This window comes from Argiope bruennichi, chromosome 7, assembly GCF_947563725.1.
Source record: "Argiope bruennichi chromosome 7, qqArgBrue1.1, whole genome shotgun sequence".
NCBI classification, from domain to species: Eukaryota; Metazoa; Arthropoda; class Arachnida; order Araneae; family Araneidae; genus Argiope; species Argiope bruennichi.
In genome coordinates this window covers 60,717,804-60,789,892 of record NC_079157.1, presented here as the reverse complement: position 1 = coordinate 60,789,892, position 72,089 = coordinate 60,717,804, and the positions used below count along the sequence as shown (strand labels likewise).

General features: G+C 29.2%; 2 protein-coding genes across 2 annotated transcripts; both read right to left on the bottom strand.

Moving 5' to 3' along the window:
• Positions 1–556: 556 nt before the first annotated feature.
• On the bottom strand, positions 557–22,319 carry LOC129975392 (retinaldehyde-binding protein 1-like). Its single transcript, XM_056088454.1, has 6 exons — positions 22,170–22,319; positions 16,354–16,517; positions 8,587–8,826; positions 6,782–6,972; positions 2,704–2,814; positions 557–775 (listed from the first exon to the last, which is right to left on the bottom strand). The coding sequence occupies exons 2-6, from the start codon at positions 16,493–16,495 to the stop codon at positions 557–559; spliced, it is 903 nt and encodes a 300-aa protein (XP_055944429.1). The 5' UTR covers positions 16,496–16,517; positions 22,170–22,319.
• A 9,883-nt stretch (positions 22,320–32,202) lies between these two features.
• Positions 32,203–51,121, bottom strand: LOC129975094 (alpha-tocopherol transfer protein-like). The gene is made up of 5 exons (XM_056088006.1): positions 50,834–51,121; positions 42,299–42,538; positions 38,681–38,874; positions 34,148–34,258; positions 32,203–32,686 (listed from the first exon to the last, which is right to left on the bottom strand). Exons 1-5 carry the CDS (start codon positions 50,973–50,975, stop codon positions 32,399–32,401), a joined length of 975 nt encoding a protein of 324 aa, XP_055943981.1. The 5' UTR covers positions 50,976–51,121; the 3' UTR covers positions 32,203–32,398.
• Between the last annotated feature and the right edge of the window lie 20,968 nt (positions 51,122–72,089).

Sequence of the window (72,089 nt, the reverse complement as noted above, 5' to 3'; positions counted from 1 at the left end):
TATATACAATTTCTTTCGTATTTGTAAAGATTAAATTTTGTAAGAGATTATTCATTCATTTTCTAAAGGATTTGACCTCTAAATTTTTGTTCAAGTATATGCTCTCTAAAACATTGAAATATTCTCATATTTTTAGAGCTTAGTAATCAATAAATAAATCAGTTGTGATTAGATTTCAAATTGTGTATACGCGGAGGCATTGTACTCAGTTGAGGGAAAAAAAAACCGATTACAATATTTCACATTTATAATTAAAAATTATAAAATATGAAAGATGAAAAATAAGAAATAATTATTATTGTACTGTATTTCAAAATTTTAGATTGAATAGAAAGGCTGAAAGATAAATTTAAAGATAAATAAAGAAAATAAAGCTAAACGTTAAATTTATTCAAATATTAAAACTTTGAAATATATTAAACTAATTTGCAAACACAAACATGATATTATGAGGGGGAAATGAATCAATTTCAGATTATATAAGAAAATATGAATGCGATGAAGCGTGTTATAAAATAAATGTTTTATTAAACTATTAAATAATTCAATTGTGTTTTCAATGAAGTACTTTCAATGCTAGTCGACGATGTTTAGTTTTTTTCAAACCATATTCTAATTTTTTGTGGAATTTCTCTTCTAAATTTTCCAATCCAAAATATTCTATAAAATTTAACATAGAGCTATCATTTAGGTTTCCACCATATTTTTCTGGAAGAATGTCAGCAGGGAAATGAGCATGCAGACTTTTCCAGTTATCGTTAGGGTGAATGAAAACCTGAAATAAAAATTCGTTTGAAGTTATCATCACATAAAAAATCATAAAAGAATTTTTTTTTTGTAAATTTGAATCTCATTAGAATATTATAACATTAGACTGATTATTCCGCCTTTGTATTATTTTTAACTTATATCATTTATAATTACGTATTTAATGCTTAGTTTAACAACGACATTATACAAAGAAAAAATGAAATATCCGTGAAATACGTTAATGTAAAGGTAATTATTAAAACAATGAAAAATATAGTAAGAAATTATATTTAGAAATAATTTGAAACATTTATTAAAATTAAAAAAAAACTCTAAATGGGAATATTTTTAATGTCATTAAAGTGTTAATTTTTTTAAAGCTTTAGGTTATGTAAAAGTAATTTTTTTAAAGTAAGAAAAACATTCGATTAATTCTTAATTAAAAATCTGATTAAGCAAAAAAATAAAGTAAGAAAAACATTCGATTAATTCTTAATTAAAAATCTGATTAAGCAAAAAAAATAAAGTCTTTTTGATTAAGTATCTAGTATTTAAGAAATAATACATATCAAATTTGATATACTAAGGTTCTTCATTAAACTATCTGATCAGATTTATATTAGGGCAAATCATGATTGTGTTCAGTTAGCGTTCTTAGCACTTTTGCATCAACTCTAGTTAGTTACTATTCACATAGATGGCACCACAGAACATTGAAAGCATTTTGGATTGTATCGAAAATTTCTACATTCAGTTAGATCATGACACAAGTAGATTCTGACTTTTCCTACTTCTGAAACAGCACAAAGGTTTTCAGTTAAAACTGGACAAACGTTTGAAAATTAAAGAACTTTTGTCCAGTCCTTTTATCAATGGCCTCAGGTATCGTTAAATCCATTCGGTCAATCTGTTTGTACTGATTTTTAAAATGGAAAATTACAAGGTGCCCCCCGTGAGATGCGATGTAAGGTAAAGTTTTTAAATAATGTGAAACTATAATTCAAAATTATGAAGAAATTACGAAATAATTTTGACTAATATATTTTTGCGAAGAGCTAGTTCGTTGGATATACTATTTATGGTCTATTTCATTTAGATAATGTACATGTAATTCCATATCCATGATTTCGTCAGAGTGAGATAAAGTATTTTAATTGTTTTAATATATCTGTTAAATGTGTACATGGACTTTTCGAAAGGAGATTAGTTTCATGCTATTAAAGTGTTATTAAAATCGAAAATGTCCTATTAATTTAAATCTAGTGATATTGCAACTTCATTTCTTTCTGTCTTGTAAACTACACAGAAGAAAATAATTCCATCAAATATTTGATGTGAATTTTACACCAAATACACTGGCCTCATTGAAAAGTATTTTTTTTAAATTTAAAAGCGATGTAGAAATTATTTTTGTGCGAAATCTTTTTTGAAAGATATCGCCAACAAACATTAAAATCTAATTTAAATTTTATTTAATTAAAATTTTTAAAAAAATTGCTTCAAGTGTACATTTTCCCCCTGCAAAGTGCATGTGTTCCAAATTTTGTCGCTGTATGTCAATTCATCGAACTTAATAGCAACAGACATACAAACACACACATTCAAATTTATTATAAGGAGAAATTAATAAAAGCATAATTTTAGTCTATTTTAGAGAAAATTGCATTATCTGATTTATTTGGTCACGGGGAGTCCAAAATCCCACCCTCAAATATTCTGGTATGGACGTTTGATGATTATAAACTTCTTCGCTAGTAAAAGCAATAAATTAAGGTGCAACCTTATACTATCTTATATAACCTATCCATAATTGTTAATTGCATTTACAAAAGTTTCACTTCAAATTTTTTTTTAAAAAAGATACTTTACAAATTTTTGAAAGTATTAACTGTAATTGTAATTTGTAATTTGCAAAAATTAAGTAGCACCATATTCAGAATAATTTTGGCGTACCCTTTCTTGAATCTTCTTAGGTAGAAAAGGATAGCCCATACTGTATAAGGATGAGAACAAGGAGGGAGCATTTACAACATGGAAACTCTTAAATCGAATTGGTAATTTATTCTGAAAAAAACAAAACAGCCTTTTAAGAAAAATTAGACAATAACAATTCCTGTAAATTAATTAGATTTCTTTGTATCATTTTATTTAGTAAATACATTTTCATGAAATTAAAATAATAATACCTAGGAAACCGGAAAAATTAACAAAATCAAATGAGTACAAAATAATATTAATTCTGGAGTAAATTATTTTGAATACATGAAGGAAAACTTTTCTTCAGACAATTGCTGTTGGAACAGCTATTTATATTCAGCAATTCTCTTTGAGAACAATTGCGCTTTATAATTGAAGTAATAGAAAATGAACTCGTAGGTCTTTGTAACTGTTGCCTCTCAAAGAGGGCTCTTATCTCTGCAAACAGAATGATTATATAAATCGTAGTACTTGTAAATATCATTTATTGTTTCATCTTGAAGTATGGGCTTTGAATATTAATTCGTTTATGAATCTTACAAATACTTCTGAGTGAGAGTATTGTGTCATGCAATTTTATATAAAGGATTCTACATCAAATCTCAACAGTTCAAACTTTTTAATTTTATCTTAAGCTTCTTTCTAAAACGTGATGTAAAATTCACTATGCATAGAATGCAGTTATTGGCGCAATCAGAACAGCAGAAGGTAAAACAATCAAATAAAAGCTGAAACTTTACTATTATTTAAGGTTTTTATTTAGAGATTCGTATCTCTTTCAGCACTTTTTCAGAGTGACGTTCTAACAAGTACATACTTGACTTGATTATTTCAGATTTTTATTTAGAGATTCGTATCTCTTTCAGAACTTTTTCAAAGTGCAGTTCCAACAAGTACATACTTGACTTGATTAATTCAGGTTTTTATTTAGAGATTCGTATCTCTTTCAGCACTTTTTCAAAGTGCCGTTCCAACAAGTACATACTTGACTTGATTATTTCAGGTTTTTATTTAGAGATTCGTATCTCTTTCAGCACTTTTTCAAAGTGCCGTTCCAACAAGTACATACTTGACTTGATTATTTCAGGTTTTTATTTAGAGATTCGTATCTCTTTCAGAACTTTTTCAAAGTGCAGTTCCAACAAGTACATACTTGACTTGATTATTTTAGATTTTTATTTAGAGATTCGTATCTCTTTCAGCACTTTTTCAAAGTGCCGTTCCAACAAGTACATACTTGACTTGATTATTTCAGGTTTTTATTTAGGGATTCGTATCTCTTTCAGCACTTTTTCAAAGTGCCGTTCCAACAAGTACATACTTGACTTGATTATTTCAGATTTTTATTTAGAGATTCGTATCTCTTTCAGAACTTTTTCAAAGTGCAATTCCAACAAGTACATACTTGACTTGATTATTTCAGGTTTTTATTTAGAGATTCGTGTCTCTTTCAGCACTTTTTCAAAGTGCCGTTTCAATAAGTACATGACTTGATTATTTCAGGTTTTTATTTAGAGATTCGTATCTCTTTCAGCACTTTTTCAAAGTGCTGTTCCAACAAGTACATACTTGGCAATAAGTAATAGTGAAAATAAATGAAACACACTTCAAGTTTTATAAAAAATTATTGAATAAAGTTTAATAAATATAATAGTTAACAGAATATGACCCAGTTGGAAACCGCATATTAACTAATAGCTTGGAATGAAATTGGTTACATCTCCTATTAAAATAACAACTGCTAAAAATTACTTTACACAAATAAGAAGAAGCAGAAGGGATGAAATATCTCGGAAGTATTTTTTTTATTTTAGATCGAATGGTCATCTTTTACTAATAATAGTATTTGACTAATTCGAATATCCTAATTTATTCTTCAATGAAATGTCTCAAAGCAACTCAATCAAGTTATCTTCTGCAGCAGTACCAAATATAGATAAAACAGTGCGTGGATTATGAGAAATCATTAATCCAAGCTAATTTATCGACATTATTAATCAGAAATTATATTTATTTATAAGACACATATTATCTAAATATAGATAATATGGGTTTTGACCAATGAAACTGAATTTGGAATATAAGAAATTTTTACATTTTCTCAAGTCATCCTTTGAGATTGTCAAGAAAATCTGGATAATATGGGTTTTGACCAATGAAACTGAATTGGGAATATAAGAAATTTTTACATTTTCTCAAGTCATCCTTTGAGATTGTCAATAAAATCTAGATTATATGGATTTTGACCAATGAAACTGAATTGGGAATATAAGAAATTTTTACAATTTCTCAAGTCATCCTTTGAGATTGTCAAGAAAATCTAGATAATATGGGTTTTGACCAATGAAACTGAATTGGGAATATAAGAAATTTTTACAATTTCTCAAGTCATCCTTTGAGATTGTCAAGAAAATCTAGATAATATGGGTTTTGACCAATGAAACTGAATTGGGAATATAAGAAATTTTTACAATTACTCAAGTCATCCTTTGAGATTGTCAAGAAAATCTAGATAATATGGGTTTTGACCAATGAAACTGAATTGGGAATATAAGAAATTTTTACATTTTCACAAGTCATCCTTTGAGATTGTCAAGAAAATCTGGATAATATGGGTTTTGACCAATGAAACTGAATTGGGAATATAAGAAATTTTTACATTTTCTCAAGTCATCCTTTGAGATTGTCAATAAAATCTAGATAATATGGGTTTTGACCAATGAAACTGAATTGGGAATATAAGAAATTTTTACATTTTCACAAGTCATCCTTTGAGATTGTCAAGAAAATCTGGATAATATGGGTTTTGACCAATGAAACTGAATTGGGAATATAAGAAATTTTTACAATTTCTCAAGTCATCCTTTGAGATTGTCAAGAAAATCTAGATAATATGGGTTTTGACCAATGAAACTGAATTGGGAATATAAGAAATTTTTACAATTTCTCAAGTCATCCTTTGAGATTGTCAAGAAAATCTAGATAATATGGGTTTTGACCAATGAAACTGAATTGGGAATATAAGAAATTTTTACAATTACTCAAGTCATCCTTTGAGATTGTCAAGAAAATCTAGATAATATGGGTTTTGACCAATGAAACTGAATTGGGAATATAAGAAATTTTTACATTTTCACAAGTCATCCTTTGAGATTGTCAAGAAAATCTGGATAATATGGGTTTTGACCAATGAAACTGAATTGGGAATATAAGAAATTTTTACATTTTCTCAAGTCATCCTTTGAGATTGTCAATAAAATCTAGATAATATGGGTTTTGACCAATGAAACTGAATTGGGAATATAAGAAATTTTTACATTTTCACAAGTCATCCTTTGAGATTGTCAAGAAAATCTGGATAATATGGGTTTTGACCAATGAAACTGAATTGGGAATACAAGAAATTTTTACAATTTTTCAAGTCACCCTTTTAGATTGTCAAGAAAATGTGGATAAAATGGGTTTTGACCAATGAAACTGAATTGGGAATATAAGAAATTTTTACAATTTCTCAAGTCATCCTTTGAGATTGTTAAGAAAATCTGGAGTGCAATCATTAAATAAAATTTTCCAAAATAATCGGAATCTCACTTTGATCTAGGCGAGTTACTTTACAAAAATTCTTCATGTTAACGTTTTTAGTTAAAAAAAATATTGGCATTTATAACCATATAAAAACATTAGCCAGAATTTTTAGTATTGTTCGATACCTTACAGTCTTTTTGCTCTTTTTCATGACTATTAAATTTTTTAACTTTTAGATAATCGATTTCGTAGACATCCTATGTTTTAATTTTACTATAAATTGATACAAATTTTTTAATACCATGAGTATGGCGCAGCTTTGCGAAAAAATGGCTTTTGTGCTATTAAAACTTAAACTCCAATACTACTGGATTAATTGCTTGGGAACAACTGGATTATGATTTAAAATTCAAATTAATTATTATTTTCAATGTAGGAATTTTAAGATTGTGTAAATATTATCTTCAAATGTAATTAAAAATGATATTTTATAGATATTAAATGGATGACTGTTATTAAAGATGCTTACCAGTGCCGAATCCAAGAACCATTTCAACTTCCACGGCGTATGTTCACGCAAGCCACGAAAATTGAAGCCAGAGTAATCGATTATGAGATTAAATCCACACATCTGACTGACTTGATTTTCTAAGAACAGGGATATCGCTAAACTTTCTAAATAGAATCGTTCTTCAAAGCTGTATACACTGTAGTCAATTCCTGAAACAATAGGTCAAGTTATATTATGTCAAGTTATCCAATTTGCAAAACGTTATGAAATATTCACAATGGTTCCCTGCCATTAATTGCTTTTAAATATTCACCTTATGATATGATATTAAATACGGCAATAGAAAACATGAAATTAAATACTTCTTCAGAAGATCAAACATGAGATTGTTAATTTAGTTGTGCGTTTAATATATGTCCAGCTCTCAAGTCACAAAAAGGTAATCGAACTTTTTTTATTACTTCCTTTGACTTTGATCTCTAGGTATTTTTTATATATATAAATGGAGAAATGCAAATTAGTTTTTCCCACCAATCAGTTAATTAAGTTTCTCAACTTCTCTCAGAAAGTGCATATTATTTTTTCTATACAATAATTCATTAATGTACCTGAAAAAAATCATGTCCAAAAGCGAAATAAATTGCTGAGTGTATACCAGTTGCCAGATGTTTTAAGAATCAAAAACTAGTGATAGCATTTTTAGAGATATGGGATGTGCGAGGATAGAACCTGGAACCTTGTGGTTCGCAGTCCAGTAACTAAACCATGATACCAAAACAATTGCTCGGGTAGCTGAGCTGTTAACTGGCTTATATGCTATTCACCACAGACTCTCTCTCCAGTGAGTCGGAGGTGAGACGAACGATATGGTTGTTGAGTGGTGATGTATTTTTAGCTGTTGTCTAATGGGCCTGTACCCAGTTAAGTGGTGAGTGTGTGTGGGTGAGTGGTTGCCGCGTCAAGTAAGTCTGACGACTTTGGTTTTGCTACGTCAAGTGAGTCCGAAGACTTTGGTTGCGGGTAGATGGCGCCACAACAGCTGTATGAAGATTGAAGGTTCATCGTGCGAGGTCACCAATGAAGCGGTATGCGATGCGCGAGAATAGAACCTGGGACCTTGTGGTTCGCAGTCCGGTAACATAACCATTATACCAAAACAATTGCTCGGGTATAAGAGCTGTTAACTAGCTTATATGCTATTCATCACACATTCAATGAGACGGGAACTGGAGCAATCTTAATGTACTGTGCATAGAACCTTTCTTGGCACATGGTCTCAGGGTGGGTCTAAATCCTTGACTTCATGTTAAACTATATAATTTAAAACCATGGAAATATAATTTCTTCTGGTCATAAGGATGGATAAAATATACTTTTTAATAAATGTTCCGAGAAAATGCTTGGTTTTGAACACTACAATCTACAAATACCCTTACAATAAATAAAGCAAAAAAGAAAAGAAACTGTGAAATGTTGCGAAAGGCAATCCTTATTAGGAAAAATAATTAGTGATTGCATGAAATAATATCGGACACAAAGGATCTCTCAATTACTATGAGAAAAAAGAATCTCTCTGAGCATGGTATCAATGTGTTAAATCTTTTGATTTCTTTTAATTTACATGGTTTAAAACTAAATAAATCATTTTAATCTGGCAATAAGGATTAGAAAATACCTTAATAATGATTGATCATTGCACTCACACCATTTCATATCATAGCAAAAAAATTTCTTTTCTTAAATCTCAATAGTAAATGTTTTCTTTTCAATTACGATGCTTGCCAACGTTTTTGAAAATAAGAGTAACTGGATGTTATATTTACCTCCAGATGCCATTACTAGCAAGGAATTGTTTTTCAATCTGTAAGGAGAAACGAATATATGCTTTAGACTTCTGGCTTTATGATAAGACATGGAAATTTTCTTGAAACCATCTACAAGTTTTTCCTGATGCTGGTAGAAGTTCTTTATTCTACAAAGTGCTTTCGTTGTATCAAATTTAGCTACTCTCAGAAATGCTAAAAGAAATGACTCATCTAAACAGGGTTCAATATCAGTACAACCTGCAAATATAAAAAAAGTATTTGGAAAGATTTAATCTGAAACAGTATGAAATAATTATAATTAAATAAAAAAAATCCTTTCAGCAAGCTGGAAGGCAAAGAAAGCTTTCTTTATATCTAATGTAATTATTTGGAAAAATAAATTATTGATATTAAAAACAGTCAATGTTAGGACTTGGAAATCACTCTTCAGTCCATAACTTATATGATATTTCAGCTATCGAAAAACTTTAAATACAAAAGTTGTCCATCTTAATGAGGCACCAATTTACCTAATTGGATTTATTTTTCTATCTTCAATATTAAGAAAGTTATGAAAGAATGAAAATTTCAAATCCGCAGTGAAATGAAGAAAATTTTTTCGAAGTTTTGTCATGTGAACCATGGCAATAGATAGTTTTCCTATAGGAATCTACCTAGTAGTGATAGAAGTGTTACGGAAAAAGTTTGTCTGTAAGACCTAGAAATATGACCTGAGATTATGTTCTCAGGCTCTCCATTAAGTATTATGTACTAAGCCGTAATATTTATACTGCTTAGAATTTTTCTTTCAACTTTTATTTTATTATAAAAAATGGAACACATTAGTTGGATAAAACGAATGGCTCATTATATGTCATAACAGAAACACAAGTGAATGAACTGATGATTGCGCACATTCGTATGGAACACTCAAAATTTGTCTTTTTCCTAACTGTTCGAAAAAGATATTGATTTTGACACCACACTGTATCGTCATCCTTGAAATCATGGTATGATTTGTTATTGATCTTCAAGGAATATTTGAGCTCGAAATGTGTCAAAATTCTGCCGACTTATTATAATTGAATTATTCTTTATTTATCTATTAGATTCTATTACTATTAGATCTATTACTAATCTTTTAAATATAATTTTCATGACCTCTGGATTTTTATTGTAGTTTTATATTATAATAGCTAATTATATTAAATAAATAATGACAATAGAAATAATACTAAACATAATTAAAAATAATGTTATAAAAATAAAGAAAGGAATTTGAAAGGATAAATAATTATATATATAGTTGAATACATCAAGGAATTATTAAATAAATCAATCTACTAATCATTAACTAAATTCGTCAATCATACGAATGAACAGTTATGTAATGCATAAAATGGTTAATATGTTTATTAAAAAATCCATTAATAGTTAATTTAACAATATTAATTTTAAAAATTACTTTTAAAAATGGAAAAAAATTAACATATATGACCGAAATCCTATTACAATGTTCCTCACACACAAGTCATATTAATGTGACCACCGCCTACTTTAGACGTCAAAGTTAACTAACCAATTTCAGAAAGCATGTCTTATCAGAAAATTTGGTAGATATAAAGAGTGTTGTAGGCATTTGCAAAACATTTCAGTTCTTGCAGTCATGCAGAAACGGAGCGATTTATCCGACGTCCAAAAATTCATGATCATTGGCTTTCGGAACAAAGATGGAAGCATTTCGGAAATGACTAATTTTGTAAACTATTCGTGGGACGCCTTGGTAAAAGTATGCCGTGCATGGCAAAATGGTACTATCTAAAATCAGTGACGTGGTAAATGTAGTGCACCACGGGCCATAGATGGCAGAGGTGAACGATGGTTGCGGAGATGTCTTCGGGCGAATAGACGTGCAACCGTTGAGCAACTGAGCACCCAGATGAACATAGGGGCTACCAACAGTATCTCCACAACGACGGTTCAGTGAACGTTGCTGCTGCGTATGAGCCTCTACAGCGGACGCCTGGTTAATGCACCTATGATAATTACTGCTCATCTTCGACGAAGGCTGGAATTTGCACACCAATACCACAACTGGACTTCCATTGAGTGGAGACAGATGACTTTTTCCGATAAATCATGTTTTATGTTCCATCGGACTGATGAACGTTGGCGTATATGGCGTGAAACGCCATGCAACAATTATCGGATGGGTCCAAGCTGGAGGAGGGGGCATTATGGTCTGGGAAACGTTTCCGTGGTATTCTATGGGTGCACTCATCATTGTGGAAGGTACGATGGATCAACAGAAGTATAAATCTATCCTTGCGGACCATGTTCAGCGCTACATGCGAATTTTTTCCCCTCAGGATGATAGCATCTACTAGCACAAGAATGGGACGTGTCATAAAGCACGCAGTGTATGTGCGTGGTTCGAAGAGCACTAGGATGAGTTTACCGTACACCCTTGGCCAGCAAATTCCTCGGACTCTAACCCAATTGGGAATCTGTGGGACCATCTCGATCGGCATGTTCGCATCAAGGATCCTCACCCGCGTAACCTAGCGCAGCTGGCCACGGCAATGCAATTGGCATGGCTCATCATCCCAGTGAACACTTTCAAGAACCTAACTGACTCCTTCCTGAACGTCTCGCAGCTGTCCGCTCTGAGAAAGATGATTATTCGGGATTTTGATAGGTGGTCACATTAATGTGACTGGACCATGTAGATAAGTATGCTGTAACTACACTATTTTGCCATCAGTCAATAGCACTCTACAAAATGTTTGAGGGCTAGCTTCTTGGCCTAGCGCATTTGCTCTACAAAATGTTCGAAGGATCGCTTCTTGAACTTATATATTAGCTGTACAAAAAGTTTGAAAACTCGCTTATTGGCTTTTGGTATAATATAGTGCTTTGATATTTAAATGGGTGAATTTCTGAGGATATGATATTAATATTTAAAGCACCATACCAAATTTTTCTCTTTATCGTGTCCTCTCCTTGTAAATCGTTTTTGTTAGACCGTTAATAAGAGGGGTAATGCTCATTATGAAGTTCGTGAGAGCGTTGGGTCTTTTCTTTCTGTAGCGAAGTCGATATCTTTTCTTGATATCGCTATTAAATTGCTGAAGTGCCAGGTCATAGCCAAATGATCGGGCTGGTATGATTTGAAAGTTTGAAGAAGGGGGTATTTATTTTGGCGCAATTGTCACAATTTGAACTATGGTTTAAAAATAAAAGATCTCTCGCCAAGCAACTTTCGTGTTCTTTCAAAATGGAACGTTAATACGATTAAACAAACACCAATAGAAACCATCTCTTAATTTTTTCCTTCTCATGTATTTAAGCATTACGAAATGTCTTATGTTATATGATAAATTAGTTAGTATGTCATAAAGAGAATCCAATTCCAATTTTTTAATTTTTGTGTGGCCCATTGCGTTCAAATTTCAATTGAATTCTAAACTTCCTGTTTTTAAATCCCCATACTATTAGCCATTTATTCCTGTCATGCTAATAATTGCTATCTTTCTAGACATCCTAACAAATTAAGCATTTCTAGAGGGAGGAAGTCTAAGAATGAGGCCCAGTTCTCAACTTAGGTTTAAAGATAATATACTGTCTGTAACTGATGTAGTTATTTCGTTACAGTCTTCAATTACAAACCTCCCATACGCGCTATAGATTGGATAACAGATAGTCTACCATTGGAAGGATTTGTCTGAAGATTAGATACTAATTTACAATTTGAATTACAAAAAACAGTCTACAAAATTACATCTATAATTCTGTTTGAATTTATAAGTAAACACATTTACAGAAAATTAAAAGGACAGACAATAGTGAAATATATAGATTTTATTTTAATAATTTCCTTTTCGGATCCGTAGAATTTTAAAACATTCAAATTCATCAAAATCTCCAAACGAAATTTTGGGTGATTGCAAAATTTTCCTATGCTTCTTACACAGAGAAATAAAATTCTTTTCACTGGATATCCATTGAATATTTTATATCTGAAATATTTTAACAATTGAAATAAATATGCAAAACACTGATTTTATCTAAGAGGAAAGTAGTCAAATCCAATTTGATCTAGTACATAATAGAATGCAATTACTGCCAATTATGTAGTTTTGTTATCAACATTATCTAATCAATTTTGCTTTTTGAGTTTAGTTGATAGAAAAATTGTAGTGTTACTTACATATGATTTCAATAAAGAAATCTGTATAATTTTGGCAACGTATAAAACAAATTGTTCATATCAGACTTGGAAAAATTGGCAGATATATAATTTTGGATATTGAATATGTGAATCTAAGGGCCACCTGTTAGAAATTTGTATTTATATTTTAATTATTTAAAAATCAATTTTGGTCCTTGTAGTCGCTGTTCCTCCAATAATGAATGGTATACATATAAGCAAAATATATTTATCTCCTACAGTTTTTTTTTAAATAAGAAAATTTATAATGAAAAAGAATTTTTATATCTCGCATAATTTATTGACGAAATATTTACTATCCCTTATAATTTTTAAAAATAACAAAATGTTAATTGATATTTTTGTTTAATGATTATTTTTATTACTGAATAATTTTTATTATTCATTATTTATTATTTTTAAAGAATAATACAAAGGTTAGAAAATACAAAAGGTAGATTTTGAATGTCAATTTAAATGCAATTGCATTTGAGAATAGAAAGGCAATCATTTTTTTTTATGTTGAAATTAATTTTCAAGTAGCAAAACAATTTAAAACATTTTTTTTTTTAATTTTCATAGATCATTTAGATAAACTAAATTCTGTATTAACTCCTCTTTCTCACGCTTTCAATTTAATTAATTAAAATGTTGAGTAGGTTGATTTCTTGCGTTCGGCATTTCCATGAAATGACGTCACCATCAGATGTCGCTAATAATGTATCGTTTGGTTTTTTTTTTTACTTTTAATTAATTAATCTTGAACCGCAGAGAGTTAAAAGAATATCGTTTGCTGTCAATAACAGTTGATAATCGCACTTTTGTGCTATGCAACTTATTTTTATTCTTTAACAACTTTTTGAATACTTTATAATCGCCTTCAACCGGACTATAAGTGCCTCTCAAAGAATTTGTGAGTATGTTTTAAATAGTATAATATAATTTTAAAATCTACCTGCATTATATTCCTTAAATATTATCACACAATAACTTCCAAAATATTCTATTAATAGCGAACTTGTTATTACTTATTTGTTACTTTCACTATAAGTAATAATTTGCATTATACTGCGCATGAGCGTAGGAATCTTAATTTTTAATTTACAATGTTAACAATTTAATAATTTGTCTCGAAGTATGCACTAAAAATTTCTGCATGCTTTATGAAATTTATAAACAAAACTTGAAGAACATTATTTACTGGTTTGGATTTTCATAGGCAACAAAACTTTATGCGTTTCAATTATATCAACATAGATTAATCTGAAATTAAAATGCATCTCAAATTATTTTCAATATCAATATTTAAGAATTAGCAGCTGATGATTTCATTCATTTGTAGTTTTGTCAGTACTGAATTCAATTTATCTATACGCAAATTTGAAGTTTGTTGCAACTGAAGATTATTTATCCCAATTTGATTATGGATACATTTGAGTCTCATTTCCTATCTTGTAATTAGTTGATTCATCTAAACACTCACGATTTCATACATTTTATACGAGTTAAGTAGTCAATTATTGTGGTATTTAGTTTCTTTTATTACTTTTTGAAGCTTATTATTTATTGTGTTTTGAAACTTCAACGGGAATTTACTTCTGGTACATTGATTCTAAATTGATAAGACATACTACAAAAATATTATTTTTAAAAAATATTATAATTATATTCAATTATTAGTATTAATAATTTAGATAAATCATTCTTAGGCCATCGATGTATAATAAAAATAGGAACTGAAGAAATGTATTTAATATTATTGCAAGAAGTTTGAGTATAAATACATAACAATACATAATAAATACATGCAAAGAGAAAACATAATTAAAAATTATTTGAAAACTTTATTCAGTCTAGAGAAAAATAAATTACGCGGTTATAAATTTGATGTAGCTTTAAAGCTTTTTATTTTGAATGTTATTATGTTGTAAAAATAGTTATAATATAAATTTTTACTAATATTGTAGATGTGTTTGTGTGTGCTTGTTGGTTCTCTATAGGCAAGACCGGTTGAGCTAGAGTTGCCAAATTTGGCTCATATATACGTTGTGGGGATATGCAAATGAGAGTGATGTTCTTCAAATTTTTATAAACATTTTAATTAATTAGAAATTAAGTTGAATTTTAATGTTTTTCGCAATAATTTCCATAAATAATCTTGCATAAAAATGAATTTTACATCACTATAAAAATAAAATGATGTTGTATTTGCAATGATGCCAATTTAATGAATGTGTAAAGTTTCCTTGAGTTCTGAAAATTTTCATTTAACAGTCGATTAAATTTTTCTTCTGAAATTCAGTCTTTTTTTTTTCTCATCAAATGCTCCTTGCATAATTTTTTTTTTAATTTTTGAAAGTTAAAAAAAAAATTCATTTCATATCTGTGTAGTTTTTATTGTAGTAAAATAAAAATTTGATTTTCAATACCGTGAAAGTTATAAAGTAGATAAATAAGACAATTACATTTTTAATAGTGCTATGTTATCATAGTACCGGTATCCATTAGAAAAGTTCAGGTGCAATAGTCACAAAAAATATTCACTTTTATAATTGTTTATTATTGCATCTTCACAAAATTGGTGTCGATGAAAAATGACTCCAGAGGACAGATTTGTTCCAATCAACAATCTGACTAGCCACGTTATTTAACCCTTATCGTGGCAAGATTGCTTTTTTGAAGAAAAGCAAAAAAAAAAAAAATGCATATGTGTAAGAACAAACATTTAGGCATGTGTATTTTATAATAACGCACGTTTTAAATGTATGTTTTATAAAACTAAGTTAAAAATTATTTTATAGTGGTAATATATTTTTATAAAGTTGTATGTATGGTATACTATACAAAATGAACATAAGGGTTAATATAGTTAAGTAATTGGTATCTTGAAATTTTTCCATTACGGCTAGGAATTTTTTTTATGTAATCTATTTGTCATCTTAAAATTATTTTCTAACTAAAATTTTATAAAAATTTTAATGATAATTTCTCAAGTAATAAGATATTAAAAAGTGACGCTTCCAATGCCAAACTAATCTTGTAAACTTTCGGCCATATCTCGGACAGTATTGTATATTTCCCAAAACTTTTTTTCACTTACCTAAAGAAAATTATCGTATTTTTTAAAATCATTAAATAAATCATAAATAACACAAATTTTAGTATTTTATAATGAATTTTTAAACAAATGCGGTAAAATAACTGAACGGTAACCTAATAAAACTTTTGCCTGGGAGGAAAACTGACTTGCTAAAATACCATAATATAACGCCATCCTGTATCCTCGATGACAATAACATTGAGTTTATATAGCCAAATGGATGAACAGTAGAGGAAAGTAAAAGAAGAAGAAAAAAGAAAGAAAGAAACGGCAAACAATTCAGGGATCTTACAGACGCATCTTTACATTTCTGAGGCCATTAACTTTGGGTTAACTATATAGAGATTACTGATTGGTGAGAATTTTTTTTCTAGTTCCATTTAGTCATTTTATTATTCTGGAGGAAACAAGCAGCTAAATACAGTAATAGAAAATTCATTTATCCCAGAAAAATAATACAAATATTTTTCGTTACTTTTGAGTTCTTCACGAAGTATCCATAAACCTTTCATTCGAGATTCTTCCGTTTCTCCAAGTTCTTGCAAAACTATTTTCAATGATGGCTCATCGAGTTCGGTAGCGTCAAATCGCAGAAAAGTATTCTTTGTGTCATTCATTTTGAATTCTCTTATTTACAACCTAAAAATATAATAAATAAATTATCTGTTGTAAGATATGGCCGATAAATTTCATGTCACGAATTAATATACTGAATTTTAGACACTAATAAAAAAGTTCCATGGAAAAAAATTTTCAACATAGAAATTTCAGTGCACAAAAACATTTATTGTAAACTTCTTACATTTTATTCATTAAATGTAATTGAGCATAATTATTTGTTAAGGAATTAATAAGATTTGCCAATTTAAACAATCAAATAAATTCATTCAATAATCAGATTATTAAACTTTTCTGCAATCTAGCGAAAAAAATGTAAACAAAATGTTGACGATTATAAAGTTAACGAACACTAAAATTAAAACGAATCCTTAAAGTCGAATTGAAACAACTGGTGGTCTAAAAAGAGAAAAAAGAATGTGTTGCCATATACAAAATTTAAAAAAAAAGCAAAGAAAAACCAACGTTATCCATACGCAAGTTCATAAATATTTCCGAATTTAATAAAATTAATTTTTTATTTCCGCATTTATTATTGACACATTTAAAAAACCCATCAAAACAGATGTTGAATTGACGCCAAAAGAATGTTACTGCTTCACTGTGAATGTCTAATATAAAGAATAAATAATATAAATGTCCTGTTTTTATCTCAAATTATTTTAAAGTTAAAGCAGTTTCGAAATGAAAATAAGGATTTATTTTTTATCTATTTTTATTGATGTTGCCATATAAAAGTTTAAATGTTACGATTACAACAAAATTTGAAATAACACATTAATATAGAAATTACTTCTAGATACAGAAGTGTGCTTAAGTAGTAATATAATATCATAATTTTAAATTCAAAAGGGAAATGCAAAATTTTCTAACAATGGGTGTTTTTTTTTAATTTCCAAATAAAATGATAGACTAAAAATGCACAGAAATAAAAAAAAAATTAGGAGGATCGTTAAGGTAAAATTTCGAATTGACTTTTTTGAAGAAATTTTTTTCATAAAGCTTTCTTGTTAGAAATTAGACAAATGATTATATTCTGAACTACAAAAATATTTCGAAAAATAGCTGTTGAATTCTAACAATAGCAAAATCTATTCAAAATATAAATCTTTTCCTTAAATAAAATAAGGGCTATATTCATTAAATATTTATAACCTTCTACTCTAAATTAGGACAGTTATACATCCAAGTTTCCCAGTTTCGAATTTCTTTGCACATCAAGCTTCTTCCATTAATCTTAGAATTCCAACGGAACAGTTTATGTATATTGAATAAAATATATCAAGCAATAATTTTTTTAATTAAAAATGTTTGTATACCTATTACAATCTAAAAAATGCAATATATTAATCCATGAGAAAGAAAAACTTAATAAATAAAAACTGTTTCATTGATCCTTATTATAATAGAAGTTTCAAACTCAAAAACGTTTGAGAAAAATAAAACAATCATTGAGTCTTTTTTTTTTAGATTTTTTTTATTGATTTCTTTTTTTAAATTGAAGTGTAACTTTATTCAATTTAGTTTTATATTACTCAAAGTGAATATGGCTTCTAGGTGGAAATTTCATAATCTGAAAGAGTTCGGCTTAGTAATAAAAAACTTAAGAAATGAGATAAAAAAAATTAAAAATTTCAATTAAAAATTTTTTTTTCTTTTTGTATATTTTTTAAAATAAATTTCATTTTTACATTGACTTGTTTAAATCATTGTTAAGTCTAAAATAGATCGTTTTAATCTATACTTATAATAAAGCTCAATGTGTGTGTGTGTGTGTGTGTGTGTGTGTTGGCGCTCTACAGGCCAGGTCATTTGACATACAGCTATCAAATTTGGTACATGTATACCTTAGAGGTCGGCAATGTGCACCTGGGGTCCCTTTTTTTGAAATTTTAATTAGAATTTTAATTATTAATTAAAAACTAACTTTCCCGCCAAAAAAATCTTCTATTTTCCCCACCGCCAACTTTTCCGCCAAAAAAATCTTCCATTTTCGCCACCGCCAAATGAGTAAGGCTTCCGGGTTTTTTTTCTCCCAACAGTAATGAGGCTAGGGTTAGTATTTTTCGGCGGATTATTTCAAACGATTCTGTTTATTTTCTTAATGTTTGATGCATTTAAAATTAAACATTGTTAATTAATCGATCCTTCAGATTCATTCTGAAGAACTTTTGAATAAAAATAAAACAGAATAAAGAAAATTAAAAATTTCTAATCCGCATAGCGTTACCCCAACTGGCGTAGAAAAAAAATCACGTATTTGCGTTACGTAACTGGCGTTGAAAATTCACGCATGCGCTTTGTGTTCTGAATTCCGCATTGTGTTGACGAATTATTATCAACCGATGCGGACTGGATTAAAATTTTTTTTTAGGTTCGTTGCATGTTTTTGTAATTAAAATGTATTTATGTTAGTTATATATTTTTTGTATATGCTTATAGTTGTAAGTGCATCGTTTTTTAAGTAGTTTTTTTAAAACCTGCTTTAAACCATCTATTTTAAACGATCGTTTCATTTTCTTAGTGTTTGATGCATTTAAAAGTAAACATTGTTAATGAATCGATCTGCTCATGATGAATCTAAGAAAATTTTGTTGACAAATTCTTGAGATAATACGTAAATTGAAAAGGATATTCTTTAGTGCCCATAAAGTTTAAACGCTGAGTGACTCTATTTTCATTAATCAGATTATAAAAAAATTCTTTGTTTCAGTAAACAATATTATTATATTAATTGCAGATTAATCATTTACACTTTAATTTAAAGCATAAATTCTACGAGGGGTAACAGAAAATGAGAGAGATACATATTACGTTATGACTGAAGGCCTTTATAATATTATGAGTGAATTATATGACTATTAAAATTTGAAGTTTTAAAATATTTTGATGAAGAAGCTATTAAAGTAGGAATTGCGTAACATATTTAAATATAAAAATTTTAACGAACATTAAGATTGGCGAACCGGTTGGTCGACAAATTCTTGAGATATTACATAAATTAAGAAAGATATTTTTTAGTTCCCATAAGGTTTAAATGCTCAGTGACTCTGTTTTCGTTAATCATGTTATTAAAAAAATTAACATTTATTGACGAACACGAACACACTGATATTCACCGTTACTCTGATTAGATAATTATAAAATCTGAATAGATAAATATAAACGTGTAAACAGCTATGCGCCAGTTTCTATGGCAACACAGCTGGAAAGGGAAAAGAAGTTTCCGAAGAAAATTCACGCATGCGCATTGTTCTGATTGTTGTCATGACAACCACTTTCAACAGACGATTTAAATTATTTTTAGGTGAGTTACATGCTTTTGTAAGTAAATTGTATTTATGTTAGTTATATATTTTTTGTATATGCTTATAGTTTTAAGTACATCGTTTTTTAAGTAGTTTTTTTTAAACCTGTTTTCAATGATTTAAATTATTTTTAGGTTAGTTGCATGCTTTTGTAATTAAATTGTATTTATGTTAGTTATATATTTTTTTGTATATGCTTATAGTTTTAAGTACATCGTTTTTTAAGTAGTTTTTTTAAACCTGTTTTAGACCGATTATTTTAAACGATTCATTTTATTTTCTTAGTGTTTAATGCATTTAAAATGAAACATTGTTCATTAATCGATCTGTTTATGATGAATCTGCGAAAATTTTGTTGACAAATTCTTGAGATATTACATAAATTAAGAAAGATATTCTTTAGTGCCCATAAAGTTTAAACGCTCAGTGACTCTATTATCAGTAATCATATTATTAAAAAAAATGCTTTGTTTCAGTAAAAAATGTTATTATATTAATTGCAGATGAATCATTTACACTTTAATTTAAAGCATAAATTCTACGAGGGGTAACAGAAAATTAGAGATATACATATCACGTTATGACTGAAGGCCTTTATAATATTATGAGTGAATTATATGACTATCCAAATTTGAAGTTTTGAAATATTTTGCTGAAGAATCTATTAAAGTTGGAATTGCATAAAATATTTAATTATTAAAATTTTAACGAACATTAAGATTGGCGAACCGGCTGGTCGCCAAAGGCGGCTAGTATAAAATATGTTGAAAATTAATTCGATTTATTTAAGACATTGAAATTTATATACATAAACATATCTTTTAAATGATTTTTCTGCAGATTATTATCAGTTTCCTCATATAGAGGTGCGTTTGCAATTAAAAAGACTAATACAAAAAGCAAATATTAAGTCAGTTGAAGTTTTCAGGACGACAATTTAATTTATTCAGAAATTTGAATTGAAAAACATATGTTTGTAAAAATGATTTCGCCAAAAGAAAATCAAACTTAAAATGACAATAATAATTATGCTTAAATCTTTAACTGCTATTAACGTCAATTAATTCATAATTCATGAATATGTATTCTTATATCTTAAATTCTTATGTTAAATAATTCATAATGCATTAATATGTATTCTTATATCTTTAAATTCTTATGCTAAATAATTCGTAATTCATTAATATTTTCATTCGTAATAATTCATAATGCATTAATATGTATTCTTATATCTTTAAATTCTTATGTTAAATAATTCATAATGCATTAACATATATTCTTATATCTTTACATTATTATGCTAAATAATTCATAATGCATTAATAATATTCATAATGCATTCATCATTAATATTAATATGTATTCTTATATCTTTAAATGCTTATGTTAAATAATTCATAATGCATTAACATGTATTCTTATATCTTTACATTATTATGCTAAATAATTCATAATGCATTAACATGTATTCTTATATCTTTACATTATTATGCTAAATAATTCTTAATTCATTAACATGTATTCTTATATCTTTAAATGCTTATGTTAAATAATACATAATGCATTAACATGTATTCTTACATCTTTAAATTTTTATGTTAAATAACTCATAATTCATTAATATGTATTCTTATATCTTTAAATGCTTAGGTCAAATAATTCATAATTAAGAAATAAATATTCAATAATTTTAATAATGTCTTAGTTATAGAAACATTAAACTAATGAAATACATTATTAATAATGAAGAACTCTTAAAATATAAATATAACTCATATGAATTCAAGAGAAAAATTCGGATTAGTCACAGTTTCTATATTTTCTATTTGGCATCAATTGATACTATCAAAACAAAATTGCTCTTTTAAAAATACTATCAATAAAAATAAGCTCATCAGACATAAACATAACATAAATAAATTCAAAGGATCTAAGAAAATTTTTTATTATTAACAATTACGGAATAAAAGCACTCGAATTACTGAAGCTTGAATTTATATATACGTTACGGTAAATGCAATTAATAAACTGGTGATTATATATAATTAATAATATTTATCTTAACACATACACACACAGAGAGGGAGAGAACAGAGAGACAGACAAATATATATTAGGTAACATCTTTTTCCATTCAAAGGAAAATAAATAACTTAGAGAAATATTTTCTGTTAAGACAAGCTCAACAGGTATATAACAAATAAACATCTGAAAATGATAACACAACTTTAAGTTTATTCGAAATTAAATAACTTGATGAGCTATTTATATAAATTAAAATTTAAGTAAAAATCGAACGCCCCCATTATTTTTTCTCATAAATATTAAGAACAACTAAAAAGAAAGAGCAAAATTTATTCCTTACTTGGATAGCTTTATTTTCTGAAATGAAATGAGACAAGAATAAAAATAATCTGCTACTCTGCTACAACTCTTTTACGAAATTCTAAGATAAGAGTAAAATGGTTGAAACATCTGAAAACATCAGCGGGAAAAAAAAATGAATCGAAAAATTAATGTACCATTTGAAGCAAAAACTTGAAATTGGATGATACAGTAAACACATACTACAAAATTTGGACAATTATCTCTTCCTTAAGTAGGTATTTTGTATATATTTATTTAAAATTTTTTCCTTTTAATGTTGAAAAAAAAAAAAACGCTCAAGGACATTCTAATCATTTTTTTCGATTGTGTCTGTAGCTCCAACGTTTTATTTTTCTGCTTCATTTTCATTGTGAAAATGTTTTCTTTTCAGAAAAAAAAAATAGCATTTTTACCGAAACTCCTTTATTTTATGCGTATGGTATTTGTTCAATCTAATCGTGGCCAGAGTGTAAATTTCTAACACATTTAAGATAGGCATATGTATACAATTGGAAAAATGTTACGAATGATAGTATTTTATGAAACTTTAGTCAATAAATGCACTATTAAAAATCAAAATAAAAATTAAATAAAAAATAATAAAATCAAAAAATAACAAAATCAAAATTAAATTTTAAAAATAATAAAATACTGATTTATACTGATTTTCGGTTTTATTAGTGAGGTCATGATGACCTTATCAAACAAATAAAGTTGGGTCAACCAACGTGTAAGTGGGTGTAGCGCACATCCCATACGTAGGGGCCAAATATCCTCACGCTGATGTGGCACGGAAGCCTGGAGAGGTGGTGCCAGTTCAGGTGTCTTTCTCGTTATCTGACCGCAGTCCAAAATTGCGATGTCCGTCACAAAATAGACATAGTGTTGATAGTGTTGCATTAGAAAAATGGGATGCTAATATGATTAAACTAACCCGGTTTTAAGAGCCACTTGTAGATTCTTGTCATACAGCATTATATTTAAAAAAGGTTTCGCACTTCTATGACAAAGACTAATGACATAGCTTTGAATTTTTTTTTTTTTTAAGTCAGGTTAATCAAGTTAACCTCAAGAAAACGCAATACATGGATTTTTCTCGAGATGATCAATGAAATAATGCCACTGAATTCTATAATCCTAGTCATATATATATATATATATATATATATATATATATATATATATATATCCCGGGAGGTATAATTTATACAGAGAAAAAATGAGGAGAGGTGTCAGTTTACAATGTGACACAAAAGCAAAAGAGCCGGAGATTTTTCCTTTCAGTGATTTTACTATGAGATTTTAATAGGGATTTCTTTTGCACGTGTCGACTCCAGGAAAGTGAATCGTAGGTATCTTTGAAAGAAAAGTGTAAGCATTAGGGATTTTTATTCCTTCACTCAGAGCCTGAAGTCTCAATTTTCTAGAACGCGTATGGAATTAATTAAATAAAAAGTGGGGTTAAGAAATTAGAGAACATTTTAGAATAAAGTTAACAAGGACTAAATTAATACAAAATTGAAGAAATTAATTAATATATATATATATATATATATATATATATATATATATATATATATATATATATATATATATATATATATATATATATATATATATATAATTAATAGCTTAACATATTAATGGAATCAAAAGTTAGCATCATTAGAAATGTTCTAGACAGCTCTTGTTGTGTATTCGATATCTCCATTCAGTCAGAGGAAGAGAGGTTACAAAAGAAATAAGCTTCAAGCAAAATAATTACGTCACGAGCAACCAATGATGTTAATTAAATCGGAAATGAATTACAGAATATCGGATAGAGAGCAGTTGGTATTATAATCGTATACCCATTGCATGATAATGCATCGACTCACAGCTCGCTCGCTTATTGATATTCATATCATAAAATTGTATTTAGTCACAATTCACATATTTTTCTTGGAGAGTTCCGCAAAAAATTGACGTCTGTTTCTTGTATTTACCACCGTATTTTCCTCATGTAGTTTCTTGTGATTTCAAAAATCTGACATGATCAACAATTCGAAATGATTTTTGTATTAAATTGCAGATAGTATCCAATAGAAAGCATTATCATTTAAATTATGTATATTTGTAATAGGGAAGTAAAACAAATGGCTCAGACATATGAAATTTTGCAATTTTACTTTAATAATACATTTTAAAAATGATACAAATAATAGATTACATGAGCAAGCATACAACTACAATTTTCAAAATGAAATTATCTCGAAATTTTTAAGATTTACATTATATTTCAACGAAAAATTGTCTGTCAAGATAAGAGAAAACGTCTTGATCGTCTTTTATTTCCAATATCCCTTTCAATTAAATTTAACAATCATGTTAAAAAGTTGAAGCAAGATCTTACTTTTTCATAATCAAAGAGAAAGTGTTCTAACCGTTGAAATATTTAACACCTGGAATTTAAAGACTTTCTAAGTTTGAAACTCTCAGCCTAAAAATATTATTTTAAGCTCTTCGTACATCCATTGTTATTGTACTTAGGAATCACAGATGATCTAGCTTAATAAGAATTATTGTGATACACAAGCAGACGTAGCTGTATAGACTACGTCTGCTTGCAAGCCTATGTAGGCTACTTAGCCTATATTGGCTATAATATAGGCTAACCGTTTTTGGCAACTGCATTTACCATAAAATATCTTACTTATAACCCGATATTAATGATTTTCTTAACCATTTTGTAGCATTAGACATATAAGCAATGTTATTTTAATAGCCTTACAATAATTTTGTTATTTCTGTACATAAATATTCCTTATCTAATCAAATCCAACGATATAATACTGTCTCCAAAGATTTGAACTGCTATAGATAACACGTTGTAATTTATCGTAATGTAATTTCCCTGTTTCGTCATGTAAATTGTGCAGATAATTAAGAGATACTTTCACTCTTGTGTTTGTACAGTGGAAGGAATTCACGAGATTAAATATTTAAAGAAACACGGATAAAAGTTCGAATTTCATAATGTCAACGTAATCTACTTTAAAAAATTTTGTTTAAAAAAATTAAAAAAAAAAGATAAAAAATAAAAAAAAAATAACCTCAATTTAAATTGGTAGCATTTATAAGACGATATTATAAATTTGTGTAATATTCGGTTTTGTGCAAAATTAATTTTTAAGGAGGGTGTAAAATTGGAAAGACAGTAAAACCTCACTTAATTTTTTATTAAAGGAATTTTAATTACATTTTCGAAAGGCATTTCTGACGTACACATTACCAACCTCCAGAGTAAATCTGTACTAAATTCAGTAAGTCTGGTTCAGAAGCTCTATTTTGTAGAACACCAACGCACACATAATCTCCTTTATCTTAAATGGAGATTTCATTAATAAACTATTATTATTTAATGAAATAGTCAGGGACCAATTTCAATACAATGATCATTCAGTCATTCATTTTGTGAAAAATTATTAAAATAATAAGATGGCTGTGATTTGTCAGTGCTTGTCTGTGATGGCAATCATAATTATAAATTTCCAATACAAATCAAACGCACATAAATTTATGCTATTACGTAATAAACTGAATTTCGCTTTTGATAATTCTAATTTCATTTATTATACTTTTTTGCTTCGACGAGGATTGAAAATAAAGGAAACAAATGTATTTTTCCTTAGTGTCATATGAATGAACGCTATGAACAATTATTAAATTCTATATTTAGAAAACATCTATAAGGAAAATAATTAATTAAAATCATCATAATTATCCTCTACTTATGTGTTTGCTTATTACCGGCAATAAGCATTTTAACAACGAAATTTGCAACTTAATGTTCCATGCGAAAAGGAAATAATACTTTTAATGTCATTCCTTGTCTAATATCTTATTAAAAACATTTGGCAATTTTTTTATACAAGGTATTTTTTTTTTCTGAATCTTCCCGTTTCTGATAGGATAGTTTTTGAGGAAAAATTTTACATTGCTAAAAATAACTCTCAATTTTTTTGAGAGTTTAATAGGATCAAATCTTTATGAGAAATACCATCTAAGATTTTGATTAAATTATAATTTTTGAATTTTCGAAACTTTAATGAGTGTCTTTATATCCATAAGAAAAAAATTAAAAGACATTAAATACCGTATTTAATTCTATAATATCTTTGAAATGATTTAATGCTAATCACTCATCTAATTTTTCTTTTTAATTCACCATTTTTAACAATATGGGTTGCAGCATTTCTTTTAGTTTGAGATTCAATGAACGAATTTAAATTCAACTGAAGTTAATTTATTGTTAAATTAATTATATAATTAAATTTTGTCATCTGAGAAATTTTTTCCGCTATTGTAGAATAGTTGTTTCCAAAGTCCTCGTCCTCTGAACTTGACTGCAGTTCAGATTTCTGAGATCTATTATTTTCTTTGCAATTATGTGTCTAGAATTATTGGTTTATGAAATTTATGTTCTCTTTTGAGTCCACGTCAGAGCTATTTATAGAAGGATTTGAAATCTGGACAAGCGATAAGTTGATAATAGTATTTTGAACCGGAAACCCTCCTCTCCTCAAGTTTCCACACCACAGCAAACTGATGAATTATGAGTGATATATTACCAACAAATTTTAAGCGCTATTAATTTAAATACTTAAATCTAATTTTAAATCAATTGGTCCATTTGTTATAGATAATTAACTCTTCCCACTAGCTCAAACTATCTTGGGAGATCTTTTAGGCAACCATTAATGCTGTTTCTGAAATTTTTTTTAATGCCAGTATGTCAAAAATATATATTTAAATATGATTTTCAGAGCCAATGGACTGTATAATATATATATAATTCTTAAATACATTTATTGAACGAAATAATAGGATACATATAATTTTTAAATCATACAAAGCATTTTTCCAATTGAGGTTTATGCTTGTTTCTAACAATTTAAAAGTTATTTATTGACCATGTTAGAGGGAACGCTCCATAAGAATTGCTGAACGATCTTTTATAGTATTATGCAAATGTTTACAAAAATATAATAAAAACTAAAAATATTTTGAGCTTCTTAAACTCTTATCATTAAATTTATCTTGAACTCTTATCAATTAAAACACTGTAATACGAATAACATGTATTACCTGACAATAATACCTAGTATATATAACATCCTAACATACATATACATATACCTAGTACCAAATAACAATATTTCAATACAAGTAATACCTGTTAACAAGATTTTTTTTATCTATCTATTTTCGTGCAATCTTTGAAAGTATCAATCAATAATTTCATTCGAATCTTTTTGTATATATACATTTGTCACTATATATTTACGATAACATTCTTCGTTATCTCCCAAGCAAGTTGCTTTTAATTTTCTTTTTTAACAAAAATTACGTAATAAAACTCCAAATATTTATGTAAGTTTTGTCAAGCACACAAAATCAATAGCGAGAATTCTATTTTTCTGTTTTTTGCCGAAAAAATATCGATAAGAAGAAAATGGTGAGAGAAAAAAAATGTTTTCCGTCGCTTATCAGATTTTGATTCAATTTCCTTCACATGTAGGGGGAAGTAAGTTACGTAAAATATATTTAGTTACGTAAGCCGTCTGTTATGAATGAAATATTTCTGGCGATTTATTTTTAATATTTCGGGATTCTTTGCCAATTTTGATACGCGAATCCTTCGTCGAATTTAATCATAACTCCAAACGCTTTAATTCGCTATTTTTTTTTTTTTTTTTTTGCACTCGTGTTTTTATCGATAAAATTTTTTAGTCGACTTTTCACTCATTTCTTTGTTGTTCTAGATCATGCAGAGAATAAATGAGTGACATTCACATATGTCATTTCACACAACAGTGCCTTATTTTAATATATTTATGATTTAAGGTGTATGTTCACACTTAAAACTTCGAAAATCGTTCAAAATATCGAATATTTTTTTATTGCTTAATAATGTTCTCTGATCCTTTAGTTTTCAAACGATACAAGATATTGTCAATATTTGAAATATTTATCGAGTTATTATTTTTCTTGAGGTGCTTTCATTAAAAACTCTAGTTACGGTGTTTTTAAAACTCATTTTATGAAGAATGATATTTTTCCACTCTGTTGCTCCATTCAAGCAATCATAACTCACCAAGAAATGAACCAAATACAATTATTTATATATCAAAATAATCTGTATGAAACAGTGGAAGTTTTGTGTCTCAATCAAAGCTATATTTATAGAAATAAAATTTTAATAGCTATTTAAATGTTAAAATGACAGAAAAAATCTCGCTTTTTTTTCTATTCATTGTTGATGAAAAAATTGTTTTAAAAAAAACTATACATTTTTATAACTTGTTTGAGGCAGACAACATGAAGACTAATATTAGGCATCATTTCCAACTAGAATTGTGTGTCTGTACAAATTAGAATTTAAGGTATCATGTTTCAAAAAATAGGCTAATGAGCTCATTAAATATTATTTAATTAATTAATAATTAGTGTAATATGGTTTTTTCTTACTGAAATGAGTTTAAACATATATTAATAACATAGTGCGAAAAAACTGGATTTTTAAAGTTAAAATTTTAAAAAAATCTTCAAGTGTGTACGTACACCTTAATGTTCAGTTAAACTTTCAGTATAATTTCACGCCAGTGGTTCCATTTATTGATGAATTGGAAAAATAATTCATTTTGAAATTCTATGATATTTGCAATAAAGTACTAGAAATTGAAACCGAAAAGCAGAAAAAAAAATTAAAAAAAAAATGTCTGCTTCTGTTACACACAAAGAAAAATCTCCCCTAAAGTCCCGCATCGCTGCCTCATCGTGGCGGGGGAGTGTTAATGAGCGGATTGGGTGAAGTACTTCGGGAGAATATTCTCCTGGTACGGTCACCCAAGGCGCGAAGGCCATTTCATTATGCTCAGCTAAATGCAATGCAGGGACGAGGCAAAGTCAATCTTCAGCCTTTGGTGCCTCTGGGTCCTTGACCTCTTGAAGCTGCATTTTAAGCCTTTTATCATGTTCTTGAGTCCTGAGGCTGTGCAACATTGTTTGAAGGTGTTCGGGTTCATGGACCTGGTTTGATGTTTCTGTCGACCAGGTGGAACAAGCCACAACAACACAAAGAAAAATACTTTAAAAATAGATTTCATTGATCTTATTATTTTTTTTTTCATTCTCCATTTTAGATTATTTTCAAAAATTGTCAGCAAATATCATTGAAAGGAAGTTCTGTTGTATAATTCATAGTAGAGATTTCTTGTTCAGAAAGAGAAATGCGGAGAAGCAATATAGTTAATGGTGTGCCCATTCTGATTTATTCTTTGTCATTTAGTCTCGGTTCCAAATGATGTGTTTCCATTTTAAAATCGTTTTACGGTTACTAGAAATAGCAAGTAAGTATGACTAAACAAAAACAAAATGGAATTAGCGAAGCTCTAATATATTAGCTCTATTTTGTATTATTATGTATTATTATTATATTAGCTCTATTATGTATTATTATTATATTAGCTCTATTATGTATTATTATTATATTAGCTCCATTATGTAGAGTTTATAATTTATCTTTATCCTATATAGTATAAATATATGATTGTATAAGTATATAGTTGCTTAAAAATGGGACGTTAATATGATGCAACTAATCAATGCAAGATCTGATGAAAAATAATAATAGTGTTACAAATCTGTAATTTTGCTACCCGGCACGAATAGTGTCATCCTGTGAAAAACCGTTAAAACCCTTTGTACGATCTATCCTGTGTGTGCTGAACGGGTGCCGCGTCAATGAACTCAGGGCTTGGCGACTAGCTTGGCGATCATTTAACGACTTGGAGATGAATTTGGCGAGTTTGGCGACTAAATGGATAATACCGGAAAGTTCGAGAAGTCTCACGATCCATCCAGTAATAACCGAGATACACTCAGATACGCCCGTATTGGTCTGAAGCTTCTAGCCCCGCCTGTTGGAACTATAAAAGACGGGCACTCTGAAGCTGCAATGAAGTGTGTGTATCGTGAGAAGTTGTGTGTGAGAGGAGTCGCCGACAAGTAAAGAAACTGGAGGATTAGACAGCAAGCAAGCAGCTGAACTATAGTGATTAAATGCTTTACGTTATTATGATTGATCGACGGTATTTTGTTGTAGAAAAATTTTTGTAACAATAGGTACGCTATATACTGTATGTAACACTATACGATACTATATAATATTTCTGCTATAAATGCCATAATAGCGTTATGATTGCTGAGAACCGGAACATAAAGATGATTAGCTCTCTCCATTTTATAGTCACCGTGTTAAATTATATCCGAAGAATCGGACAGACAGACTTCTCCCTGAATGGAATTTGCTCAACATTAGATAAAAATCTACACATTTGATGTAAGGATCATATAACAAATTTCATCTATCTTGCTCAAAATGGCTATAACGTGAATATTCTTCAAAATCTGGAGATCGATTTTTTTGAGAATTACAATATTTTTTTCCCTATATACTTCGTATATGCTAAAATGAAAGTGCGTTATGTTGCTCGTTACTATAAAGACCAATTATTTTTTTAAATTCCAATGGGCCAAAAAAAAAGAGTGCAGAGAACAGCATGAATTTATTTCGAAAATCTATGTTCCCCCTTAGTTAATTTTCGACATAATCGCCAGCAAAATTGAGACTTTCGTCATATCTGTTGTGAATCAGGTTTCCTATACCATCTTAGAAAAAATTACCTCCAATAATATTATACTTGCTTGAACGTTTGCTTTAATCTCCTCAAAAGTTTGGAAATTTTTTGAAATTTCTTTTAAGGAAAGAATAAGGCCTAATAATTTTCAAAGTTGGAAAATTTGTGAAATTATTCAAAATTGCAATTTTGGCTTGCTAGTTGGTCATTCCTATCCTGGGATTTGAGAATTCTCCATGTCTTTCGAATGAATTGATAAACTTATTGAACATGGTTTTCTGTTGCGACAGTCGTGCACCCTTGTAGCTTTTCATGAAGTATAAAACTTAGAACGAGTGATTTTCATCTCTCCCCTGAATTAAAAAAATGTTTAGGATGTCAAAATAATTTGTTACAGATTAATGAAAAAGCCCCAAAGAAACGTTAAGGCCCATCTCACATCGCTGAGGGCATTCGCATTCGAGTGTAAGGAACATGATTGAACGCTATAATAAAGCCTTTTAAGGCAATTAAGTCGGAAAATAACCTTGTTGTACATAACTATTGTTAACAAATTCATTTTGTTCTCATCTAATATCTTTTATATGGTCCATTGGAACAAGAAAAAAACAGTGCTCTTATATCCTACAAAAAAATTTTGAATTCTTGTTGATTGGCCCTTACTTTTTTATTTGAACCTGTAAAATCTGGGCAAAGGCCTGAAATTTAGATTAGTTATATTAACGTCCCGTTTAAAAGGGGGGCTATTTGAGGACTGGCCTCATAATTTTGAGCCACGGTCAGAAGACGAGGACGACACCTGAACTGGCACATCTCTCTCCACACTTTCCCACCATATCAGCTTGCTGATATTTGAATGCGATGGATTTAACGTGCACCAGAACAGCTTACTTCGGTGTCATCTCAAATTTGTGACTTTTCGGTACTGAAGCCGATATCTCACCTCTAGGCCATCGCAGCATTAGGCAATGGCTTGAGAGAACACTTTACGATTAAAATTCCATGGTAGATATAGACTATAATTATAAACCTCTAATTTAAATATCATGAGATAATTTTATTGCATAGTGTTGCAAAATTATTGTAGGATTGCTTTATGCAATGAAGAATATAATTCTGTATTTTTTATCTATAGAGGAACTTAGAGAATAGCGAATCATTTATATATTTGATCCATAGTGTCAAATGATAGAATTTCGAGCATTTCAAATATACGAGTTTTTTCTTCTTTTTTATGAAGCATTATTCTAGAATAAAATAACTATAATAGAGTATTCAAGGAATAAAATATTCATTCTAGGAATCAGATATGCTCTTGCAAATCTGAAATAATTCACCATAAACGAAAAGGAAGGACATCACGGAAGTTTTATTTGAACAAAATTTCGACATACAAAAGTTATTGAAATGAAATTACATATTAATATATCAACAACAATACTTAACAAGTAACGACATTTATCCAACAGGGAATTGGCAACACTTAACCAGTAAAATACAAATAAAACATATAAAATTAGTCCAAATACGTCTCGACAATTCTTTTCTATTCACCATTATTTGTTGATGATACATTTACATTCTCTTCATTCTCTTCAACTGCTTTGTGAGCATTGATAGGCGGATTTAGTCTGAAAGCTTCTCGTCGTTCCTGAGACTTGACGTAACCGAATTTGAAACGATCCATGAGTTGCAACTCCAGCTCTTCAATTTTTTCGGAAAGATCGATCATTTTTGATTGCTTGATGTTACCTCCGAATTCTTCTGGAATGAGTTCAGGATTCAGAACAGCATGAAGGCTTTTATATCCGTCATTCGAAGGATGGAATGTTATCTGAAATAAGAGAAAGAAAAGTTGTTTAGCAAGCTTTGAAATGCTTGCCTTGTGATATTTTTTTTTCTTACTTTATCGTATAGAGAAAATAAAGTAATCGGACTCGAGACTTTGTGGAATCGCCACGTTTTGGACCTCCATCAGTTTGCGAAGCATATTTTTGGAAAATATCCGTGCGGTTGTCTGTTTGTGACACAGATAACTCAAAAACGCTTTGATCCATATAGAGGAAATTTGGTATATGGTCTTTATACCAGATTAGTAGATTTGTATCAAATTTTGAGAAAACTCAAAGAAAGTCTGTCTGTCCGGTTGTTCGAATATAATTTATCATAAAACGGAAAGGACTAGACGAATAAAATTCAGTACGCAGATTTAAGATCTATAGCTTAGATACTAATCAAAGTTTCAGTCATATCCGATCGATCTGCATTTCGATCAAGGGGTCGATCTGTTTTTCAGAAAAATATAAACACGACAACCGAAAAAACGCAATGACTTAAATATTTCGAATTTCGTATGCAATTCTGTGATTACAAGTATAGTTTTGTGTCAAATTTTTGTTCTAATTGTTTGGAAAAAACAAATTCGATTTTAGGATTCTATTATTCTATTATTCGCATGCCAAGGATTAATCACCAAAGATGGCTGGACAGATTCTTTAAAAATTATAAATTCTAGTCAAACGTTATTATTTCGAAACTGTTGTATCCCAATTCTGTGTATTCAATCTCTGAATAACACCTTTATTAGAGAGTTCAACTGGTTATTTCAACAAACACATAAATGGAGGGTATTGTAGCGTACTCAAACTGCAGAAAAACCATGAATATCAGCTTCTTAATCTGGAGTAAAAATTATTTACAAAAAGTAATAAGGATAGGTTCATCAAAACGAAATCTTTGAAAACAGAAAAATCAGCAGTTGAATTTCCAATAGATATACATCTGTTCTGTTTTTGACAGAAGCATGCTGAATTCTCAATGGCCAATTGCAGTTATAAGAAGAAGAAACTGTAACGCAATTGGAGCGTTTCTTAGTGCATCTTCAATGCGTCATCAATAACATTTGTCCGTTTGACCGCAAGGTTCTGCTGCATATAGGGACCACATCTAAAAGACATCTGGAGAAATAATCGCCATTCCTTGCCCACCTAAAGGATTGCAGAATGGATTCTGTATAGTATCCAAAAGACCAGTCGGAAACGTTTTTACTGGAAACAAATCAACCATGGATTGACTCTTCTTACACAAGTAACTTTCTTAGAGAAATCATTAATATGGTACAATAGAAAATCCAAAACAAGGTTTCAATTATCCATCCTCAAACGGGCCTTTACAGAGCACTTGGGAATAAAAAGGGAGTATTTTAAATTTTCTCAAGAAACATTCGATATTTAATTTGTGTTGTTGTTAGTTGAAAACGAGCTCATTTCCCTAATATGTTGAAAATGTTACTTACCCTGCTTTTAATTTTCTTAGAAAGTAGACCGAAGACGATATTTGCCACAGATGTGAGAATAGGAGGCAAATTTACTACATGGCAAGCTTTGATTGGTAGAGGTAGACTGTTCTGTAAGAAAGAAAAACATTTCATATTGAGTTATACTGAATTTGATAATGTTTGTCATTCCATGCAGGAAAATAAAAAAATAAAAAAATCCAGTGTGAAATTTCGAAATGTTGTGATAAATATAGTATATAAAATCACTTGAATAAATCTCGCAAAAGAGCTTGCATCACTTCATTCAGTAGTTAAGTGTAAAAACCTTAAAATACGTGAAATCGTGAATACAAATGCATTAAATTATATATATATATATATATATATATATATATATATATATATATATATATATATATATATATATATATATATATATATATATATATATATATATATATATATATATATATATATATATATATATATATATATATGTGTGTGTGTGTGTGTGTGTGTGTGTGTGTGTGTGTGTGTGTGCGTGTGTGTGTGTAAGCATTATTTTATGTGAAGCAGGATGCAGTTTTGAAGACAGTGAAAAGACTTTCGATTTCGTGACGTCGTTTTATTTCATTTTTAAGAAGCAGGCATATGTACAAGCGATGAGCACACAGAAAGGAATGAAGAAAAAGCTCTTGAACATTTTATCCCTATTCTTATATAGAGAAATTGGAAGGGAAAATATTTTTTCATAGTGCTAATATATAATGAGATTTCGATAGGGATTTTCGTTACACGCGTCGAAGAGGTAGGGGAAACACGGGGATCTTTTAAAAAAGAATGCGTCTCGTCAGCGGTATTTTGTCCCATAATGCGGAGTGTGGGAAAGTTAGGCTTTTAGCCGATTGAGCAATTTTATATAGCTTCTCTTAAATTAATTAAGTAGAGACAGTGGAATTGAATCAAGAAATAAGAGAATATTTTAGAATAAAGTTACTATGAGCTAAATTAAGATAAAACCTTGGAAATTAATTAAATTGAAATTAAAGTTTGTGACCAGTCTGTGAAATAGATTCTGTGAGACTTAAACCATAATATTAAATTAATAACATTAAACCAATTTTTTTATTGTGACATAAAGAATTCACAAGTATATTTTTCTCTGTGAGATTTTTATGCTAATACAGCTTTTTATTTGATGTAGAAGCTGATAGAAAACCTCATCAATTATTGTAAAGTGTGTGAGACCAAGGTTAAGGATATTATTTCATCAGTACGCCTAAGATTTCCAGGACATATCGGCGAATCTAAACAGAAAAAATCCATACCGAAGCTAACAACAAACTAAGCGAGTTGAGAAGGACATTTAAGGAAGCCAAAGCACACCACTTCAGAGTCATCTGCAAATACATTTAAGTCTAAGAATAAATGCATACATTTCCCTCAGTTAAAATAGTATTTGTCTTTATCATTACGAAAAAAATTGTGAAAGCCCGTATAATGAAGCTATGGAGGCCACCCAAGTAGCCTAGATATCACTGCAAAATTCTTTCTCCATCTTTCGTTAAGTCTGACTATTGAATATAGTGGCGCTTGATTTGTTCTTAAGAGATGCTCGCCCAGATGGATTTGGGAAACAGAGATTTTTTTTTTAAAGAAACCTCAAAGGATGTCGAAGCTAAATAGCTATCCGTCAAATGTGGACGTCTTTTGTATAACAAAACATGGATTACTATTGTGATTTTTTTATAGGTTTGGGGAATTTTGCTTATCTTTGAAAGAGAAACTCGGGCATTCCAATATTCTGAGATATTTGAATTAAAATTATTTTAGGAGTGAAAATGATAAGAATAATCTGTAGAACAAAAGAACATCTCAACCCATACAAGTAAGATGAAAGATGTGTATATTATGGGAAATATTTAACTAATCTCTTTTTAAAAGTCATCCATTTTCTGGCTAATAATAAAAAACAATCAATTACAGTGTATTGCTATTTAAAACCGCCTTGTAGGCCTACAGCGAAATATATCATAATACACACTTGATTACGCAAAACGACACTTTATTCCACAAGAAAATACGAAATAACACAGGTAGCAAAAACAATGTCGATGCGCACATATAAACAATGCTTTCAGAAATCAAAAACACACTCTTAAACAGCTAAACGTTATTAAACAACAGAACAATAGAACAGAGCGCAATTCCAAAGAGGAAATTCACTTTACTGGCTCGTTTAAACCTCTCGCAGTTTCTGACAAGTCATGAAAATGTTTATTTCAACAGGTCATTAGAGAAGAAGTTCGTAGAGAAGAAGTTGTTCCTCATAGAGATGTATTTAAAATTCTTGTATTTCCCAGAATCTTCATTTTTGTCATGAAACAATTGCTACTATCAGGGATCACTGACTTCGTATCCATTCGATATCCATTCAAAATATCTGTATCTCTTGTAAATTAAGTACTTGGAATTTAATAAAATTAGTATGGCATTTATATAAAACCTTTGCCTGCTACTTTTCAAGATCCACAAGATCAAATTGTTAGAGCAGTGAGTTCAATAGCCAGAAACCATTTACTTCAAGTGAAACTTCCAATTTGCAATTCCATGCTTATCGCGTAACAAATCCAGTGACTTATCGTATGTGCTTCAGTTTATTGTCCTTTTTTAGAAATAAATATTTTGAGTCTGCTCAAGATTTTTGAATATTCTAGAATTATCTCATGATATAGTGCTTTATTTTACAGGTTATATATAAGCCCAAGAAACCAAACTGGCCCCTTTATATAAAGGTGTAGTGAAATTTCTGCCTATATACTCCAAGGTCAATAAACTATCAGAAGCTACCCAATACTGTGATTCCTTATCATATGACCTTCACTAGATTAGATATTGTTTAGAATTAGCAACATATATATAAGTTGTCCACTTTAATTGTGGCTTAATTGATGATTTTTAAGGCATTAGAGATAGTTTTTTATTTCCTATTGAAAAAAAAAATAACTGACATGAAATTTATTGTTTCATAAATGCACTTCTGATATAATTTTAAAATCCCAGATCTTTATAATACTCCAAATCCTGTTATTTATATTTTAAAATATATCTTATACACGCTTACATTTAAACAAACAAAATAAAGTTCTACAGTTTACGACTTAAAATGATCATGTTAAGAAACTTGAATTTCATCATTTTTTAAACAATTCATCCGTTGCCTAGAGCAAGTTGAAAGGTGTGTCTTCGTGAATCAAAAATCAATTTTTTTAAAAATTGTCTAAAATAATGAAAAACTTCATAGTTCAGTCAGTTTAAGATCTAAAAGTATGAATTATATTTTAACTAAAATGTTCGTAAGTCAAGAATAATTCACTTAACATTCTAATTGGATGAATTTACAAAACTGTAATTTTTCAAGAATTATAGAAATAATATAAAGACACAAATAATAGAATAATTTTTCAAATAATATAAAATATGATTTTTCAACCATTTTGAAAATTTTTCCTCCTGGAAATATAAACTCTTTTCTAATGGCTTAGAAACTAATCATCGTTTTTGTTTCTTATGGCACTTGCCCTAGACATGACCATTGACGAAGTCAGCGATTAAAGCCGAGTTTGTGCAGCAGTTTCTGAAGGTAAAGGCCGCTGAACACCAGATAGCAGATGTCTGACTTCAAGTTCATATGAAGAGGACACTAGCTTGCACAACCCCTTTTTACAAGAGAGCTCTTTTACACACCTCACAGGGTAAAGACCATGCCTGAACCAGAACTCGAACTCGGGACACCCAGATCAGGGAAAGACCTACCCCTAGGCCAGAACGCCGGCGAAACGAATTATTATGATTAGATAAGAGTGAATACCCTATTTAGAGGTAAACAACAAAAATGTGCCCTCATAAAGGTACAACTATTATTTTAAATAACCTTTTTCCTTTAAAATTTCATGGGAAACTCTAAATTTAGTGATATTGCCACGTAGGTACTTTGGTGTGGAACTCAATGACACACACAAATAGTAGAGCTAAATCAATTTATTAACTCAACTCTGGGCTGAGAACACAGTGACTGCCAGATCTTCTGCTTTTATACTAGCAGGGAAAGTTCCAGAATACTTTTCTGGAGACAGTAAGAAAAGTCCAGAACACTTGTCTGGTAAATTAAAGAAAGGGCCAGAATCTTCTAGAACATGAAATAAAGGAAAACATAAAATCAAGGAATTAAATATTTACACAGACTCTGAATCGCATTGTCCCTAGAAGGATTCGAAATTCCGTTCTCTTGGTTATGAGATCAGTGTTATGACCATTCGGCCATGGACAGCCTACTGCCCCTTTTCAATTTCGGAAATATTATCATTTTCTGAAAATGCTTCCCCATAATTTTTAACATTTTTAATTATTTCATGAAATTTTATTAGTTACATTATAAAAATCGATGCGATTATTTCATATTTTTTTGCAAAATTTTTAGTTCACGTTTCTTAAAATGGTTCCCACATTGATCTAACAAAAATAATTTCAATAAAAATGAAATAAAATTACCTGTAAAGTGTTTACAAGAAGGCGCACTATCCCCGGAGTGTAATGAAATATTGAGCTGTACCGGAATCCCGTATAGTCGAAAATTGCGGTGATTCCATACAGCTGAGTTAGAGGATTGTTGATGAAACTGTTGACAACGACCACTTCCAAGTAAAAGCGTTCTATCAAAGTAATACTGTTGAAGTCAAAAGTTGCTGAAAAGAAAAAATCAAGAGATTTTCTTAGTTTAAACAGTAGAATGATTGATGGTATCAAATCCTTTTTTAGTATGGAAATTTCAGCTATCCATTCTAGACACCGTATGTGTAAGACATGTATATTTGAGGCTCATAAATCCTCATTTATTAGATATTCACTTTTCAGTTTTAAAGAGTTTAAAATTAACAACAAAATAAAGAGCGATTTTATATAAAATTTTGCTTCTAAAACACCTGCTTATACTTAAGTAAAATAACTTAAGAATATGTTTTAATACAACATAAGGAGAAATTAATTGGTACAAATGCTATAGTAGATAAGAAGTGTTAAAATGATGCAAAACGATGTACATATTTAAGAATCATAATCATAAGAATCTCAGATTCTTATTAATAAAATAGTAAAATTTCAAATTAGCGAAAAAATTGATGAAATATTTTAATTAAAATTTTTTACTTCTAAAACACATGCTTATATGCAAGTAAAATAACTTTAAAATATATTTTTAACAAAATAAACAAAAAGTGATTAGCTTAAATGCAGTGCAAAAATGATTTATAACGAACGAATTAAAAGTTCTCTTTCAACAAAACATAGCGTAACATGCATCTTTTATTGCTTATTCCGTGAATACTGAAAATTCTAAAATGGATGTCATCAGACAGTTTGGTAAAATTCGAAATCAAGTATAAAATTAAATAAATTTACTGACATTTTTTGTAATTAAAACATTGAAGACATTCATTTCCAAAGACAGTTTTAAGCCTAGGGCATAATCATTGAAAAGTTGTAACAGCCCTCCTTGACTAGTCCAAAGTTGCTTTAAGGCGCCTCTTTAAAGAGTAAACAAGTAAAATCAGTGATGTTAAAATGATTAATAAATATGAACTAAATGTGATAAAACACACTCGATATATATATATTTATATGGAACATCTTGAGAAGTTTAAAAATGTTGAAAATCAGAATATGGTATGATAAAAAAATCTAGAAAGCACAGATTTGCAGAGAATTATTTAGCTATCAAATAATTTAACAATAACAAATAATAATTTTTGTCTGTCATCAATTGAAAACTATTTTAATTTTTATGTTCTTAAAATATGTCCAGATTATTAATTTATTAGTGAAATAACCATTTTATCCCTCCTAAAATCATGAAAGTTATTCAATTTAATACGCAATGCAAAGTGTTTTAAACTGATATTATTCCCTTCTTTATATCCCATTTTATCTTTATATTTATTCTTTATATCGCATTTTGTCTTTAAAGAACATTTTCGTCTTTATATCGAATAATTTAAGTTTAGAATAATATATGTGCCTATGTTCAAAATTAATTTCTAGGGAAAATGTTATAAAATACTTAATGAATTTTTGCACAGAATGAATTGAAATTAAAAACAAAAACCTTATGAAAAAGTAATCTAGGCCTCAAATGTGAAATTGGTAGAAATATGGTTATTTTTAATTAGAAAGAGGTATAATCATTAGGTATAATGCAATCATTAGGTAAGAGGTATAATTCAACTATAGAAAACTATAGAACTATTCAAACTATAGAAAATAACTGTTGTTGTTTCTTATAGCACTTGCCATGGACAAGCCCGCTGTTACAAAGACAGCAATTTTAAGCCGGTGGGGGAGCGTCGCTTGTTTTAATAGTAGCGCTACTAAGGCCAAGAGAACGACTCAGCTACACACACGTCATAGCCTTTTTACGGGGCGGACTTCATTCACGCATTTTCATTCCCTCATCCACATCGTAATTTAGACCCGAATCAGAGAACGATCACCCCCGATCCAGTACCCCCAATGGTATTACTCTCGACATGGATGACTTTGTGACCACGACAGATTTATACGTGCGTCAGCCATCAAGTACGCAGGGGAATCTTCGGCTGGCTGGGTTCGAATTCGCAACCTAAGGGACGCGAATCCAGCGCTGTACCAAGCAGGCTATCCCGGTCCTAGGAAATAACTTATGAACAACATTACATAGTTCCTGAACTAAGCAATAAGGAATATTTCCATTGAATCTTTAAATATTGGAATTCTGCAGATAAATAACATGACATTTTCATTTTTTGCATTATGAAGTATTAAAATAACAGTAACAAATTGCTCATTCTTTACTTCAGAAAATCTAAAACCCATTGAGAAACTAATATACCAAATTTGGACAAAAATATACATTGTATTGTAATTTATGAAGTGTTTTATAAAAATATTTTTCTAAAATTTAGAACGGATAACTATTTATGAAAAAAGCATTTAAAAATGTAAAATACCATTAAAATGTAAGCTACCCAAATATAAAAAGGAAAGTAATTTTAGTAAGCATGTATGTAGAAATAAAATTCCAATGGTTTCAAAAATAAATTTTGTCAAATATTAAGAATAGTTGAATGAAAAATAATATTCGATATTTTTGCCAAATAGAGATTTTTCAGCTAAATGACCTTCAGTAAATAATACGAGGGACTTTTAGTTTTCAATCTCAGACGGACCAAAAAAAGATAAAAATAGATAACAAAATGATCACCAAATGATATGCACAATTGTGGTTGCTTTTAGACATAATTGCAGTGAAATTCAAACATTTAACATATGGGGTAATCAGGTTTTCCTATATTCTTTTTGAAAAATGTTTCTTTAATTTATGTGAGATAGATTTTAATGTTTCTTTTTGAAGCTCTGTATTAGTCCGTAATATTTATTTTGGTATCCAAGGCAATTTTTCGATTTCGAGAGGATGTGCGAATCTTTCGGCTCTAAACCGCTTTTTCGATGAAAGGGAAATATCGAAAATCTCTTCAACAGGAATCGATCGGAGGGAAATATCGAAATCAACAGAAGGTTATTTTCAACAAGTTTATCAAACGGCTCGAAACATTTGAAGATACTGGAACTAGGCAACTAGGAGTGAATACTTCGATATTTCCGCTACAAATTGTTTTTTTTAAAAAGAAAATTCGAAAATTTAGAATTTTCAGTCTAATTAAAAGCTTAAATATTTAATGGCGGCAATACTTTTCGAAAAGGAGATTGGAAACTTTTTCCATCAGTATGACGAATATCTGAATCTTCACAGAGATTCTGTTTAAAATCAACAATGTTTATGAGTAATTCTTGGTGATTAATTAGTTTTGCTCTCTACATTTGACATTTTTATTCTCTACATGTTCTCTACATATGACATTTTTGCATTTGACACGGAAATTGAAAATTTTTCAAAAAATAGCCCAAGAATTAAATAGAAGCTTTATCATAGTTGAAAAAAGAAATTTAAATATTCATAGAAAGGATCTGCTCATAATATGTATTCTAAGTTTGGTATATTTCAGATCCTTAAATATTACTTTTTAAAATTTAAATGTCTGAGAGAAACAATTTTATTGGTCAGCTTTTAATACTTACGACCTCTTCCTACGATCAAAATAGAATTATTTTCTAGTCTATAAGGAGATGCCCAGATGTGCTGGGGACTCCTCGCCGTGGCAACGGACATGGAGATGCCTTCGAAAGCGGCCAGCAGTTTGTCATGCTGCGTGTAATAGTTGATGACCCGTTGGAACGCCTTCGCAACATCGAATTTCGCAACCCGCAGGAACGCCAGCAGAAATGCTTCCTCGAGGCAGGGGTCGATGTCTTTTACTTCTGGAAGGAATTAAAAAATAGAGCATGTCAATAAGTAAGTTGGTTATTTCATATAATTATATTTTTAAGCAAACGTATTTTTTATTAATTATAAGTAATGACAACTTTTCTCCAACATGGGATATAAATTCTACATATATAGAAATAAAGAAATTTACAGAACACTACATAGATTATAGAAAGAGATTAACATACAGGAAGATTAACATAAAAAAATATAGATTCGAAATTTCTATCAGTAGCATCGAATCATGATAGTATCTTTATCTTTAATTCTCCATCGTTATTTAACATTAGCCGCCTTTGGCTACCAGCTGATTTGTCATGATTAAAAGTTGCTGCTGTTGTTGTTGTTTCTTGTGGCACTTGCCTACGGACAAGCTCGCTGTTACGAAGACAGCGATTTTAAGCCGGAGGGGGAGCGTCTCTTGTTTTTATAGTAGCGCCAATTAGGGGCAAGAGTACGACTTTGCTACTCACGTATTACCCATTCGCTTGCACAACCCCTTTTTACAGGAGGGCACATTCACACATCTCACAGTTAGAAGAACGGAAGAACAACCATGCCCAAACCGGGACGCCCCGATTACGGGGAAGACGCTCTACCTCTATGCCAGGACGCCGGCTAAAAGTTGTAAAAATTTCCAACTAAATATTTTATGTAACTTGGTCTCTTAATAGCGTCTTCAGCAAAACATTTTTGAGTTCATATTTTGATAGCCATATAAATCATACTGCCTTAATTTATTCTGTTCATTGTATTATACATATCTATATTTTTCTGTCATGTATAGTAAAATTTGAGCTTGATATCGAGATGGAAGTATTAAAACTTCAATAAATATAAAGTTATTTTTTGCTGATACCAAAGATGATTTTTGTAAAAAATATGAGTACAGATCTAATAATCAGCACTGAAATTGTATAAATAATACAGAATATTTTTTATAATTTATGGATTATCTCAAAGAAATATTTATTAATAATTTGTATGATTCATCATAAAATTGGGTTTCCAGTTTTACTTTCAAAAGAATTTAAATCATTAATATTTTACTTTATTTCAGTAAACTTTATCCAGTTTTACTTTATTTCATTAACAGTAAAATAATCTTGAAAAATCTAATTTTCAATCTTTTGCGATCAAATTTGACCGAGTTATAAAGATTTTAATATTAATTTGGACAATAATTAATTTCGTACAATGAATAATTTCATTATTTTAAGACAATCAGCCATGGAAAATCTCCAAGCGTTGACTAGCATATTTTCTTCAAGACGGTCGATAGAAAGGTCTAATATCCCGCGTCCTTATAGAATAGTGATTTTCAAATTTTTATAATTCAAAAAGTTTTATTAGTATAAGAGTAAAACATATTTTAATGAAAATATTAGTGCCTAGTGAATATTTTATTAAATATAATCCATAGAATGGAAGGTCTGTATAAAAATTTAAAATTCGTAATTCATCAGAACATCTAACATCTCTTAAACAAACGACATGAAATATAATTATTTATTACCAAAATGGTGTCCGAAATTCGCATTCAGATTTCTAGTATTATGTTTAAATCGTATGGCAACGATTCATCGCCAATGTTCGCCCTCTACATTCCCACTAAAATCGATGTTATTTAACTATTCTTCACAAATGTCATGCGATTAATACACAAATGCAATACACAAGTACCAGTGCTATACTATCATATAAAGATCATAATTCCGAGATTTTTTAAATCAAACTGAGCACTCGTGGCCTTCACAACTTTACCCAAGGTCCAAAATTTTATGATGGGAAGGGAGATAAACATTTACTAAAGCATATGCGAGAATGTTTAGGTAAAACCACTTTTGGTTAAGAAAAATTTGGCGAGATATTTCCTACTGGTTCCATTGTGCATATCATTTGGCTGAATTTACAGCTACCCTGACAACATGCAAACATTATTACATAAATATATTAATTATTAGTATATATCTATGTGATAAAAAAAGCAGCAAAGAAATGTCTTCTCTCTAAATTGCAAAGTGTATCGTCCTGGCATCTATGAACGTAATTTTTTAAGAACACAGCATTTCTATACAAATATACGCTAAAGACATTTTAAAACTTTAAAGTTACACTGTTGTATCATTTTATAAGAAAAAAAGTCCTCGGGGTGAAGAGACGAAGTCTTTAGTTGCCATTGAATTGAAGAAATTATTTAAAAAAATGTGTCCTATATTTACTGTGCTGAAACAACATACAGAATTCCCTTCCAAAACATAGGGAAGGTTTATTTAATATAACGTATATATTAATATTTTGAGAAAATAAAATTAAAACCTTAAAAAAATCTATTTTTCTTTAATTTTGAAATAGTATAAGCATAAATTTTATATCCAGAAGTTATTTAGAAAAACTTAAAAAAAAATCTTAAAAATCATTCTCTTGCGGATACTTCGTATCCAAGAAGCAACTATATCGTAAATTTGGTAACATTACGTCTAAAGATATGACTTGTAGAGCGACTTGAATGACACTATCATCTTACATGCGTCATTACTTTACTCACAATAAAAAATAATATCATCCCATAAGGAGTATCATGGGGAAACATATGGGTTCTAGATAAATACATTTAACATTCAACAGAATTTGTAATTTTTTAGGTAGTACAAAAATTAATCTTGTCACATTTAACAAAAAATGCAAAGGCTAAATATACAAATACAAAAGGGGGGGATGCAAAAAATGCAATACATTTTCCATTTAGAGATATCTGTAGTTAAAAGAAATAATTTATGAAGGAAACGAAGCGAAATTTGATATAAACAGTATCATAAACATAACAGACAAATTTTAAACCAAAAAATTATAACTAAAGTCATGCATAGAAAGATCTATACGCTTTCGGAATTAAAAATGGAGAAATAATTACAATGAACACAGGTAAAATGTATTTTGTAAAATTTCATTAAAGCTCTAATGATAAAAAGTAATATACAGGTATTAATGGCAATGGGTATCCATTATTAACGACACAAAATATGAAATTCATAAAAAATAATCTTTTGCTAATTAACATAATTATTCCCTGAGCCACCAGCAATAATGTACTCATAGAAAATGTGTAATTAATGACAATTTTCAGTTCCGATAATAATAAATTCGTTTTCCTATGCTGTCCATAATTTGTAACTCGAAATTCCGTTCATTAGTTTTATCTGCAGTTACCTACTAACAGATGAAGAACAGTGCATATCCAACCTTTATCTCATCGTCAGCAACTAGTTACAATAATTAGATATCATCTACAACTAGTTACAAGTCAATAATTCGAAGTTCATCTCTACAAAGAATAGATTTGAATCTTAAAAATTGCAAATTTACCATCACACATTTCTGTTGACAGATGAGTGGTAGTTCAGAAGTCCGTGCGAGAATCCGTGGAAGTGGTTTCCCCCCAAAAATCTCTTATAAAAACACTATCTTTTTACCTCCGCGTGAAATTGTACATGTTAGATAAAACCACCAATGTCAATGTCTCGTATACCATTGGGAAACAATAATTAGGAAATATTGATTTCAGGCGTCAATTTAGAATTTTTCGGGTTTAGGTTTAGTTATATTAACATCCCGTTTGAAGCAACACTTGGGCTATTTTGGGACGGACCTCGTAATTTTGAATAACGGTCAGATGACGAGGACGACACCTGAGCTGGCACACCCCTCTCCACATCACACCAGCGGGAGGAGGTTTGGTCAGGACGGATTTAACGTGCAACAGACCCCCTTACACGACGGTTCTTCGGTGGAATCGGGTCTCGAACCTGAAACCCTCCGGTTCCGAAGCCGAGACCTTACCACCAGGCCACCACGGCCTAGCATTTTTCGGAAATCTATCGATTGATCTTTGATTATCTTCTTTGGGCGATTAATCTCTGACATGAGGTTAATGCACACATGTTTCAAAATCGAATTGATTGAATACTTCTCGACTAGACTATTTAGGATCAAAATTCGTCATAGCAAACACATGATCAAGTACAAAATTTAATTCATTAAATCATTCGTTTTTGAATTATTGAATTTACATGTATGCGACCAATAAACTGGCATTCCTTTGACAAATTTGGTTGAAAGTTGAATAAGACTCAGCGTTTTAGATGCGAAATATATGCACTAAATTAAATAAATTCATCTAATTACATTTTGTAGTTATTCTGTTCAAATTCAATTCCCCGCTGGAATGATAGACTTGCAATGAATTGATTTCGTTCAAAATTTGTTAAAAATCTGCAAAAATGGTGTATATTTCATATACCTGATTTCATATGGCTAGTTCCACTTTTGAGCTATCGGGTTCTGAGACAAACAGACAAGCATAAGTTCAAAAATATTTTTTCGGACTTTTGAGTCTGAAACATGAAGATTCATCAAAATCTCGAGTGCGAATTTTTTGCTGATTGCAATATTTTCTCTTCGTATATTTCATTTACGAGAAAGTAAAAATACGAAATCTGAGCATTCTTTTCTCATCCTTCTTAAATATACGCACAAAATGTTGCTTTGTGTCTGACTTTTGAGTTTTATAGTGAAATGATTCATACATGTTCTCTGCATAAATTTTGCATAGTAAAAGGAATTGAGTTTTTGTGCTAAAATTGAATTGCTAAGGTACATTTCGATATGAATCAACATACCGTAAAGTGATTGTCAACTATTTTAATTATAAGATCTTATCTTCAATTTCATTGATTCATTATGTATTAATTATTGCGTTAAATATAATTAATTAAATATGTATTAAATTATAATGTATGTAATATGTATTAAATAATAATAATGTTAAATATGTATTAATTATTGCATTAAATTATTGCGTTTAAATATACACAGACAGATAAATAGACAGGTTCGTCTGCCGGTGATTTAAATACTTATTTATAGTTTTTGTGTAAAGATAATATACTGAAATTCATCGATATGATGTCTACAATTCTAAACTAATTGGACAAGACGTAATTTTAAATTTTCTTCATTTGAATATATATACATATATATAACTCTGAGTATATATATATATATATAATGCTTTATTAACATAGCCATATTCAGAATTCATTCTATGTTTTTATCATAATTTAGCATTCGCTTGTGTATGTTATAAGAAAATCTAAGAAATATTAACATTTCTAGTCACTAACGTCGTATCATGACAACGTTTTAATCTCGATTGATGCAACCTCATTATATTTTTCTTATTATTTTCTTAAATGTTATAAAACTATCAGCTTGAACATGAAAAATTAATTTTACATCGCCGCAGCGCTTCATGAGCCCTGAGTCTGACAATTAAAATATTGTTCTAAAATTTACCAATACTTGAAATTTTAAAAAGTATTAAATTACTTTAAATTTAAAGAAAAAGCTGCACGGAAATAATTTGTCTTTACTAAATAACCTATAGTTTGAAGTTTAAGAGGTGTAACATGCTTTTCTTTGTCATAGTTTAATCCAAATTTATTAAGGATAGGCACTAAAAGCTTGAATAAAATTTAATTAAAAATTTAATGAAAAATACACTTGCCAACACGAAATGTTTAAATGTTAAATTTTTTATTATGTCAAATTAGGTAGTTCTAGGCAAAACAGTTTTGCCTTTTAAAAACGTCTTGAGACAATTTTTCAGTACATCATTGCAACACGCTTAAATAATTTACCGATAGTATGTCCACTTTAAGCACTATTTGCACTTTAAATGAGAAATATTTCCGCAAACGAAAATATAAATTGCTTAATTTTGCGCATATGAGAAAATAATTTAAAAAAATCTATAATAATTAACCTTATTGTGCAAAGTGCAACCATTTGATTACACGTTTTTATTCCATTGATAAATGTCACATGATTATTCCAAAGGGTAACAATACGTGTTTAGAAATCATTTTTTAGATCATTTTGATAAACAATTGCAGAAAAGACCGATATAAGGTAATAGCGGTACTAGAATTAGATTCAAACTAGAAACTTGGCAAAATGCCAGGACGGCTACTGCATGAATAGTTCTACCATTAAAAATACAATCGAAATACGTTTTTCTTTTTGCTTCGTGAAAAAATATATTGGAAAAAGGGGGACTCTTATTTTTATTGCTGAATATTATAGAGTAAAATAATTTTTAAAATAATTTTCTTGAATTTTATTCAGCTATTAAAAACACACACATATTTTTTTTGTAAAAAAAAAATAAAAAGTCATGCACTGTAGGGTTAAACTGTGCTAAGATATGAAATAGATATATTCTTAAAGATACGCGAACTATTTAAAAAGTCAGAAATAATACAAGAGAGTCATAATGTCTTTCCCTGATTGCTAAAAATAATTATAAAAGACTCAATGAATATAATGCTATAAACTATTTATTATTAAATAATCGTGTTATTATTTTTTAATACTATAAATAGTGCAATTTATACAGAAATAGTGATTCTATTTTCGAATGTAAATAAAATGGCGTCAACCAAGGAAAAAATTTAAAGCATTCTTTAGTTCCACAAATTTAAAACAGTCCTTACTTTTCAATATCAGTTTTAGAGTAACATTGAGAATAGAGTGTTTATAACGACTTAACATATTAATTCACTTTAAGTTATTATCACAGATGCTGTGTCTTGTGTGGCAGCCGAAATGCTGGATAATACTGGGCCAAAATTAGAATTTCAGCTTGATGCTCTGCGATCTACGAAGGGTGCTCACATTGAAATCGATACTGATATAAGTGATTTTATTATAAACTGTATAAATTTTTTTATTATATGTCAAAACAGCCACATGTGAAATTATAATTGTTTTTTTAAATAATTTTTTTGTAACCTAAAAAGCACTTTGTGTAAATTTAATAATTTTCAAAACTGTGAATATTAAACTAGATATCTTCTTTGATAAAATATATTACTCTCAAGAATAAACACGTGTTTGTAATATATTAAATACTACAAAATGCAATAGAATTAAAGTCAAAAACTCACAAATGATTTATTTTAGTTTAATATTCACAAAAGATTTCTCAATTTTTATTTAGCATATTGATATTGACGTTGCATAAACATGCTAATCCACAGAAACTTCATCAGGCAATGCCATTTCAAGTTTTAAAAATCGAATGAAAGGTTTTAATTGAAAAAATCAATTCACTTTATAATTTGTTCCATTTGTCGAAGGATGGCTAATTGTCTAATTTATAATTAAAACTATTAAGAATAATTTGTTGTTGTTTTCGCATCGAAAGCAGTTAATATGCATATAAATTTCAGAAGGGTTATGATGTTTGAATGTCATAGTGATAAATACTTGAATTTAGGGCCGGGAGAACTTGAAACTTGACTCCCCTTCTCCAAAGAGCTGCTGTAATTGCGAATCTAGAGAATGCAAAAATTTTTGTGACTATATGGCCTAACGCTTATTCCAGGCCAAAGTTGGGAGGGTAGGACACCAAGCCAGACTTATTCTCGGAATCTGACCAGGACTGAAATTACAAGGTTGTAGTTTTAAACCGTCTGTCCACAAATAGCTGTAACATACGTACATTAGCATTTTTAGAAAAACTGTAAGAAGTAAAATATATAAGTCTTACTTAATAATTAACTTTTATAATTTAAAGTTTTATAAATATCTTTGCACCTCAATACAATAGTTATTGAAGTAAATATGAAATTTTCAATTGATTTTTTTATTTCAAAATTCTCCCCAAAAAAGCTTTAAAAAAACCGGTTTTTTTTTTGTTGTTTTTTTGTTTTTGTTCTTTTGAGTGAGCAGTAATTAATTATGTGCTCAATTTTCTAGCATTGTATTTAATTATTTACACTATCGATTTTTTTTCGTGATTTTTAATGTAGCATGCCCTATTATGTGATTTACAGATAATATGCGAATCTATTAACAATGTAATGTTAAAAATTAAATTATATTTTACATATCTGGAAATTCCATAGATAATGGCATTTTATATAAATTATTAACATATAATTAATATAATATGCCATTTTAAAATTATTGTAATGTAATAATGGCATATTATATTTCAACCGAATAGGTAAATTCGACCATGATGCGTTTCATTCACAAACAGTTGGGATTTGTTAGAGTAATAATGAAAATGAAGTTTTGAAAAAGCATGAGTGAATGTAAATAAGAACCGTAAGTTTTAAAATACTAAAGTGGAATAAGTTTCAAAATGCTAAAGTGGAAAAAATATTTAAAAAAAAAACTAATTTCGACATCGAAAGACTAACAAAAATCATATCACTCACCCTTTAACTTTTCTCTTAATTCCCTCAAACACTTAGTTCTCGACTGGGGAGATTCTCCAATTTCTTTTTGAATTGTTTGCAATGAAGCCTTATCAATTTCTGTGTCTTCGAAACGTAAACAACGTTCCCTGACGTTATCCATGTGTAACAGAGGAGAGTTTTCCGCACTAGAAAAAGTCGAATCCTTGTTTACATTTGACACAAGCCGATGGAAGTAACCACTCTCTCAGCGTTTTCTGAGATCGGAACTGTTTCCCTTTCTAATTGCTATCGGCCGATGTCTCAGAAACGCCTGGAGTAATGGTGTCAGTGTTGTGCCAAGGCTACCTCGACCTGTTGATCAAGTCTTGTTCTATGTGAGGCAATCAACCTTCCCTGCTGCTTCGGCATTACCAATTCCAATCACGAAAAACGGGAGCATTCGCTTTCGTTTAGATCAAGATCAATTCCACGAAATGAAGACTAAGAAAGAATGTTCCGTCGTTAATAGGAAATTTACCAAACTAATTAAATGATTAGAATTGGATTGAATAGATCCAAGTTTTGATTTTGTATCCCTGATTTGTTAAATATCTAGGATTTATATCAACTTTCAATCAGCTATCCCATATCAGTCAGTACTATACAAAACCATGTATGGTCTCTCTAAAACTCTCTCGCATACACTCTAATAAACTTTTCATGCCAAAGAAGGTCTTGCATGGCATTGGCTTAAAATTGTTAAGAAATATTTACTTTTGGCATGAATTTAGTATTTTTAATGAATCTATCTTATCCTTGGCTTATCGTTAATTGTATCCGAAAACATAATTTGTGCTTTAGACAAGTTTTTCACAACCGATTGAAACAAAGGTTTGGCACAAAATTGCACTTTTATTCACAAAATCCAATCTAAAATCGGACATATTGCATTACCACATTTACATGTTCCTGAAATTTAGTTTAGTTATATTAACGTCCCGTTGTAAAGCAACACTAGGGCTATTTTGGGACGGACCTCGTAATTTTCAACCACGGTCAGATGACGAGGACGACACCTGAGCTGGCACTCCCCTCTCCACACCACACCAGCGGGAGAACTACTGGCTTGATAGATTTAACGTGCAGCAGACCCCCTTACACGACGTTTCTTCGGTGGAATCGGGTCTCGAACCTGAAACCCTACGACTCACAAGCCGAGACCTTACCGCTAGGCCACCGCAGCCTCTACATGTTCTTGAAAGTACAAACCGGTAGAATAATCAACCCATTGTTAGATTTGTCGCAAAATTTCACAGGTATCTTCACTATAGATGTTACATATCTGTACCAAATCTTATCTATCTAGCTTTTTTTTGTTTTGTAATTATCATGTCAACTTGACCAGACTGATTTCCTTTGAACAGATTTTACTCAAAACTTGACAGAAAACTGCAAATTCAATGTCGAAATTTCGATCGTAATTGGATTTGCAACTAATATCAATCATACTTTTTGCGTTGTTCCAAAAATTTTCGTAATAAAAGTAAAGCTCCGAAGAAACTGTTTGTTAAAATGGAATTTTAAATAAGTTATATACAATTTAAAATTAAATTCTGAACTTACATTTTATATATTTCACTTAATATTTTTTAAGATAAAGACCAGTTGTGCAAGTTGAAGTCTGTAAAATAATTAACGATATGTGATTGAAGAGACATTAGCTAATGTAATCAAAAATCCCGGAGAAGTCTGAATGATCCTGAGTTTTGATTGTTTGTTCCGAATTGGTGAAATACTTCGGATTTTTATACTGGATCCTAGAGTAGTCAAGCCAGTCCCGAGTTTCTTTTGCTTGCTGTGAAATACCATAGACATGTATCGAATTTCAATCAAATGTCTCGGATTTAGATAATCACTTCAAGAATTTTTATTATTCTTTTCTATTTAAATATACATCGGATTTGTATCGAATTTCGATGAAATATCATGTAATTAATCCAGCAAATTAAAGCTTTTATTGTTTGTCGTTAATCGGAAGTACATCTCAGATTTGTGTCGAATTTTACTGATTGTCCCGGAATTCAATATTAAGTAAAAGAGGAATATTAAAAAAAAATGGAAATATGGATTTTAAAATAATTTAGATACTAATGCATTTTCAGTTCAAAGAAATTTTAGCTTAAAATATTTAATACTTTTAGAATAAAACATTGTAAAATATCTCTCCGCTGCTGTTTGATACTCTGATGTCGCATAATAATGTGAAGATATCGTAACAATATCGTACAATATCTTGTTACAAAGGGAAAATAATTTATTTGTGGATTAAAATCAGCTGTCCAAAATGAAGATAAAGAATCAGTCAGCATATTCTTGTTTTTCATGAAATGAAGAAACATCCTAAATGTGAATTAAATGTCTCTTGCATTGTCCTTTTGTTTAACTAATCGATATCCTTAAAATTATTAACTAAATTTTAATTATGAAAAATTTAATTTTAGGAGAATTTTTTTGCCCAACAAAACTCAAAACAACGAATAATGTTGCCTTTATTTTAACTTTTGTGGAAAAACCAGTCAAAAAAATTGTGAAAAGATGTTTCTTTATATTTTCCTGATTTTTTAAAATTCCTATGAATTTTATTGCATCTGAATTTTTTTATTTGTCTAATCAATTTAGGGAGTTTGTCTATAACCCCCCATATATTGTAATAATCAATGCTCCGGCTGACGACCTTGAGCTTCGGAGTCCTCAAAGATGAAGATCATTTTAGATTTGAAGACCCACCTTTAGCTAAACTTTACATGAAATTTAGTCCCTCTGAATTTTGAAATTTTATTGTTCTTCGAATTATATATTTCGATTATATATTTGATTCTAATTAAACAATAGTTAGATTTGGATACGTTGTTATCAATGACAATTCACACTTATATTATTCTCATTTTACAACAGACGTTTATTTTAAAATTATAACACAAAGTTTTTCATACAGAAATGAAATACAAAAAAATGATGTCTCAAGAATTTATAATGTAGTAACATTTGCAGTGAAAATTATAGAAGTGTAACAAATACAGGCAAATATCAACTTTTGGTACAATTGTTAGATTATTTCAACAGGGACTGAATCAATAATTGCTTACGAATCCACCAAGACGTTCTATGAGGACAAAATATTTTTTTGCTAGCATTTTTTAGAAATATATAAAATGTAAAATCTATTTTGAAATCATTATTGTCTGAATAATGACAAGTTTTTGACAAATTATAAAATCTTATAATCTTTTTATTTAGTCAATGAGTTTAGAAATAAATTAACAATTTTTTTAAGTTTTTGTTTATTTTTTGAATGATGTTTATTAATAAAATTTTGTGTTTGATAAATCCTGTATCCTCTTGAGAAATTATGTGGCAACGGAGATTATATAATATTAAATATTTTTGGATATTAATTTGGCTTTAAAAAATTTGTTTCCTTTGTTTACAAAAAAAAAAAAAAAATCATTCGTACTCACTTCCGGTTTAGCAACTAGACTAGAATAATTTCAATGGCATATTTAAAATAACAATTAGCCATTTTATTTATTGAAAAACGTTGTATTAGTCTGGAGCTTTGATCTAAATTAGTTTTATCATTTCAGTTTATTTTTCTGGATTTTACTCATCCCCAATGGAATTTGCTTAATTGTTTTAAAATATTATTTTGTAATTTTTTCTTTATATAAGACACATATATGGAAATGGTATTGAATTAAGAACAAGAACTGCAATATTTTTGCTTTATTATATAGAATATATACAAAAAAGAAATATTGTATTTTTTAAAATTCATTTCAAGATTTTTTTCTATTAGCCCTTTCTGAGCCAAGAAATTATTTTCAAAATCGTTTAAAACAGTCTACAATACATATCATTGTACATAGAGCAATTAAATTTTGCTCGCAGTTTATTCAGGAGTAATAGATGTGGAAAAACAAAGCCTTTTTGAAAATTATGATTTAATATTTATAAAAAAATTAGCATTTTTTTAAAAAAAGATTTATTTTTTAAGGTTTTAAGATATAATTTACTAAACCTGAAAAATATTTTAGAAATCAATTTTTCAGCTCGATTTTCATTTAACTATCTCAAAAGAAAAAAATATATTTGGTTTAAACTATAGCATTTTTTTAAAAAAAGATTTATTTTTTAAGGTTTTAAGATATAATTTACTAAACCTGAAAAATATTTTAGAAATCAATTTTTCAGCTCGATTTTCATTTAACTATCTCAAAAGAAAAAAATATATTTGGTTTAAACTATAGAAAAAAAATTGTGCATATTTTAATCCTAAAACAAAAACACTCGAGCTTACAATAAACATTCAAATTTGCTCAAAATTAAGAAGTATAGAATTTTATTATTTGTATGGTAATTCTTGAAGGTAAAAAGTAACCATTGCTTATCGTCCTTTTCCGACTTATTTAAGCAATTAACTAATTCTCAGAATTTTCTAATTTTTCTATTTCTTAGAATTGAAATTCCTAAGGCATTTAGCTTCAGCTATAGAATTTAAATATATTGTGGTAAGATAAGCATGTCAATGTCAGATTTTAAATTTATATTTAATCATAATAAATGTTTCACAAACTATTAAAAAATGAAAATGAGTTGCATTGGAATGCAGAAAACGACACAACAAAGTCATTACAGTTGCCAGTATAATAATATTAAGAACAACCTTAAAATTGAAGGTCGTCATAAGAACTAGAAATGTTTTCAGTGAAATGAAACTCATTTATGAACAAGATGTACAAAAAAAAACTTAGTAAATGATATAAAATAGTTTATTGCATATCTTGGCAATAGTATTTATGTTTGAAGTTGCGTTTGTATTTAAAAACCAGCGGGAATGGTCTCCTAAAAAATTTCTCTCTTCCTTTCTAACAAACTTGTCATGCCAGATAACTCCTTACGTGGACATGGTGTACAATAGTTACGAAATATTAACGTTTTACGGGAATTTAGCATTTTTATTTGGCGATTATAGTCTGTGTATTTTCAATAGGCGGTCCAAGGTCACATTTTCTACCTCGTAATTGGTTGTCTGGTAAAAGTAACGCGGTAGAAAATGTGACCTTGGACCGCCTATTGAAAATACACAGACACTAAAAACCAAAAGTAGAAATTACGTTTTAGACACGTCTTTCTCAACCGATTGAAACAAAAATTTGACACAAAACTACATTTTCAGCCACAGAGTCCCATATCAAATTTGACTTATTTAAATGACTCCGTTTATAGGTTTCTGAAAGTAAGGCTGACAGACAGTCAATCCGTTGTTGGTTTTGGCGGACAGGTGTCAACACTATCGGTGTTAAATGTGTACCGAATCTTATCTATCTAACTCTCTTCGTTTTGTAGTTATAGAGTTAACTTATATTCGAACAGTCGAACAGATGGACTTCTCAGAACAGAGTATACTCAAAATTTACTAGAAACCTGCTAAGTCGGAGCAAAGACCGTAAACCAAATTTCAACAGTACAGCTCAAAACGTTCTTGAGATATCTTTGTCACAGACAGACAGATGAACAATTTTGAAAAAATTCTTTTTTCGAATTCATAGAGGCCTAAAACGTGGAGATTCGTCAAAATATCGAGTTCGAATGTTTTGACGGCTACCATGTTTCTTCTCTGCTACGTATACTAGAAAGTGAAAATACTTAATAAAATATAAGGATTAATCGGCATGAATATCAATAAAATCACAAGCGATTACGATGGTAAATTGAACTCAGAATGGACCGTATTTGCATTATCATCTTTTCACGGACAGCCTTAGTGTTTTAAAGGCTCTTCAAACATTCAACCCCAAAAAATAATTCAGTAGAAGATGTTAAAAATCTGGTAGATGGCAATATTTCATTAAACTGGATTAAAGCCCACATTGGCATCAAAGGTAATGAATTAGCCGATCTGGCTGCCAAAGCTGCTTCACTTAAACTTGCAATTGACTATCACCTTGGAGAATCTGAAAGAACAATCAAAATTCGTCTTCGTAAAATTCTCATCGATGAATGGCAATTAAGATGGGAAAATAATAAAAACGGCCGCTTTACTTTCAGTATCTTTTCTCAGGTAAAAAGAAATAGATGCATTGACAATAAATATTTAGCCCAATTAACAACAAACCATGGACTTTGCCCGCATTATCTTAAAAGATTCAGTTTCAGAAATTGTAGTTGTAGAGGTGGTAATGATTATGATGACATTCCATACTATATTTTCCATTGCCCTATTCTTCATCATTTGAGAAAACTTATGAAACCTCAACTAAATATTTCCCAAATTCTATTAAACAATAAATTGACTTTAGAAGCTCAAAGTATTTTAGATTTCCTATATCATAATGAAAACAGAATTTTCCAAATTGAACAATAATTTATCCTGGTTTGTCAAGCACTGTTAAAAGTGTACAGTATCTAGTGAGTACAAGGAAAAAAAATGCAAAAAGAACTCTATCAGGCCTTTTGTTCCTGATTCATGGACTCTACCTTAGACTGAGCCTTTGTATATATTTATTTTTCTGTTTGTTTATTTTTTTTCATTTACTTATTTTTTCATTTATATTTTTCACATTTTTTTGTTTATTTATATAATTTTTTTAATAATTTTTTATTTAATTTTTATTTTTTCTTTTAAATTTATATTGCCTATGTTCGGTAAATTTTATTATTTACAAATTATGTTTCAATGATGCTGTTGGAATATTATGTAGACTCTTCTGCTTGGGCTATTTAGACCTTTCCACTTTTTCTTTTTATGCCTACTCTTTTTTTTTCCTCTCCTTTGGCTGTTTTTAACTTCTAGTACACAGAATTATGAAAACAAATTGAATAGCTAGTGCTTTGATAGCTATTTAAATTCTATTTTTTAAAATTTTATTTATGAGCTTTTACCGGTGTAGCGCCACTTTTGGCACACATCTAATCATCATCAAAATACATCAGAATATCCAGGATGGCCATTCTAATTATATAACTTAATACTAAATTTATAATGACCAATAGTTTCAATGGGTTTAAACAACAAAATATCAACGTGCACAAATTCGAATTTCTAGAAGCATCTTTCATTCTACGCCAGAAGGTAGCAACAAAGCACGTTTTTGGCTTCTTTTCATAATATTTTATTCTCAAGGTCATAGATTGCCAAACTCTGACAATTCATAAGGTCAGCAACAAGTGAAAGTGAAACTCTTTGGATATTAAATAAAATCCTTTGGGCATTCTATATTTAAAAACTGACATAGTTCAAACGAGTTTTTTTTTAAAAAGATGAAACGGAAGAATAAAAAATTTGGTAAAAAAGAAATCTGAATTCCATATTTCATTTTCTGTTTCGCTTAATTCCTTCAAATTCCATCAAGTTCAAATTCGTAATTCCTGCTATTTCTATTCATTTAAGTTTCAAAAATTGTATTGCAGTTTTTGAAAGTGACGAAGCTTGAAACCTGTTTACCTTGGACAGGCCCTCGGGACTGGGTACCAGCTTTCGGACAATGTTTCTTAAACTCTTGCAGATGAAGAGTGAAATCTCACCTGTAACACAGCTTATAATAAATAGCCTGGGAGATAGCATTGTTTAATAAGAGTGAAAAAAGGAGCTAAATAATGAGGATCTATTGTTTGTGATAAGGCAAGCAATCAAACTGCTTTTCCATTTAAGATGTTAATCTTGGATTTATCTCACGGAAGTCTTATCTAAATTATGATCACGCATCAAGCAAACCTTTTGATCCGGTCATTGTATTAAAAGTTTCAACAGAAAATTTCAAGAAATTCGAACTTTTATGTTGAAAAATAATAGCATAAAATGTTTTAAGATTGAATAGTTCTCTATAGTTTGTTTTTAATTGATGAACAAGGAGGACTAGTTTTATAACAGAGATAAAGCGCAAAGAAAACAATACTTAATATAATAGCAACATGCAATTAGAATTAAAGAAATAAAACTATAGAGAATAAAGCTTTATTTGAAAAACGTTTTCTCGAAGTAATGCTTTAACGCTCCGGATGAATTTATTGAAAAACGTTCGAAAATAATTATATTTTGAATATTTTCAGAAGAAAAGATTGAATAAACATCTTTAAAACCAAAATAGATTAGTTAAGTACCTTTTTTTAATTTGAAGAAAGGCTAAAAAGAAGTATAAAACAAAAATATTCTAGTTTTGAGGTTTATAAAATGTTTACTTAAAATTTTTCAAATAGATAAAGAAGTATATTATCTAGTTTCTGAACTAAACAGAAAGTTTAGGAACAGTTTTTATTTATTGTTTAAATAATGGTGTTAAACTGATAAATAACACGAAATTTTCATCTTTTTATTTACGTTGTGAAGCACTGACACAGCCGTGTAATATTTTTATTGAATAGATTACTTATTCTTTATTTCAGGAACTGCAAAACATATTGAGAAATCGTTATACTAAATTTGAAAAAAAAAGGATATTCATTAGATTTTACTTTATGAGGTTTTCCGCAAAGAAATTCTATCAAAGAATAAAATTTGAGAAAATATCATTTGAAGATGAAGAAGCAAATTCAAAAAGAAAAATCAGTGTAACTTCCCCCAAAGATATACTTAGAAATAAAATTAAACGGTTTATAAAGAAACCTTTTCGAACATAAAGAATATAAATTTAAAAAAAAAATTACAACTCTGCAAAAAAATCGACTTTTAAACTTGTTAAAGTGGTGTAAAATATATTTTTGTGAAAATATACTCTTGAATGAAGGTTCTGGAATATGCTAATAAAGAATAATAATAAAAATTTGATAAATTTTATGTAAAAAATCTAATCAACATTTTGGATACATTTTTTATGAAAACCTGTTATCCAAAAAATATTTAAAATTGAATTTGTAAACCCAGTTTGCAATAGTGGACTTATTAAGTGTAGAGAATAATTTTCTTTAATCATGCCCGATGAATGATTCAGTTTATAAATAGTACCAATCTATAAATGAGTTGTTTATTTTGAAAATGGGACAAGTCCATTTTTTGTTATTGCGAGTTATTTAAAGGTTTGCATTTCAATAAATTTAAAAATATTGGTAAGTATTAATGGATATATTTTTTGTATTTTGTGGTACCAGATAATGTAGGTTTATAATTCAATAGAGTTTACAGTGCATATTAAGCATATCACATTTTTTGCGTGGATGATGGAAAAACAAATTGAATTGTGTTTTAAAAATATTTCTATAAATTCAATCATTTACATAAGGTCTCTGATTCAATGTACATTGATCCATATAAAAATTATACATTTTTCTTACATTTAGTTCTGTGTTTAAATATTTTCTCCCTGGATTGTAATTCCTTGTATAATGGTTTTCAAACTGAGGAAAACGTTGAATGTGTTGCTTTATATCATTTACCAAATTTTCATTAGTTTTCCAGGAAGATCCATCTGCCTGGCCACGTAAATCTTTTCCACAGCTTCTGCTTTCAGTACACGGTCCAGTCGTCCTTTAGAGATATTAAAAGTGTGTAGAAAATATGTTTTACATACTAAAATATCTCCACGATTTGTGTTCAAATAATATTTAAAACTAAAATTCTTTGCGCTCCTTTGTAATTCCTTGGGCGCTTCCAAAATTAATTTCAAATTTTTTTCCGCTCTTCCACAGTAATTAGTTTTGTACATCCTCTTGTGCATTGGTAGTCTTTATTCACGAATTTTTTCTCTGGAATAATTTTACCTATTTTTGTGTAGTATTTGTTTCCAATATTTCGATTGACTTTTCTTATTTTTTGGATATAAGTAACCTTGTTCTCTTCGCAACTTTCAACTGTAGCATCATCCTTGTCTGATGACGAAGTCAATAGTTCAACTATTCTTCTTCTTTTTTGGAATTTTTTTGAATAATTTTGATCCGAATTGCCTTCGTATTCAGATCCTGATTCCAAGAGTCTTCTTTTATTACCGATTGCCATGGGTCTTACTTCTACAAACAAAATAAAAATAATAAAATTACTTGCAAATGAGGATTTTATTGAAGTGGCGTTATTACCCAGAATTTTTTTTTTTTGATACTTACCAAATTCACTTTCAGATGCATCAGAGTTATAATTTCCATTGTAATCGTTTTGAGCCATTTTTTATTAAGAAAAACCACAATCCGTTATTTATTTTTCAAATAAGAATGAAACTGTTAAGAGTGTTTGTACGCCGAGAACAAAGAAACAAATTGTCGATTTGTCTAGTATTTATTAGAAACTGAATTGGAACTTTTTTGCAAGCTGATAAAAGTGTTGCCAAACTGTCGGAAGTAAACATATTATTATCGAAACACAAAATTAAGATATACATTTTATTATTTATGAAATATTATACAACCACCGATTTCCAATATCAAAGATAGATAGACAGAAATGAAATGGATATTTTTATGTTAATCTTTTTTTTTTCGTAATACACTTTTAACTCTTTTAAATGAACAAAAATTAAATGACACGAGTGTTCTTGCGAGTTTCAGATTTTCTGTGTCGTGCAGCTCTTGAAACTCTTTCACCTGATTCGTTGCTTTTGCATGAGGTTACATTGGATTGGATAATAACAATGTCTTCTGGCATTTCTTCTATCGTCCCATAATTCCACTGTTTACACCAAGAAATTAAAAATAAGATGAAGAGGAAACACAGACGACGGTATAGAAACATCCTAGATTTCAGACATGATGTCAAACGGCCACATTTTCTTCACTATACAGCAACCGGAGCAAAAGTTTGCCGTAATATATTCGGTCAAAAATAATTTCAATCTAAGATGGACTTGCAGCACTTTCAAAATAAACGGATTTTTCAATACTGTTAAGAGCTAAAACTGCCATATCTAAAATACTAGAATCTGATTTTTTTTTTACTTTAAATTGTTTACGCATAAAAAGATCATAACAAGTTTTATCTATAACTACCATTATCTTATTTTTTTTTCAAAAATGGACTTGCCCTTCAAATTAAATGGCTCAAATGGATCTAATTAGATGTAGATCTGACGCAGGCCTAATTAGATGCAGTTCTATTTAGATGCGGATCTAATTAAATGCAGATCTGATGTGGGCTTTATTAGATGCAGATTTGAATATATACAGTTCTTTTACAGCTCTATATAGATGCAGATGTAATTACATGCAGTTCTGAGGCGGGTCTAATAAGATCCAGACCTGATTCAGATATAATTAGATGCTAGGCTAATAAGATGCAGTTCTATTTAGATGCGGATATCATGCGCGCTTAATTAGATGCATGACTGATGCTGACCTAATTAGATGCAGACCTGATTCCGATCTAATTAGATGAAAAGCTGATGCAGATTTAGGTATGGATCTAATTAGATGCAGATCTGTTGGGGACCTAATTAGATACAGACTAGATGCAGGCATAATTAGATACAGTTCTATTTAGATGATAGATCTGATGAGGGCCTAATTAAATGCAGATCTAATTAGATCAAGTTATATGCAGTTCTACTTAGATGCAGGAGTGATGCAGGCCTAATTAGATGCAGATCTAAATAGATCTAGTTACATGCAGTTCTAATTAGATGCCGATCTAATAAGATGCAGGTCTGAGTCGGGTCTAATTAGATGCATCCCTGATTCAGATCTAATTAGATGCAGATCTATTTATAGACAGGCCTTTTTAGATGCTGATTTGACGTCGGTCTAATTAGATGCAGGTCTGATGCGGGCCTAATTAGATGCCCACCTGATGCAGGTCTAATTAGATGCAGATCTATTTAGAGACGGGCCTTATTAGATGAGGATCTGATGCCCGCCTAATTAGATGACTGATGCTGACCTAATCTGATGAGGGCTTAATTAGAAGCACACTTGATGCAGATCTATTTAGATATGAATCATATTAGATGCAGACCTCATACAGGCCTAATAAGATGCAGACTTGCTGCAAGCCCAATTAGATGGAGTTCTATTTAGATGCAGGTCTAATTAGATGTAATTACATGCAGTTCAAATTTGATGCATGTCTGATGCGGCCTAATTAGATGCAGACCTGATTCAGATCTAATTAGATGCACACCTGATGCAGATCTATTTAGATATGGATCTAATCAAATGCAGATCTGAAGCAGGCCTAATTAGATGCAGTTTTATTTAGAATTGGATCTAATTTTATGCAGATCTGATGCAGGCCTTATTAGATGCAGATTTAAATTTATCTAGTTACTTACAGGTCCAAATAGATGCAGATGTAATTAGATGCAGACCTGATTGAGATATAATTAGATGCAGATCTATTTAGATGCGGGCCTAACTGGATGCAGTTTTATTTTGATGCAGATCTGATCAGAGATGCACACATGATGCTGTATTATGATCGAAACACAAAATTAAGATATACTTTTTATTATTTATGAAACACTGTACCATCAACGATTTTCATTATCAAAGATAGATAGATAGAAACACCCTAGATTTCAGACATGATGTCAAACGGTCACTTTTGCTTTACAATACAGCAACAGTAGCTAAATTTTGCCGTAATATATTCGTACAAAAATAATTTCAATCTAAGATGAACTTGCACCACTTTCAAAATAAACAGATTTTCAAAACTGTTAAGAGCTAAAATTGCCATCTCCAAAATACTAGAATCTGATTTTGTTTTTAACTTTAAATTGTTTACGCATAAATAGATCATAATAGGTTTTAGCTATAATTACCATCATCTCTATTTTTTTTTAAAAAATGGACTTGCTCCATTTTCAAAATAAATGGCTCAAATATTATTATATTTGATCATTTCAATTTTCTTTATTAAATTTGTAATTACTATATAATCACCCATAAAGAACTCCATTAATAATTACTATGCACTATATAAAGAAACAGAGCAGTGATAGGTTATTATATTTAATGAAAAACGTAATGATCAATATTAAAAAAATGGTGTAGTGAATAGTTGGATCCAAATGGTTTGAATACCATTTTGTTGCATAAAATTGTTATTACTATTGTTGTTACTAATAATAATCGCTGTAATTATTCAAGACAACTATGATAAATCATTTAATCAGTTCCACTAATTATTAATAATAACGATGATTATTAATTTTATCCGACTTTTTTAAGCGATTTTTGTTAATAGTAACTAATTAATCACGTTGGCATTACAATATATATATGTTTAGGCATGTGTAAAATAAATTAATTCATTTTTGATTGAATTAGTTTTTACTTTCAACTAGGATTTCAATAAAATAATAGAACCACAATTGCTTATAATTTTAGCTCAAATTGCCTCATTCCATTAAGGCTCAGCATATTCCCTTAGACATATCCTCAGCATATTTTAATACCTAAAATTGTGTAAGGTTTCATACTGTGAAAATTGAGCTGTTCATATCTGATCTACATATTATCAGAATATTCTACATGAGCTGTTTTACAGAATGAATGATTTTAGCCTATATTTCTGACAAACGGATACTATTAATTATTTAAGCCACTCGTATGAACGCCATTTTAACTTCTGTGCATTGTCTTTAAGAAGCATAAAACTATAATTACGTCATGGTAATTACGAAATGTGGTTGCTGAGATGTGGATTTTAGTCTTGAATAATTTGAAATAACTTATCAAGATGATTATATTTTTAGGCTGGCATGATTCTCATAAACTGCGAGACGAATAAATGCAGGTAATTGCCCCGATTGCAATACTCTACTATAGGAATGATCGATGGCTTTAGTCATACTAAATTTCTCATGTAGTTAAGCTTTTTGCTCATAAATGGTAATTAAGAACATAGTTTTCAAGATTTTATTATGGTTTAAAATTTAATAAAAAATAATTCTTCGAACATTTGTCTCATTTACTTTAAAGCATATTATCACACAAAAACTAATTTCACAACATTTAAAATCAAATATATTTTTACATTACTTGAAATAATAAGAATGAAATCTACGTTCGCAAATTTCAAGTTATCATGTGAGAACATTATTATTTTTTAAGTCATTATTTGTCTTAATTAATTTAAATCATTAACTAGCTTAAACCGGTTTGAAACAATCACGAGACTATCAGATTACGAATGCGTCGATATTTAGAAAAACGATGGGTGTGTTTATTTTATCTCAAAATCGGTCAAGCTCCAAAGCAGGAAATCGGGTAAATGGCGGGCATTCGCGCCAAGTTGTAGCTTTTGTTGGCGATAAATCACCAAATGTGACAACCTTTTGCATTATTTTCTAATAACACTAAAATCGAAAAAGGATGCCTCAAATGCGATAAATTGCCAATTTGTTGCCTACGTATTTTGAGACTTCAAAAACCTCAAACCTAAACAACATCATATTCTGACACGATAATAAAATTTCTTTCTGTAATTTGCTAGACAACGGTAGATTTCTTTATTTCTTCTTTGTTTTCAAATTCTTTTCAGTTCTCAGAAAGAAAACAATGGAATATTAAATTTTGAAGTAACCACACAGAATGAATTTACCGTTATCATACAGCTCAGTATTTATTTCAAACTAAATAATATTAAGTTACAAATGTTATAAAAATAGTATACAAATACAGACGTATTAGAAAGCTTATATTATTGAAAAGCTTTGAAGTTTTTAAGCAAATCCGGAAGTTTGTATCTTTTGACAAGATCTAAATTCTTATTTACGCATTTTAAATATATTAGAAGAAATTAACTATCGTTTGCAATTATTCTTGCTTTAATTAAATGCAAAAACTACCATTTTATGATAGAAAGTAAGAATTTATCCATTAATTTTTCAATTATATTGTGGAGAAAAAATCGTCTGTTTTAAATTGAATATTCAAAATATTCAATTTAATATTTAATTCATTTGAATATTCAAAATTATTAATTGGAGTAAAAAAATTTAAAGATTATCGATTTTTTTAAAAAAATATATATACTTCGGTGTTTGCATATTTACCACGTGCCATTGGCGAACTTTAGGTTTAACAGCATGAGATCTATACTTATAATAAAGCTCAATGTGTGTGTGTGTGCGTGTGTGTATTGGCGCTCTACGGGCCAAACCGTTCGATCTACAGCTACCAAATTGGCATATGTATACCTTAGAGTCTAGAAATGTGCAACATGGAGCGAATTTTTTTAAATTTTTCAATGGAATATTAATTAATTAAAAATTAAGCGAAATTTCTGCGTTTTTGTGCTATAAGTTCGAAAAATATGGCAGCCCAAAATTGATTTTTACGTCATATTGAAGTCAAAAAAATAATATTTTTAATGATATAATGTTTTGATTTATAAATTAAATTTAGATTGTAAATGGATTTTTAAGAAAAAATTGAATTATATTTTTCAACAATTTATTTCACAGAAATTAAAAATAAAATTTAAGCTGCACGAGTGCGTTTCACGTTAATAGGAAAAAAAAAAGTTTTATCAACACGTTGTTATCATATTAAAAAAAGTTCAAATTAAAAAAAAAAAAACTAACTGTCATTCCAAATTAAACATATAAAACTGTAATTTTCAACACGTTTCTGTATGAAATGTAACGTGATATTTTTTGAAAAAAAATGCAAGGAAACGTTTTCTGAGATCTTTTACAATACCTATATTACTAATTCAACTAAACAGTTTTATTTAAAGAAAATATGGTTTAAAATGTTTATCTATTCTAATTGGTGCCCAACAGCTAATTTATAAACCTTTAATAGTAGACATACATTTGCTAACAAATGGTCTAAATGAAATAAATGATTATATTTTATGTAATGGGGGTCAATAAATGTTGATGAATTACGCATGTTAAATTTTAACATATATCCTATGCTCTGTGAATCATATTTAACAAAAAATTCTTGAAACGCTAATATCTTAAATAAAAAGTGTTTTACTTCAATCAACTAAATAAATCACTAAAGCTGACGGATTTATGAAAATTTCCAATATCATGATTATACAAAAACAGGCGATTTTAGATTACTTTATCGACCGTCTCAAAGAAGCCAATCATCTTCCAGGGTTTCTCAAGAGTGAATAGCCTAGATTATAAAAATGTTGATTGTTCTAAAACTGTAAATATTCAAAACTTAATAAATTGGTTAGATTTGATCGCAAAAGATAGATACATGTCATAGATGTCAAGAATATTTTGCATAATATGATTCTTTAAGACCGAAAGACTGTCTAAAATTTAAATTTCATAATTTTTTGAAATATGTTTATAAACCGAAAAAAATAAAATATTATTATTGACATCATTTAAATCCTTTGGAAATAAAACCAAAAACTGAATGTCATTATGAATCCTTGAAATTTTTGTTAAATAATTCGTTGAGATATAATAAATTATGAAAATTATATCGTGATGCTCATAAGACCTCACTGCTGAACGACTCTGCATTCAGTTCTCATACTTTTTCTAAAATTACATGCTGGTTTCAGTAAAAAAAAGTATCTTTATATTAATTTCAGCTTCATCTTTTCCAGTTTAATTGAAAATTGAATTTTACGGAGACTGATAGAAAATTAGAGATAATACAATAAATAAAATGGTTTAAGGTCTACATAATAATATAAGTGAATTATATGACTATTCAAATTTGAATCTTAAAAATATTTTCCTGAAAAAAACTATTATGAGACAAAATTACATAAAACATTTAATTAAACACTTTAGACAGCATTAATACTGGCTAACTGGCTGGTCACCAAATGTGGCTAGTAGTCAATAAACAAGCATGATATCTTTGGCGATTAATTAGTATTATGCATTTAGTACAACTACTCATAGTTGAATGAAAGTTATAATCGTTGCTTTATTTTAATTCAGTTTATTCTCAGTAATGTGGCGAACATCAAACCAAAGGAGCGCCAAAATAACAAAAGCTCCTGAATAATGAATGAATTTAAATAACAAAACCTATTTTTATTGCGCAAAATATGCAGATTGTAATAAAAAATTATTCTTCATATGATGAATATTGCAAAATGAAATACATAATTTGAGCAGCATATTTTACTTTTTTGCAAGATAATTGATATTCAGTTAGAAATTGGTATTTTAGAATCACTTAGAAAACACTATAATAATCAATTTGATGATTATATTGTCTATGATCGTGTTTAGACATCATATTTTTAACCAGCTCATCTACGTTTTTAATACTATTGGTTAACAGATTTTGGTCATAAAAAGAAACAAATAAAAGTTTGCCATAAAAGCAACAAATCATATTATTGATCTGACATGATTTGTCAGATCATGGCAAATCAAAATAAGAACATATATTATTCATAAAACGTTCTTTTTCGGAGGGAGGGGGGGGGTTGAACTCGTGCAATTTAACAAGTGAAAATTCATTAACAGCTCAAGGTGAAATTTTTTTTGAATATTACATTATTTACATTTTCTCTACTTTCAGAAGTAGAAATACTTGCTACATAGTTTTATTTTTATCAAAAAAAGTAAATAAATAAAATAAAAAGTGTTGAATAAATAAAATAAGAGTAAAATAAATAATTAGTAGATAAAAAGTAAATAATATAATAAGAAAATAAATAAAAGGAAAGGTTCCTTTTAAAGAATGCGTGACTTTTTATTGAGATTTTTTATATGAGGTAACATTCTAAACTGAGGCGGACCTTCATTTAAGTCTGAAATCGTCCATTATAAAAAGAATAATTCTTTCGAAAATTAAATATTAAAATTATTGTAGTAAAAGTCTTTCTACTTTTCAAAAGCGATTTTTTTTTCCGTTCAAATTTGGCTTTTGCATCATACATATCAACTCTAACGGCAATACTGCACAATATGCTAATGTCATTGTTTAAATTGAAAAAAAAAAAACCCGCTTCTTTATTTGAAAGAATTCTAGTATTTGAACACTTCCGTATGTTAGAAATCTATGCCAATCAAACATACTACCAACAGTAACGCATCTGAACTAATTATTACAATTGTAAAACGTTTTTCTTCGTTCATAAGACGCTAATTTCCAAACACTTCAAGATGTTAACATTTTAAACTAACAATCAAACATATTTAATTATTTCCAGCATTCAAATGTTACATCAAACAACTGGAAAACATATAAGATTAATTGGTGTCATACAAGTCTATAAAAATTAAATGTCCTATATTTTAAACTAGAAGTTCCAACATCCGATTTCTTAGTTACGTGTTGTTACCATAATTATTTATAAGTTATTATTGTCTATAGCACGTCATCCACTTCACATCATTAGTCCGAAGGTCTTTCTTTCTATGGGGCAGTACTCCTCTCTCCGACACGGTCAGCTGCGCAGCTTGCCATTCCTCTTTGTTTCATCAGACACACAGGTAGAGAAAATAAAATAAGGTCATTCAATTAAGTATACATTTTCACTTTCTCATAAACGACGTACAGAGAAAGTATCGCGATCGTTAAAAAATAATGCTCTCGGCAAGTTGGAAGGCAAAGGTAGGTTCTTTATATCTAAGTTACTGTCTGACAATATAAATTGTTGATGTTAGAAATAGTCAAAATGAGGGCTTGAAAATCACTTTGTAGTCCCAAACTTCTAAGATATTGCAGTTATCGAAAAAAAATTATATCGAAAACTTGTTCTTCTTAAGGAGGCACTCATTCGGACAACTGGATTTATTTTTATATCTTCAATACACAGTAAGCGTATAAGTTATAGCGAAATTTCAACCCCCGCCATTTCAACTACTTTTGAGTTAGATGGAGCTTTTACAAATTCGTTATATATATATATATGTAATCACAATTTAAACTCTCAATTTAATCCAAATTAATTTCCATAACTTTATCTTCATTTAGCCCATCGTAACTTCATTCTAAAATATTCTCTTATTTCTTGATCCAATTCCACTTTCGGTTTAATTAATCCCTTTGTAAAAATAAAGCGCCATCAGTGCTACGTATCAAATGAAAGTGATATCTTCGGTTGCCCTTGAAAACGTATCAAAAGTCAACACGGGTATTGAAGTGGCACCTGGCCAGAAATCCTATGTTATATGAGAATAGTGATCATTTGTTCGCCCCTTTTTTGCCTTTTGCTTTTGTGCCGAGCTGCGCCTTCTTGTGAATAATCATGTTTGCCTCCCGAGAGAGAATAAAACGGAATTAAAAATACCAAGTCCCTTCACTGCTTCGAACCTGCATTCTACCTAAACAAAAAGCATTACAAATTATTTAGTCGACAGGATTCGAAATTCATCATCATATATATATATAGATTGTGGGGCATCTCCATGTTCCACTCCGAGTTCTAAGAACGCATTTCTGGCATTATATTTGTCTATGATCTCCATAATTTAAAAACGCTTTAAGCTAAATGAATGAAATTTGATTTATTGACATTAGACAAAATGTTTAGATTTTTTTTATCATTATCATTTGAATAAAATCCACTCAGAGACAATCCATTCTATTTGGTTATTCAACACGATGACTAAAAAACTTCGAGTTCAAGATAAACAAAATTTGGTGCACAGGTTTTGCATCTATGATATAGATTTTAATTCAATTTTGAAAGAAATCTGTTGAAAGGGCTAAAGTTTATTGGTCTCAATTTTTTTTAAATATAAATTCAATAACTCACACGCATAATGATTTAAATCAATGAAACATGATTCGTCATCTTGTGACTACAACTTCATTCCGCATCAAATCCCGTGTTATTCTGTGTATCGATCTGTCGGGGGGGGGGGGAGCAGCCCAAAATGCATACGCGCAAGAAAGATTCAGTAAAATACAAAATTTACACCAAAAAACACAAAAATTACTATATTTTGTAATGACTATTCTTCATTGTCATGCAAGGAATTCGTTACTTTATTCAAGATCCACAATTTTATGTGATAGGAGGGATATAAGGGGAGGAGAATAAGACTTTTATCGGAGAGTTTAGTTTGGTTTGGTTTAGTTTAGTTATATTAACGTCCCATTTTAACCCTTTCTAGGGCCGTGGCTAGTATGCTTCCCACCACATTTATCAATCTTTGTATAAAATTATGTATGTTGGCAAAAGCTCTGACAAATTTTTTTAGAAAGACAGAAACTTATATGCTTCAGTTCTTTATCTCACACAAAATGATGCGTCTTGATTTGTTACTTAATTATTAATTAACCAAGCTAATTAATCAAATCAAATTAAATTTATCTAATAAGCTAAATGAATCCCTTTTATTATTCTAATTTCAAGCCTAAAAATATTTTAACATAATATGACTAGAAAAAAAATGTCTTAAAAGGGTTAAAATAACACTAAGGACCGTTTTTGGACGAACTTAGAACCACGGTCAGATGACGAGGACGACATCTGAGCTGGCACCTCTATCCTCTCCAAACTTTCACACCATACCAACAGGAAGACGTTTGAGCCCCACAGATTTAACGCTTATTGGAGAGAATGCGAGAAATTTTCTGGAAGATAACGTCCGTTGACGAGGTTTCAAAGGACAACCTTTTTTTATTTTTTTCGTATGTGAAATATTTTAAGAGAAAAAAAAACCCGATATATTTTTTAAAAAAATTACATTTTTCTCAAATTGAAATGTTTAAAACCTCTTTCATTTAAAAAAGAGAATTTTAAAAGAAATTTCAACACCTGTGATCAAAACATCCTGGTATGATAAAGTTTTAGGGATAATTTGTCTATCCATATTTTATTTTTTAAATTTGCTTTTAATCATATAGAAAGATAAAGTGCTCTCAAAACTATTCTTGATATCGTCAAAGCAAGTGTGAGTAAATTAAAACTACATGTAGCAAGCATAATTTTATCAAACATTGCAATTAACAAGGCAATGAAGTCTTTTGTTACAAAATTTACTTAATTTTTATAATATTTTATAATAAATTTATCAATTAAAATTATTGAAAAAAGTCGTTCAAAATCGGACTTAGCAAAAAGATTTTTTTTTTCAATTTTAAGATGGTGTAAGAATTTTTTTAGACAAAATATAATTAGATGCTATTAAAAAAAAGACGTCAAACAAACAAAAAATAAATGTGGTTACAAAATTTATATTTAGCATGATTCGATAGCATGACGCGATAGTATAATATCAGGATCTCAATAATAATAATAAAAATAAAAAATAAGAATTAAAAATTATGTCATAAAGTATATATAATAATATTCAGAAAAAATTAATTAGGATTAAAAAATATTGTAAGGAAACGAAATAAATGTTGAATACTTTTTGTGCTTTAATAGGTTCTTAAAAATTATTCAGTAAAATTTTTTTTTGATTAATTATAAATTATA

What these genes read in the sequence shown, in the direction of transcription:
- LOC129975392 (XM_056088454.1), bottom strand. Translation starts at nt 16,495, where the DNA reads ATGAATGACACAAAGAATACTTTTCTGCGATTTGACGCTACCGAACTC. An exon ending in ACTTCGTGAAGAACTCAAAA is followed by an intron (nt 8,827 to 16,353) that starts GTAACGAAAAAT and finishes TTATATTTGCAG; the next exon opens with GTTGTACTGATATTGAACCC. An exon ending in GCTAGTAATGGCATCTGGAG is followed by an intron (nt 6,973 to 8,586) that starts GTAAATATAACA and finishes CTATTGTTTCAG; the next exon opens with GAATTGACTACAGTGTATAC.
- LOC129975094 (XM_056088006.1), bottom strand. Translation starts at nt 50,975, where the DNA reads ATGGATAACGTCAGGGAACGTTGTTTACGTTTCGAAGACACAGAAATT. An exon ending in ATTAAGAGAAAAGTTAAAGG is followed by an intron (nt 42,539 to 50,833) that starts GTGAGTGATATG and finishes AATTCCTTCCAG; the next exon opens with AAGTAAAAGACATCGACCCC. An exon ending in TTCTTGTAAACACTTTACAG is followed by an intron (nt 34,259 to 38,680) that starts GTAATTTTATTT and finishes TCTTTCTTACAG; the next exon opens with AACAGTCTACCTCTACCAAT.